The 72089-nt window shown below is 34.7% G+C and overlaps 1 protein-coding gene across 4 annotated transcripts; it reads right to left on the minus strand.

The window, feature by feature from the left end:
- Window positions 1-22686: 22686 nt before the first annotated feature.
- On the minus strand, window positions 22687-32760 carry LOC131026761 (high mobility group B protein 15). 4 transcript variants are annotated; one of them, XM_057956703.2, is made up of 7 exons: window positions 32616-32760; window positions 31118-31684; window positions 29410-29488; window positions 24467-24632; window positions 24247-24375; window positions 23676-24079; window positions 22687-23540 (listed from the first exon to the last, which is right to left on the minus strand). In XM_057956703.2, exons 2-7 carry the CDS (start codon window positions 31477-31479, stop codon window positions 23079-23081), a joined length of 1602 nt encoding a protein of 533 aa, XP_057812686.2. In that variant the 5' UTR covers window positions 31480-31684; window positions 32616-32760; the 3' UTR covers window positions 22687-23078. The 4 variants fall into 4 exon arrangements, with proteins under 4 accessions (XP_057812686.2, XP_057812687.2, XP_057812688.2 ...); XM_057956704.2 differs by lacking the exon at window positions 32616-32760 and adding an exon at window positions 32397-32538; XM_057956705.2 differs by lacking the exon at window positions 32616-32760 and adding an exon at window positions 32373-32509.
- Between the last annotated feature and the right edge of the window lie 39329 nt (window positions 32761-72089).

Consider the following 72089-nt stretch of genomic DNA (forward strand, 5'->3'; position numbering starts at 1 on the left):
ACAAAATCCTAATATATAATGTGAATGATGATAAATATATATAGACATATAAATACAAATATATATATATATATATATATATATATATATAGAGAGTGAGAGAGAGAGAGAGAGAGAGAGAGAGAGAGAGAGAGAGAGAGAGAGAGAGAGAGAGAGAGAATAGCTAGGTAAGTGTTAGTCCTAAAAGAAGGCAATATCTACATAAATAATAATACCTATATATCCATGATCACATATATCCGGGAGTGAGATATGCCAACATGTTTATATACCTATGCTCATTAATGTAAGGTATTGCCTCCTTCTACTCTTAAAGCTTATCCTAGTAGAGCAGCAAGACTTAAAAAGCTAAATTTAGGAGTTTAAAGGAAGATAAGTGATGCCACCTGTTGAGCATCAAATTTGAATGATTATCTGTGGAGTTAAATTATAAAATCCCCCTATTGTTACAAGAAATCATCATTTTCATTAATACCATGGTAGCCCACAAGTCAACAAGCGGGTGTAATAGCATCCTATTAAGATATCCGGGTTCAGATAATATCGATGAGACCCAACGATGTCTCATCAATATAGAAGGGCCTTTGAAGAAAGGAAGCGTCGATGAACTTTAGAAAAGACTCATCGAAGACAGTAATTCCATCGACAAAAGATATCGAGGAAAGCAGAGATGGTTTTCATCGACGGGAAAAGGTCTTCAAGGAGATAATACCATCGGTGCAACATAAAAAGACTCACTGAAAGGAATGATCTCATCAAAAGAATAATGTCGATCAGACAAAAGGAAGCTACATCGATAAAAGATATCGATGAGGAAATAGGTTTTGAGGAAGCTAAAGGGCATGCCTCCAATACGCATGGTTTCACTGATGCGACTTTATCGATGGAAGATGATAAGGGAGGATAAAGAAAGACTTCGGTGAGACAATAGATCCATTCATCGATGGGGCATGACGATTTCGATGGAAGAAGTGTTTCGATGGAAAAATAAAGGAGGTCACTGAAATCTGAGGTTTCTTCGACATAAAACCCCAAGGGATATCAGATAGGTATCGGTGAGGAAACAATCAAGCATCCTATTAAGATATCCGGGTTCAAATAATATTGATGAGACCCAACGATGTCTCATCGATATAGAAGGGCCATCGAAGAAAGGAAGCACCAATGAACTTCAAAAAAGACTCATCAAAGACAGTAATTCCATCGACAAAAGATATCGAGGAAAGCGGAGATGGTTTTAATCGACGGGAAAAGGTCTTCGAGGAGATAATACCATCGGTGCAACATAACTCACTGAAAGGAATGTTCTCATTGAAAGAATAATGTCGATTAGACAAAAGGAAGCTACATCGATAAAAGATATCGATGAGGAAATAGGTTTTGAGGAAGCTAAAAGACATGCCTCTAATACGCATGGTTTCACCGATGCGACTTTATCGGTGGAAGATGATAAGGGAGGATAAGCAAAGGCTTCGGTGAGACAATAGATCCATTCACCGATAGGGCATGATGATTTTGATGGAAGAAGTGTTTCGGTGGAAAAATAAAGGAGGTCACCGAAGCTCGAGGTTTCTTCGACATAAAAACCCAATGGATATCAGATAGGTATCGGTGAGGAAACAACCATAATGACCAAATACAGAAATTCCATCAACAAAAGATATCGAGGAAAGCGGAGATGGTTTTCATCGACAGGAAAAGGTCTTCGAGGAGATAATACCATCGGTGCAACATAACTCACCGAAAGGAATGTTCTCATTGAAAGAATAATGTCAATCAGACAAAAGGAAGCTACATCGATAAAAGATATCGATGAGGAAATAGGTTTCGAGGAAGCTAAAAGGCATGCCACCGATATGCATGGTATCACCGATGCGACTTTATCGGTGGAAGATGATAAGGGAGGATAAAGAAAGGCTTCAGTGAGACAATAGATCCATTCACCGACAGGGCATGATGATTCGATGCAAGAAGTGTTTTGGTGGAAAAATAAAGGAGGTCACCGAAGCCCGAGGTTTCTTTGACATAAAAACCCAATGGATATCAAATATGTATCGGTGAGGAAACATACATAGTGACCAAAGATAGTAATTTCATTGACAAAAGATATCGAGGAAAGCGGAGATGGTTTTCATCGATGGGAAAAGGTCTTCGAGGAGATAATACCATCGGTGCAACATAACTCACCGAAAGGAATGTTCTCATCGAAAGAATAATGTTGATCAAACAAAAGGAAGCTACATCGATAAAAGATATCGATGAGGAAATAGGTTTTGAGGAAGCTAAAAGGCATGCCTCCGACACGCATGGTTTCACTGATGCGACTTTATCGGTGGAAGATGATAAGGGAGGATAAAGAAAGGCTTCAGTGAGACAATAGATCCATTCACCAACAAGGCATGACGATTTCGATGGAAGAAGTATTTCGGTGGAAAAATAAAGGAGGTCACCGAAGCCCAAGGTTTCTTCGACATAAAAACCCAATGGATATCAGATAGGTATCGGTGAGGAAACAACCAAGCATCTTATTAAGATATCCAGGTTCAAATAATATCGATGAGACCCAATGATGTCTCATCGATATAGAAGGGCCATCAAAGAAAGGAAGCGCCGATGAACTTCAGAAAAGACTCATCGAAGACAGTAATTCCATCGACAAAAGATATCGAGGAAAGCAGAGATGGTTTTCATCGACGGGAAAAGGTCTTCGAGGAGATAATACCATCGGTGCAACATAACTCATCGAAAGGAATATTCTCATCGAAAGAATAATGTCGATTAGACAAAAGGAAGCTACATTGATAAAAGATATCGATGAGGAAATAGGTTTCGAGGAAGCTAAAAGGCATGCCTCCGATATGCATGGTTTCACCGATGCGACTTTATCAGTGGAAGATGATAAGGGAGGATAAAGAAAGGCTTCGGTGAGACAATAGATCCATTCATCGACAGGGCATGATGATTTTGATGGAAGAAGTGTTTCGGTGGAAAAATAAAGGAGGTCACCGAGGCCCGAGGTTTCTTCGACATAAAAACCCAATGGATATCAGATAGGTATCGGTGAGGAAACAACCATAGTTAGGCTCAATCTGGCCATGGATTGAGCCTAACTACCCGAGTTAAAGTCTGGGAGAACAAATATATGGGCATATTTAAACTAAATGTTTGTCTGAGTATCTATACGGAAATACAGGGGGCAGGAAGAGGAATAAATAAGGGGGTTAAAACAGAGTTTGGGCAAGAGAAACATAAGGGGATGAAAGGAGAAACATGCTAACGACCACTTAGGACACAAAAACAAAAGAGGGGGTTGCCTTAAGGTGGCACCGATAGGAGATTGATGCCATCGGCTCCCAAGTTGGCCAACTCATCCACTCTTTTATTGCCCTCCCTATAAATATGATTTACTGTGAACCTATCAAAATCTCTGCATAAGTCAAGAGCTTTTGACAACAAAGTATTTAGTCTCCAATTAGGCATACTACCTTTCCTCAGAGCATTGACAATTATAGCCAAACCTCCTTCAATTTCCAAGTTCTTAACTCCAAGTTTCCTACATAAATGCAGACCCTCCACCAGGGCCATAAGTTCCGCCCAATTGTTTGTGTTGATGCCAAGTTCCTTGCCTTCCCAATTATGAATAACACAACTTATCCCTGCTTGCCCTGGGTTGCCACGGGATGCCCCATCAAAGTTTAGCTTCACCCAACCTTCGCCTGGGGGCTACCATCTGCATGCATCACTTGATCGAAGACTTGCAATAGGACCATCTCCTACAAAGGGAGGAAAGGATGAGCCTTCCCAATATTTTATCATTTTTTCATCCCAATAAGTGATAGAGGCATTCTTCAATGTGCCTGATGACAGTCGGTTGTTCATGAGCTCAGTGATAGCTGACTCTATCCTGTTAATGATTCTGGGAACCTCTAGTTTTCATTCTTAAAGAGACGTCTATTTCTCTCCTTCCATAGTTCCCACATAATGGAAGAAGGGAGAGGTGTCCATAAACCTTCAAAGAGACAGCCACGCCTGAGGAGAGGCCATGCCTTGAGCATTCCAAAGATGGTGTGGGGGAAGGCCGCAGACCATTCAAGTTTGTTGGTGAACCAGATCCAACATTTGTGAGCAAAGGGGCAATTAAGGAGGATATTATTGGTGTCTTCCTTGTCTGCCTCACAAGGAGGACATCTACTAGGGCCCTCATACCCCATTCTTCTAAATTTATCCAGAGTTAGGAGCTTGTTCTAAACCGCAAGCTAGGAGAAGATACCTGCCTTAGGCAGACAGTATTTATCCCAGCAAAGTTTCAAGGGAAGCTCAGTCATAGGTCTTAAAAATGATTTGGAGATGAGAGAGTACCCATCCTTGGAGTTGTATTCTCCTCTTAGGGAGACATCCCAGACAAGCTTGTCCTTATTCTGACCTAAGGCAATGTTCCTTGATTTAAGAATTGCCATAATTTTTTGTTTATCCCTTACCGAGATATCCTCATCTTCCTTCTCAATCACTGCCAACTAGCCCCATCCTCTGAGGGGGAGATATAGTTGTTTAATAGGGGACCTCTATGAGATTCAAGAAGGATACGAGTAGCACCAAAGTCATGGATATTATCAATAGCCTTATATCCACTCCATGAATCCAACCAGAAAAGAGCTTTATCCCCGGACCCCAGGTTCCAAGTAAGTCTGTCAGAGATAATCCTCCTGCAGTCTAACATAAAATTCCATAGGCAGGACCCTCTAGGAGGGTTGGTTTCTCTGAAGATTTGGATAGGATTCCCTCCATTAAGGTGTTTGTGGTGCAGCAAGCGAGCCCATTTGAGGTGGGGGTTTTGAACATCCTCCAGAACAACTTGGCACCCAAGGCTTTGCCCTGATCATGAAGGTTTTTAATGCCAACTCCTCCTTCTTCTTTAGGTTTGCATATCTTGTCCCAGGATATGAGTGATATTTTACGATTGTCATTAGCACCTTGCCAAAAGAAAGTCCTGAGATGCTTGTTGAGCTTTGCAAGTTTAGAAGAAGATAAATGTTGACAGGAGAGCTGGTAAATGGGCATAGATGACAAGACCGATCTAACCAAGGTTGCTCTACCTGCAGATGAGAGCCATTTTCCTTTCCAAATGTTAATCCTAGACTTGATTTTATCCACCAAGTTGTCCCATAATTTTGAGGGTCTTCTACCCTTGTCATGGGGAATGCTTAAGTATTTGCAAGGAAGAGTTCCTTCACTAATCTCCAAGACATTGTTGATCACTTTTCCTAAGGAGGGGTCTATGTTGAACATGAAAACTGCAGACTTGGCCAGATTCACCTCTTGACCCGAGGCTAGCATATAGGAATTAAGTATGCCTTTGAAGGCGCTCGCTTCCCTTACACTTCCCTGCCCAAAAAGCATCATGTCGTCAACAAATTGCTAGTGGGTAAAGGGAGGGAGGCCGCTAGTAATGGGGATTCCTTGGATCCCACCTTCCTCTTTGGCCTTAGGATGGATTTACCTAGGACTTCAACCATGATGATGGAAAGGAAGGGGGACATAGGATCTCCCTGCCTGAGCCCTCTTGAGCTGCTGAAGAAACCTTCTGGGGAACCATTAATCAAGACCGAGAATTTGGGGGTGGATATACATTCAGAGATTAGGTTGATCAAGGATTTGGAAAATCCAAAGGCCTCCAAGCATTTGCATAGGAAGCGCCAATCAACTTTGTCGTAAGCTTTGCTTATGTCTAATTTGACTAGCATACTTGGGGCCCTGTTGAGCTGGACCGAATGAATGGCCTCTTGGGCTATAATAACCCCATCATAGATTGATCTATCTTCTACGAAGCTAGTTTGTTCTTCACTAATGATAATGGGGAGAAGATTCTGGAGTTTGTCTGCTAGGGTTTTGGTTAAGAGTTTGTACAGAGTGTTGCAAAGGGCTATTGGTCTGAAGTCATTAAAGCTTTCGGGATTCTCTTTTTTGGGGATGAGAGCTAAGAAGGTATTGTTGATTTCTTTCAGAATCTTACCAGAGTTCCTAATACCTTCTAAGGCGTTAGTGATCTCTGTCCCCATAAAACCCCAACATTGTTGGAAAAAGCTAGTGGGGAAGCTATCCGGGCCCGGGGCCTTGTCGAGATTCATCTTTATAAGGACAGATTCAACCTCCTCCTTAGAGAATTTATTTGACAGGATTTTGTTGTGGTCATCGTTAATGAGTTTTGGAAGATTCTTGATAATATTGAGTTGGCCCCTGAGGTTGGACCCTTCAATATTGTTTAAGATTTTATCAAAAAACCTTGTTGCCTCGGAGGCAACATCATCCGGTTCAGACAGGATGGAACCCTGGCAATTCTTAATTTTAGAAATTCAATTGACCCATCGCCTCTGCTTAGTACTATTGTGAAAAAACTTAGTATTTTGGTCCCAATCACTCAACCAAGTCTCCCTCGATTTTTGTTTCCAAAAGATCTCTTCGTTTGAGAGTGTCTTTTCATATTTAGAGAGTAGAGCCTTTTCTTTGAGGAAGAGATGTTCATCCATCCCCTTCTCAAGAACCTCAATGTTAACATTCTTAAGATCATTTTCTATTAGGAGTTTTTTTATCGAAAATATTTCCAAAATTAGTCGTGTTCCATTCTAAGAGCTTCCTTTTGATAAGATTTAATTTGCTTGTGATAATAAACATCTTCGAACCAGAGAAAACAGAGCTTCTCCACCAGTTCTCAATTAAGTTTAAAAAAGTTATCATCTCTGAACCACATGCTCTCAAATTTGAAGGGACATTTTTTAGGGGAGTGGTCAGATAATAAGACTAGTTGGAGTGGGAAATGGTCAGATCCTGCTAAAGGCAGGGGTTCTGCATTAAGGGTAAAGTTAAGCTCTGAGAGCCCTCCATGGATAAAGAACCTATCTAGTTTCTCAGAAATGTTACAGAAACCAAGCCTTCTGTTGTTCCAGGTGATGGCATTATCTACCGTTTGGATTTCCAACAGGGAATTCCTATTGATCCAATGATTGAAATCTACAGCCGCTGGAGGAAGTTTGTTGCTACCTGCTCTTTTGTCAGCTACCTTAGTGATAGCATTGAAATCTCCTCCAATGATGCATACATCATTTGGGAAACTTCTGAGGAAAGACTCCAATTCCACCCACACCGTAGCCTTATCCCTATTTTGGATAGGACCGTAAACGTTAATCAATTTGAATCTTAGGTTATTTTTATAACTTACTAATTCTCCTCCCATCCAATTTTGCTTAATCTCTAAAGGTATAAACGAGATGAATCTAGAGTCCCAAATGATGGCTAAGCCCCCTAAGGCCCCTGTAGCAGGGGAGTTCTTTAGCTGTCTAACGCCTAGTTTTTTCTCAAAAAGGGCTATCTCAGAGGAGTTCATTTTGGTTTCTTGGATTAACATTATATCTGGTTTAGAATCAGAGATGCAACACTTTAAGATGCGTTGTTTGTTAGGGGCATTCAAACCCCTAACATTCCATGTTATGATTTTCATGGCCTTGTGGGGAGGAATTTCCCCTCCCCTACATTAAAAAGATTAGATATTTTAGACTGACCCCTTGCTTCTCCATCCTTTGATCTTAATTCAGCAAGAGATCTCCTGCCTCTTTTCTTACTGATTTTAGAACAGTCAGGAGAATCTTTACTTCTTTCAGAGCTGAGAATGCCTAGAGTGTTTGGGTTATCATTTTCTAAGTTGTCTAATGCTATAAAAAGTTCATCTGTTTCTAAGTCGACTCTGGCAACATCCATTAGATTTTTGACATAGAGATCCCTTTGTTTTTCTAGTTCCTCATCATCACAAATTTCATCAACCAATTGATCCATAAGGCCGTTTACTACTTCTTCCCCTACAAATTTGGCAATGATGTTAACTTCCCTAGCAACTCGATCACTCTCAAATTCTGCAATTGAATATGAAACAAGCATCAAAGATGGAGGATGGACCTCTGACACCTCAAAGGTCTCCAATCTTGAGACTTGAGAGATTGGTTGACCCTGCACAGGAGCCATTCCTGGATTCAGGGGAGGCCTATCTCTCTCTGATTGCTTAGAGGAGGAGGTGAGTTCCATTAAAGGGGAAGACCTCGAAGGACTTAGCCTCTTTGGTGGGATGAGAGAGCTAGATGATGGCAAATTAGTCAGTTCGGGCTGCTCTTTCTGAGGGAGCACCTCACTGATTTCACCTTCTTCCAGGTCTCGATCCCAAAGTAATGAGTCAACTATAGGTGGATTAATAGTTGGCAATGGAGGAAGAGGTGGGCAAGATATCTTAATAGGGGAGCTGTGAGGACATAAGTCTGTGGTGAGATGATTAGAGTTGATATTAAACTTATAGCCTTCGAAGGTAAAACCCCCACCTTCCACAAATCTAAATGGGGTGCCATTAGATTTGATGACCGATTCGGAGAAAGGTTTCTCAGAGGGGATCTTCCTCAACGTAGACATTTCGAAAGAACCATTATAAAAGGGCAGTTCTAGGGTTAAGCATAAATTGTCGCATTCACTGTTATGGGCTCTAAAGATTTAATGTTAATATTCATATTAACAATCAAAAGTTGGCTAAAGAAGCTTAGGGCTGATTTTTTAACTTCTACAAATTTGCCTATTTTGTTACCTATTATTCTTAAGAACTCATTATTTCATAATTCTACAGGGAATTTATCAAGTCAAATTGCTCTGTTAACATGCAAGAATTAAATTTAGATGGAAGAAAGAGGGGTTGCCATTCCCGACAATCAAACCCTAGACCTTTGAATGCTAATATGTCCCCATTTAGCAAAGAATTTCTCAAACTCTAAATACCACATTCAATAGCTAAGAAATTATCAGGAAGGATATCAATTTTTACCTGGTTATTGAGAGAAGTCGACACCCAATTAGCAATTTGATCAGACGGGATCCCCCAGCCTTTCCACCGAGCAAAGATCATTCGGTCGTTGCAATGCATTTGATACCTGATCTTAGTATGGGTATCAATTTCAATGACTAGCCCATTAGGATTAGCTGGAGGATTTGAAGGTGAATCTGGCTTAGGATGCTTAGCCTCCTTTAAATTGTGATTATTTATGAAAGAGTGATGGCCCGGGGATACCATTTTCTTTGATAATTTACCTGAGGACCTTGGAGGAGGAAAAATATGGCAAGCTGAGCAAATCTTTGACTGGTTAGGTTTTACAAAACCCTCCTCCCGACAATGATTGGGATTCTGCTTGAGGTAGTTTGGTTGCCCTAATGCTCTGTTGTTTCTGCAGCTCACCAAATACCAATCCCGATCCCAGCCCTTGCAAAGAGGAGGGGGAGCCCTAACCGTATTAGCCTTAAAATAGTTAGTTTTTGCAAAGAAGGCTTCTTGATCGCGGGTCTGTGATATAACCTTGTCAGGTTCCTCAATCCCAGAGATATTAGCCAAAACAACGAACCGATTTACAAAGCCTCTGTAAATTCCTTGCTGCGGGTAAGAATGCTCGAAAAAGGGTGTCGATGCAATGCATCGATTTTTCGTTCGCAGAGACATTTTTTTGCTAGTTATAACTAAAAGAATATTAATTTGAAAACTTTTATTATAACTAATTAAATTACATTTAATTTATTTATTTTAATGTAAGGTATTTAACTTATTTAGTTTGATTTAAACTATTTAAATTCATTAAAGTTATTTAATTTATTTTTATTTAAGTTGTTTAATTTAATTTAGGTTATTTTAATTATTTTATTTACATTAATTTAAATAAAATCTAGTATAATTTTTTTTTTTTCTATTTCTATATATATAGAGTAATATAATGAAAATTTTAAATATTTCATTTGAAAATTCTTATTATAATTGATTGATCGGATTAAGATTATTTAAATTATATTTATTACAATACTACACATGCAATTTATTTTAATATAAGTTATTTAATTTATTTTAATGTAAGTTATTTAATTTAGTTTTATTTAACTTATTTAATTTCATGCATTAAACTAGATAGAGTGAAATAAAATTAAATATTAAACTGATTCTAACTCGTTACAATACTAAATATGCAATTTATTTTAATGTAAGTTATTTAATTTATTTAATTTTATTTAAACTATTTAATTTATTATTATTTTTATTGTTAATATTAAATATTAAACTGATTCTAACTTGTTACAATACTACATGTGCAATTTATTTTAATTTAGGTTATTTAAAGTTATTTAAACTATTTTTATTTAAGTAATAGTAAACTAATTGCAATTATGACGAGTGTCATACAATATGCCGAGTGTCAATTTTAATCATAGAAAGTTTTTAATCATGCATATCTATCAATCCATTATGTGAGTATTAATATGCCTTTCGACGTAATAAATAATGTGAAAAAACTTAAATAATTTTAAAATAAAATAAATTATCCTTCAATAAATAAAAATAAAAATAATTTTTAAATAACTATAAAATAAGATTAAAGAAAATAAATTTTAAACAAAATAAAATATCTCTCATTAAATAAAATCACATAAATAAATACAAAGTTTTTATAAATAAATAAAAGTTTTTAAAAATAAAAATAAAACAAATCATAAAAATAAAACAAAATCAAATTTAATTTTTAAAAAACTATAAAGTAAAATTAAATAAAATAAATTTTTAAATAAAATTAAATATTTCTCATTAAATAAAATCACATAAGTAAAAAAATGTTTTTATAAATAAATAAAAAGTTTTTAAAAATAAAAATAAAACAAAACAAAATTTAAATAGCTTTGAAGTTAAATATAATAACTCTTAAGTTGTTGTGATGGTCACATTAACTTGGTGTCATTGTTAAATATTCTTACAATACACTAATTTTTTTTAATAGATCTAAGAAATATCATTCTAACATCTATAAAAAGAGGAAAATAAAATAAGATATAAATCCATTTGTTATTCATTCATGAAGTGATAAATCACTATAAAAACATTTAAAATTGTAAGATGCTATTATTTTTGCCAAGCCTTCACATGGTTAATAATAAAAAAATTTCCTACATAATATTCTAATTAAGAAAACTTTATTTCTTTTTATTTAATTTGTAATCCTAGTATGAACAACTTTTAACACAAGTTGAACGGTTTCTCTATGCAATAAAAAAAAAGTTTCACCAAATTTTATAAAATGTTAAATTATTTATTTTAAGTAAATAAGGGTTTGATTAGGTTGTATTGTTATAACATGTTTTAAATTAATGTTTGGTTAGTGTTTAATTAATGTCAAGAGGTGTTCTACTGGCAACAAAGACAACAAAATCTCATATCTTTTCCAGATTGAAGGATGGAGATGCTAGAGGAGAAAGGATTCCCTCCCTAATAATGTGCATTTACTCCTCCATGGAGAGTCCTTGGTATTGGACTCAAATGAGTAGTACTCATCTCTTTGGGAGTGGATTTTTGTAGCCTCTGACTACTTGGGTTGTGGATTGCAATTTTGAATACCCATTGTGGAAAAAATTAAACAAGATGATGAGCTGGCCTAGGATGATGTGGTTTCCTAAGTGGGTGTGGTACATTTCGCTAATGTTGCATAGTGTCCTTTTTTTGTGTCTTGTGAGTCTTTTAGTTTGATGTGTAATGATGCGTTAGCATCATTGTTGTGAGGCGTGTGGGAGTTGGGATAATAATGACAAGGTAATCCCTAGGGAAAGTAAGGCTACAAATTTTAATTATGCCTTCACATCCCACTGCATGTTGTCCCACAGGCACGAGTGAAAGATTAAGAAAGATTCAGGCATTATTATGACCTTGACGACCCACACAAGGTTAGTCTTCTCATTTCTTGTTGTGTTTTTGGGTTTGAGTTTGCAAAATTATTTCACATTTCTCTAGTTTTTTGGCGAAACCTTCTCACTACTTTTAGAATGGAGGTGACTGAGTGCGTGTTGAGCCTAATAAGCTGGATGAGTTTAGGAATATTGAAATTGTGTGTCACATTTGTAAGGAGGGTGGAGCTAATGGTTACTTGGAACTTTTGAAAGGGTTTGATGAGAAATTGTCTATACAATTCACCATCTCCTGGGTCAATAGGAGAGTCATGGTGGGAGGAATTTTGATTGAAGTCAGTTAGGAGGTAATTGCACAAGCAAATGGCCTTTCCATGGAGGGAAGGAAGTGGAAGCGGACCATCCATGCGACGAATAGAGAGAGCCTAAACAGGTTCTTCCATGGGAATGAAACCCCAGTCAAGCTACAAGGTGGTTATGCAAAGGAGGAGCTACCTAACCACTAGAAAATAGTATATGCCTAACGATAATGAAGTATTTTACTTTGGAAGGATGCTTTAAAGTTCACTATTTTTATCATATGCCACTTCTAAATCACTTTAGGAATCATGACCTTATCTCCTTCCTGTTTTACCTATTTCACTCCTTGGAACACTCTATTAAAGAGGCCCTTGACCCTAAAAACAAAGATAAAAATATTGTGCCCTTGCACCGAGGCTTGATTTATAGACTATATTCTTTCCACCTTGCTTTGTGTCCGCCTATGAAAGTCGTGGTTATGGAAGGCCCTTCCTCGAGTGCCTCCTTTTTAATAGGTAGGCTTGGTTCTTGGAAAAGCAAAGCATTCTCCAACCTGAAGATGTTTTTGCTTCCTCTAAAACCCCCTCTTCCTCAGTTGTCATTATAGAGATTGGTGTGTCTAAGGGCAAAAAGACCTTTCCAGACAAGAAAAAAGGAAAGAATACTAGCCACTACAAGTAAATTACTATTCTTGAAGAGTCTAACAAGGATGAGGAGGATGGTAGGGAGAGTAATAGTAAAAATGAAGGCAAAAGAAAGTTGAATAGGTTGGCCTCTCATGGTTCTGGGAAAGAAAAAAGACTCAAACTTGTTGATTATGACTCATAAGATGAAGGGGAAGAACATGGAAGGATGGAGAAAAAGAGGAAGAGGAGAATGCAAATGGTGGTTGGGAAGATTTGGAGGAGAATCCACAAAAGTCAGTGAACAATAGCTAGGTTGAACATGATAACCAACCATGGGATGATGGAATGAAGGAGGCCACTATGGAAGAGGACACTAAGGAGACTGTTGCGGGTGAAAGCTGTATGGGATGTCAAAGGGCTGACATTGAGTTGAAGGTCATGGGGGAGGAGCTGCATATGTTGAAGGACAAAACCTTTGACTTGGAGAAGAAGATGGGCAACATCCTCTAGGTTATGCATAGCTCGGTGACATATCTTTATTTAATGCAGGATAAGGTGCTAGGAGATACGACAAATGGAGACAACATCCAAATGGAGCTCTTTAAGTTCCTAATGAAGAATGGAAATAATGTCCTGTTACAAGAGGGTCATGGTGTCAAAAATTTGAGTCATGATTAGTGTTATAGGGTTCCCTCTTTTTGTTGTTTATGTCGTTTGGAGCATGGATCCTCTATTAAATATTTTAGGTACTTATAACTTGAATACTATTAGCTAATGATCTTTTACTGGACTATAGTTTTTTTATTTGCTTACAAACCGCTACGAATATAATTGTTTTTGTTTTTTGGTTGTGGGTTTGCTAATGTTTTTGGATGCCTTCGGGCTATGGATGTTATAGGGACAACATCCTTGTTATGTTGCTTTTAATATAAAAAAGCTCTTATCTTTTAGTTTAAATTGGACAACCATTTACATGTCAAAAATTTTAATATTAATTTTAAAAATAAACACCACATAAAAAATACACCCTCATCAAAATTATAAGATTTAGATAGATATATAAATAAAATATATATATATATATATATATATATATTTTTAAAAATTAATCTACCATTTCATAATTACAGTGTATATAAAATATTTTTATAATTTATTAGTAGACATTAATAACAATTAATTCAATTAAGAAATATGTTTTATAAATGTTTTAATGATTTTTTAATAAAATATAAATAAATAGAAGCAAATTATCAATTTTTAGAAATTAGAATAAAAAAGTTATATCAGGGGAAAAATAAACAACGTAGATACAATAAAATTTAAATGTCTTCATATGTAGCAAACATAATTTGAAGTAAAATAAAATAATTTCAATAGATCTATACTAGTAAAACAAAATTTAAATATTGTCCAAGGGGTTGAGCGTAATTGGTTAAAACATTGAGTTCTCACTGTGGAGACCCAAGTTCAATTCCCATTAGGGACATGTAAAGTGGAATTCTAAGTTGTGACTCTTGGCCTTCCATAAGATGGAGAAGGTCTTGGATCAATCTAATCAAACATAATAATAATAATAATAATAATAATAATAATAATAATAATAATAATAATTCAAAAAAAATATTGCGGCTACGACCTATTACCTATCAAAAAAAACAAAAACAAATAAATTAAATACTTGATTAATGTCAAGATGCATTCTACAATGGCAACAAGGGGTGTAATGTAATGACATGATTTTACCTTTTATCTTAAATTTGACAACCATTTACATGTCAGAATATTATTAATTATTAACATAGTGTTTTCAAAGTAAACACCACTGAATAACCATCTCAACTCATTTACATATCCAAATGTAGACTCCTTGATTTCCCTACTAACACCTTTGAAGAGTAAGTATCTCAACAAATGTCTCTAATCCCAAGAGAACTTTTGCCTCACCTAATTCTCCAAGTATCTATGAGCACCTATAATTGATAAATCCATGGTAAGATTCAAATGCAACACTACACAATCATGAAGCTTCCAAGAACAAGACTAATGTACTCAATGACAAGAGAAACAACAAGACCACTATCAAAGCTCCAACTATAGAATCAACAACCTAATCATGACAACATGATCAAACATCTCTTCATAGGATATCTCATGCTCTAAAGAACATATCCTAGTCTCAAGAGAACTTGTATCATGCCATAACTCTAATCTAGAATAAGAGTAAACCAAGACACAATATCACCATTCACATGAAGATATCCATCTCCTAAGAATAGAACTCAAGATGTCAAATAAATTAGATTGCATGAGAATCATGATCCAAGAGTTTGTCCATGACACCCAACTAGAAGATCATCCATCACTAGGCAAAAAATATACCTCATATGAAAGGTCTCATTGAAATGTGATACAAAATATCTATGATATTATGAAATCTATCTCCTAATTTCAATATTATCATGGTCCACACACACTCAACTATAATACCAATAACATCAAAGTAGAACCAAGATCTCCTAGTTAAGGAAATAAACCATCACTGTCAAAAAGATCACACTAAATTGTGTATCCAAGCTATCCATGAAATCATCATAAACATGCTACAAGTCCCAAGTAATCAACATTCTAGGAACTCTAATTGTCCATACTCTCATCCCAATGTAACATACCATGACACAAATTAAAAACTTAACATATTTCTCATCAAGACTTGAGGTCTAATAAGAAGGATAAGAGAGAGGTGTTGGGGATTGGACTCCAAAGGGAAATGGAAACTTGGAACATATGCTTCTAGGTTCCTATCAGGACCTAGAGTCTAATGGGGAATGGAGGGGGTTACCCAAAAAGGATTGGACTTTGAAGGGAAATTGAAAGTTTGAATATAAGTTTCCAAATTTTAGTTGGGACTTGAGGTTTGATAAGTAACATTTATAGATAAAAACTTTGGGGGTGGACAATTAAAGAACATGGTGGAATTTTATACTTAAAATATAAGGTTCCAATTCTATGATAGGTACTATCATGTGGTAAGAATAATATACATGGAATTAACATGGAGCGGGAAGAGGAGTAAAATAGGAAAAAGGAAACCCAAAGTGTCAAAATTCCTTTGGGGATCTTGGTTTTTAGAGTCCACTTAGAAATTGAGGAGAGCATTGTAGGGGTGGAGAGAGTGATGGAAAATGCAACCTAAAAGAACACTGCCATTTTCAAGAATTTACCAAGCATCAACTTACCTTTAGTTGAAAGAGATTTTCCATCATCAAAAAATTTAAAAATCATTGATGTTAAGAGCCTCATTAGGAACTATATTCTTGTTAAGAAATCAAGTCTCATCATGAACCTTTTATCTTTCTCAAACCTCAAGAGCTCAATAAGAACTCCATGAAGCTCTAGAACTATGTCACAACTCTATCACCCAACATTTTGACTTCTCTTGTTTGTGTAAAAGATCGACTTGGAACCTGAACCTTGGTGAAGGTTCTAGGTTCTTGGGAAAGCTTTGGAATGACTTCCTACTTGTTGAGGTAGTACCACCCACTACGAATTCATCAATTTTCCCCTCTTTGCTATTACTTGTTACCTCTTATCACTTGTCTAGGAAAGAGTGAGACCTTGGAACTGAAGGTAGAGTTTATGGGTTCTTGAATGTCAAGGATAATTTGCATCCACTAAAGATCCTTTTTCTTATGTGTTGGCAACTTAGAAAAAAATTGAACCACATATTGGGCCATCACAAGGTTCAAATACTCTTGAAATTTTGTGAAATCTACTTAAACTTATTTCCTCCTTTATCACATGTTCACAAGGTTAACAAAATTATGAACCAAATGACATTATACTTATCACTTTATTTGTATTTCTCCTATGGAAAGTTCATGAATCTTGAACCTATCAACACATCTTTGTTAGATTTTTGCCAAGCTCAAGAATTATTGAGTTCGGTGACTTTCTTTATTTGGACCTTTGCTCATTCCTTTGTTATATTTTGAGAGGTTCATGAACTTGAAAACTTCCACACTCTTGTAATAGGAATAAAAATGTAAACACCAAGACAACAAAATTTTGGGAATGAAATTTCAGAGTTGAGAAAGTGAGGGGGTCAAGGGAGTAGGTACCAAAGATAGATACCCCCAACATCCCAAAAACTAGCACAAGGACTTAGGTATTTTATGAGACTTTGCACCATTTGACAATTATGGAACCCATTCCAAATTTTCACTCATTTGACAATTATGGAACCCATTCAAATTTTCTTAGATTGATTATTAGCAAGGGGTGGATAAGGCAAAATATACAAACTTTGGAGTGAAATGAATAAAATTGAGACACAACAAATTGGGGTACCAATGGTGGCTCTAGTTGGGGACATGTGTCCTTTACAAGAATAGAGAGAATCTAGATCTTTGAGAATAAATAAAAAATAGGGAATAAGGAAAATTAGGACCACACTCTTCATCATGATCAAACTGGGATCATGACAACATAGACGCAACATGATATATACAAGAATAAACACAATATGTATAGGTAAAAATAGCATCAAGCCAATGACATGAAAAAAAATAAACACAAGGAAGTATATTTGTACATAAACTTACCACATTATTTTGTAGGCCAAACCCTACATGCATTCTCATGACAAATGGACATGAGAAAAACATTACAATAGTTTGCCTCTATTTGGTTGAACGAATTGATCTCCCTCAACTTGAAACTATCTTCATCACTCTGTTGCAACACCCTTGGTCTTTTTATCACATGAATAGACCTATGATCACCTCCAAAATTAATATTTCCTCTACAATGAAACCGCAAAATATAGGCTTTTGAACTATCCCATGATATACCATTGAAATCCAAAATGTTTGCAGGCACAACTTTTAAACAATGAATAATGAGGTTAACTTCATCAATAATACAAACTCTATCATAAACTTTGGCCTCATCAAATAAATTGAAGCATAATAAAAATGATTTCAAGTTACATGTCAAAGAAACATATGTCAATTAACTTGTTGACATGCACAAGGAACCCCCTCCTCACACACATCAAACTAAAATTTTGAAGGTATGACATATATAAAACTTGAGAAATAGGAATAGCATAAACCGAGTATATTTGTTGTTGCTCAACTTCATTACAAGGTGTATGTCACGCCCAAGAAAAATACTCAAACTTAGGAATACTATCTTTCATACCATAAAAAAACTACATCTTCATTATAAAGGAAAACTTTGTACTCAATTTCATTCATCTCAAAAATTACATGTAGCCAAAAAACCTTAATGCCATTTATGTTGATACAATAATCACAAGAACAACTATTAGAACCATGAGACACCTCATATTAAGAATTACTTTCTTTAAATTATCTCAATATTTAAGTTTTACCTTGGCAACTTGTGACACGTGCTACAAAATTTATGACACACTTCTTCCACATTCACTTCTACAACAACACTTTTAGATGAGATTTTTGAAGCACACTTTGTGTGAGGGTTACTACAAATATTACACCAAACAAATAGGTTTTCATATGTGTCCACATGATCACCATCCATACAATCATCAAGGGAAAGCTCTAAAGCTTAAAATCATTATCTCCCAAAAACTTGTTTCAACAATACTATCACCAAGTGAAAATCTATCTAAGTCATCCTAATGCAAACAAATATTAATAGCTTCAACATTAAAATTCGGGATAAAATAGGGTAATACATAGCATCAACATGTGCACATCGTACACCATTAACTTCAAAATTTGATCCATCTAATGGCTAAATTTCACATACCTCTTCCCTTTTTCCACCTCCCTATTTCTAATAGTAGGACCATATTCCTCCCTCTCAAATTGAGAGTCATCACTAATCTCTTCACTATCATCATCTCAGATGACTAAACTATTTGAGGGTAGGTTGACACACTATCATTATCCTTAGATTATTGTCATATAGTGTACCGACACCTTCCTTTACTAGCCTATAAACATAATCAACATTTGATCTTGTGCTCTAATCACATGAAACATCCATTCCATCAATGTCTATAATAGTTGATTTATGTCTAGAAACATTTATGCTTACAGATAATGATTTTTTAATCATTATCCTTTTTAACTTTCACAATAGAATCAAGGAATAAACAAGTATGCTACATATTTACCAATTTAAATTCTTTCTATATTGAATCTAGACCTACCTCACAGACCTTTAGAAATATATAAATGCACGGTCTGAAAAAAATTTGGTATCTTGGAAAGTGAAACCTCAAACCTATGACTAAACCCCATGCTAAACACTCCTTACCATTTGACTTGTTCTAAAACTTGTACAAGAAAAACAAGGTCTAGATGCAATGCAAATTCTCCTCCAAATTAGCCATAAGACTACTCCAAGAAGCTAAGTAATGCTATCAAAAACTTCATACCACCTTAGTGCCTTTCCATGCAAAGATCTAAGAAAAACATATTATCCACATTTCTTCATCTTCAAATTGAACTTTTCTCATGAACTTTGCAAATGCAAAGATCTAAGAAAAACATATTATCCACATTTCTTCATCTTCAAATTGAACTTTTCTCATGAACTTTGCAAATACCCTGACATGTGAATCCCCTAAATACCCTAACATGTGAATCCCCTTTATTGATATCATCTCCATAGAATCTAGGGCATCTAGTTATAGACCTTGTCTAAGGAAAATATAGGAGACTAGATAACATGACATATTGTTGCAGCAAGATGGACATTAGATTGAAATTCCTTGATTCTTTCTCCATATTATTTTTTAAGCTCATTGAGCTCATCTATCCTTTCTCAATCTCTAAAATTCCTTGTTCAATCTTAGTTACACATATTCCTATTCATATGCCCTAATCCTTACCTAAATTTATTCCCATGCATGCATCATTTATTGACCCAAATTTCCATACATTCATGCTATCCCCAAATTCTACATCCCTTATCTACAATCTTGCAAGATGAATTTAACCTCAAAATCAAAATTTTAAAATTCAAAAGATTGACTCCTACTACTATTTTCTCATAGTTGGGGGGAGCTAGCTTGGTACACACTTATGCTAAAATCCTTCATGTCTTGGCATTTATAGATCATTTGAACAGAATATGCATCCACTTCATATCATATCATCCAATTATTATTCATATTTTTAACGAGCACAACTTAGGAACGTTCCGAATTGGAGCTCTACATCACTTGTATGCTTGCCCGCTATTTGTTTGATTTTTATCACAATCATAAACCTAGTCTAATTAAGGGGGTCTACCTAGGATACCTTAGCCCTCATAATCCAATGAATGAAAGAATTTTAATGACGTCCACAAGACCTAGCAGTCTAAGGGACCAATAATCTCCCCAAGGCATTTTTAAAGACTCCTAGCTCACACAAAGTTAGCAAGGATCAAAGTATTTAGTGAATCAGATATTAGAAGCTTGCACTATACTAAATCAAGACCCTGAATCAAAATTCAAGTCCATGCGAGCGGTTTGGATTGATCAAAAGCCATAGAATCGACCCACAAGGGAACACAGATAAGGCAACAACCATGGCAAGAATATTCATGTTTAGTATCTAAAAGAAAAAGTTCCACTCTGCATCAAGTTTTATTTTCATCATGGTTCTAAGAGCTGACTAGACCTATCCCTAGGCAACCTATGCATTTAATTTTCTAATTTACATGCTCTATAATTCCCAGCTGATATTGATTTATTAAAAATGTATAGAAATTGTGACACAAGAAAATGCAACATGTAATATTACAACAAAAAAGTTTGACAATCTGACTTTTGTATTTGTGAGTAGAGCTTTCAAAGTTTTCTACAACGGTTGTGTACCTGTGTCCTCTGTCCGGAAGCTTTTAATAATGTTGAACTTCTTGCCACAATTAAGGTAAACTACTTTTCATGATACCCTCTTGATTGCAATGACACCAATTTGCCAATAGTCAATGAAATAAGGGATGATTATTTACAGACGACACAATTTAGGGCATAGTCAATCAAGTTGCAGCCAATAACAAAATAAGCAGTGAATTGTTAATCTGCTCAAACTTGAAAACCTTAAAAACTACTGACAGATGTTTCAAAGAAGATATAGTCAATTGCATGCGAAGATGTGATCAAATACAGAGATCAAAACAGTGTGCTGGATAGAGAGCTCTTCGAAGTTCAAAGTATTTCTAAACGCTACAGATTTTGTATATGTTCTCTGCAACATTCTTTAAGCTGTAGCCAGATAGTTGTAGTTGTTGGAAATAGGACACCCCTAATAAGCCTGTGCAGATGCAGGGACTCCAATGCCTGACAGATATAGCAAACTAGTGGAAATCGGACAAACTGAGAAGCAGATAACATGCAATGTGAATGTCGAAAGATACAGAAATTATCTTTTGCCTGACATAGTCATTGAATATGGTGGATGAAGATTAAAAAACACTAATATTGGCCAAGAATACCCTTGTGGAATATCTGCAAGGAGCAAGACACGGTCAATAACAGTTTGGCAATGCACTCGGATTCATCAAGGCATATGAGGAAATGGGCGTGACATGGATGAAATACTTACAGACAGACAAAAATCAGTGATGATAACCCGCATTTGTGTACCCACACTAGACTGGTAATCCTAATCCTATTTGGGGAGGGGCTTTCTAACTCTACAGCTCAGGTTCTATCAATAGAATATATGAGCATGTTCCAGTAAAACACTTACACGGAAATGGAATTCTTGTCTACATCCAAAAATACTCTTAAACATTTTGGAGTTAAAAGAACCGAAATTCACAACACAGACTTTCTTTTGGTTATAAAATTTCTCAAATATCTCAAGAATGTGCTACAAACTTCGAGGCCTCTCACTTCCAGCAGCCACAATAGATCCTCCTCCTTAACGTTGATGGTCCAAGCCTAAGTTGCAGATTCAGCAGCTTTGCCCTGCCATTTCTGGGTACGATTCGTATCGGAATCGGGTACACTCTAGAAACCCTGTGGATTCGTCCAGGGTTTGATTTTTGGCTACATGAAACGTTTTTACAAAATTCTTGCCGAATCCCAACCTGCCCCCTCCATGGAATCCTACCCTACCCATTACAACCAGCTCAGTTCTTAACCATATTGATATTTCTATAATATTCTATTCTACATCCCTAACTAGATGCTTATTTGGCAAGAATCAAATGGTGGTTGACACTTACGTGCGTGTCCAAAATAAGAAATTCTGAGCGAAAACTTGATATCCTGCTATACAAGGAATAATTTTCACCAAATATGAATACAGTTTAGTAACCATATTAAAAACTTTCAAAGCTTCTTAACAGTTTTTGACACTTTCCTAACTTAAAATATACTCCAAGCATAAACTTGATATGCTCCTACACAAGGAGAAAGTTTCACCAAATGTGAATACAGTTTTTGTACTTGCATGAAACACTTTCAAAGACTCCTAAAGTTGTGTATGATTATAAATGACTATAGAAACACGTTCATGCTTGCAAGCCAGACCTTATTTCTGTGCAAAAAAATGTCTTTTCTTGATTTGTTAGTTGATCCCCCACTAATGGAATCATCATATATAAATTTCATAAGTCTTCACTCCTTTCCCAATATTTTACATCATGAGTCTAGGCCCAAAATAAATTTCTTATGGTGGACTTTTATCGGTGTAAGATTGCACCACATTATGTGACATTCATATTTTTGAGTGAATTCAAACAAAGCTGAGAGTTCAGAAACCCAAAATGTCACTATGAATTCAACCATTTATTATCAAGAAACACCAGCATTGTTTATTCTTCATACTTTACAAATCCATCTAAGAAGGAAATCTTAAAAAGTAATGCTTCTACAAACCAGCATGACAGATGGCATGTAAACCCCAACAAAAATGACAAAGGGCTAATCCTGAAGAGGAAAATAAAAAAACCACATTTACTGACTAAAACAAAAAATAAAATCCTGAGATTGAAAGGGGATTAAAATGGCCATAGAAGAAATAACAGCCTGAGATTAAAACAAAGAACTTTGCTATTAAGTTGATTGTGCTTGATATTGTGGATATTCAAATCTGAACAATCTTTTGTGACTTTGTCGGTTTACCTATTATCTTTCAACTTGGAAGGCCTCAGCAATTACAAGCAACAAAAAAGATGAATTAGTCTGTACTTTACTGGTTCAGAGATGCACACCAACACTGGCAAACTATATTGCTGTTCCTTTAATCAGCTCAGTTACACTGGCTTTAAGGCATACTATACAACAAACCCAGAACCAAAAAACAAAGAAACCCTCAAGATGAATAACTGAACTAAGTGTTAAGCATAGTTTGTCATTACATGTCTATTCTAAATGTGAGTAGTTCATTGGGCTATTCTAATCAGAATCTTGTTAGTTTATTGGAATTATTGTTCTGATACTAATTGCTTACACTTGTCTTCTTGGATGCAACTTTCTTCCTTAATGGACATGGTGGTATCCACTGAACATTGTTGATCTGCTAAAACAGTGCTACCAACCAAAGATTCCAGTTTTTTAGGCACAATGGTATTTATAGTGTCAGACATATCAGGCAAATCCGCCATCTTAAAGCCTGTTGTTTCTGTAACAGATTCATGATTGTCTGGTTGGTGCTCACAGAGACTAGAATGATTGGCAAGATGGAGATTCATTCCCTCAATTGTAGTAATGGAAGTTCCCTGGCATTCAAACTGCAGTCCATGCTGATTTCCCAATTGTTGAATTATTCCTTCATTTCCAGCAATCGACACTTCTGTGTCATGGGACTGCAATTTTTGTTTCTCTTTGTATTCTTGCATTTCACTTCTGTACCTTTCCTTATCCTTCAATCCAAGCTCCTGGTAAACCTGATATATTAAATCAGGATAATATATTAAGAAAGGCAGCACAAAAGCATTTATTTTTAGCTTAAAAAGTAACAAAGAAGACTAATTATGTAGTGGGAAAAGAAAAGTTCATATCAGAATTCATTTCTATCTTACTGATTTTTCTTCTTCATTTAGATTATTCCATGAATCACCAATCATTTTACTGATCTCCCTATCCTTGCCAGGATGCAATGCTTTCAATTTTGTATGCTGCTCAGCAAAGAAAAAATTGTAGCCACTCCTATTTGGCTTAGGATGATCAGGATCCCTTTTCTTAATTTCATCTTTTCTCCTGCGACGGCGACGAGGGCGAACCCCTAAAGCAGCATCCCCATTATTATGAATATTCAAGTAACTAGGTACTTCTGCAAACTGTTCTCTGGAAAATCCTGTCGGCACCTGGTATAATACACCACTTAATTTCTCTGAGCCAACTACCACAGTAACAAGATAACCATGTTCGAACTTTCCATCTATAACTCCAGTGACGGGATGACCCACAGATGATGCAGGGCTAACTGTGAGAAAGCAAAATGAAATATATCTTAGCAACAGTCACTGATTTAAGTTATACAAGAATTTATCTGATAAACATTACTAGTTAAATAGAAAATCCAAGTTATTCAACCAGTAAGCATAAAAAATCTGTTAAAGAGAATTGTTGGAATTGGCAGGAGTTGACAACCTCCAGAAATAGGAGTTGAAGCTCTCCTCTTTTTTTTCCTGATCAGAGGCTGGACTTCATCCAAAGGTGGATTAGCAGGCTCATTTAAAATTGGTGAGTTTGAAACAGGGCTTGGAGCAGGTAGAGCGGCTGAAAAATACAGCAGAAAAGGTCAAAATACTTTTGCCAGATGCATCTCACAACAAAAGAACATGAGAAACATATAGAGAATTCCACCTACTTGGTGGCGGGGGAATTAGATGACCCTGGGCCCCGAAGAAGTAAACTTGCTCATAATGATGAAGCAAGCTAATGTAGTATTTACGTAGAACAAAGGATGCATTGGTTGCTGTTGATGGAAAATTAAACACTGCAGTTATCTCTTTCCATTTCCTGTCTTTGATGACCTGCCAATAACCATAAGGAAGTCTAATCAATCATTTCTCAACATAACAGCACCGGAGCAAAATAGATATGATCATTCAATACCAGACAGGATAGGATAACATGGAAAGCAATTTTTCACCTAATTTCCACACATCCCAAGCAGCTATCATATAAGACAAGCAAAACATTGTAAAAGTATTTCATATTCATTATACCGTTGATGAAAAATAGTCACACAATTACCTTAGTGTAAAATTCCAGCAGAAGTGAACATCAATCACAAACGATCATACCATTATCTTAATGCAAAACTTCAAAAGAAAAAACACAAACAAAAGCATACTTCAAAAAAACCTGATAGCACAGACAAAATGTAACACTATAATGTATGTAATGTCATCTAACCTTACAATCTTAAGTTTTGTGGTCTAAGTTAAATTTCCTAACCTTACAATCTTAAGTTTTGTGGTCTAACCTTGTGTCTTGAATGAAGTATAAGAGGTAATGTTTACTCTTCAAATATTCAAATTCAAAAGTCTTCCCTCTCTTTTGGAGGTTCGATTTGGTTGGAATCTTTGGACGGCCCATTTGCCACTTGTTCACTTAATCATGACAACACATAGAAGTTGAAGGGTCATAATTTCTCAGGACACTTGGGGTGGTGGGCCACTTGCATGTTGGACCTTCATTTGCATGCTTTTGACCATAATTGAAGTGCTCATGTGTGGAGGAATTACAATTGGGAAGGAATCTTGCTTGCTATGTGTTGATTGTGTCGACTAGGTGGGAATGTCATACTAACTACATTTATTGCTTAAACCTTGATTTAGGCAGGGGTTGTTGACAATGTAGGAGTTACAACTTTGACCATAATTCACCCAGCTCTTAATGTGCCTCACTTGCAGAGACACCCATGGAAACACAAGAATGGGAATGAGAAGAGCTAGCTTCCCATTTGGTTTGCATGCAGGTTGAAGATAGAGAAGATCTTCATTGTTTTGCAGGCTTTGGGAGTTCAACGTTGATGAGACTTTTAGATGATAAAATTTGAAGATATGTGGGATCGAACATTTCTATGCTAGTATATTTTTCAGAATGCAACTGTTGATTTTGTAAGGGGATGCTCCACATATTGCGGTATTCTTTTGAGTGATGAGATTTGTTTTAGAAGTGTGAGATCAAAAAATAAAGCATTAACGGGTTGCAAATGGGGTTGGGAATGGTGAGTGTTGTTTGGACAGGCTAGAGGTATGTGAAATTTGTTAAAATACTTCCAAAAAAAAAGTAATGAAATCCTACGATTTATTAATGTTGTTGGGTTTCAAAATCATCCAGTTAATGGGCGAGTGTTTTGATTTATATATAGATTTAAATCATCTGATTGCCTTGCATTAAATTTAAATTGTTAAGCTTGGTACAAGGAGGAGGCTACCCAGCATTGGGTCCCCCACCCTGGAAAGCATCACAGACACCAAAACATTGTTCAAAGATGTTGGACTTCAAATAGAGGTCTTTAGAAAACATATTGATGAATAAATTAGTTTTAAGTACTCGATAAATAAAATAAACATGTGAATTAAAGACAATCAAATTTCTTCAAATTTGGCTCAAAAAGTTCAAACACTTCAAAACAATGTGTAAATTGCCAATTCTTATTCTGAAATTCATCACAGCAAGCATTAAGCAAAATGTAGAATTTTTTTTGCTCGCCCAATACTTGGGATTCTACATTAGGCCAACTTCACTGCATAGTGATAGGTAACAGCACCACAGTCAGCTGTAGTGCATTGATCAACATGCTGCCTTGCTAAAAGGGAAAATATAACAATATTACAAGTTTCAAAACTGTAGTGCTGGGAAAAAGAAAGTGATTTGCAAGACCATAGAAATGACTAAGCAAAAGCAACCAGTTCATAAAGTGCGCAAAAAATATAATATACGCTACATGATCAATGGATATGGCAAATATGAACATACACAACTGGAATGGTCAACATGAACCTAGTCTTTCATGATATTTGAATAAAACATATGGGAATCTCAGCTGAAGAAACATCAAAGTAACTTACAATGTCTACTCTCTATTTTTGTGCTCCAAAAGCTTGGACAAATACGGAAAGCGCCTCAAGGGTGAAAAGCTCAGAAGTGTGAATGTATTTCTCATTCCTCCTCCCTACTGCAAGATTCTTAAAGAAGCTTGTGTACTAAGTTTAGATGCTTGTTTACTAAGTTTACCTCATTGCCTTGTGATAATCACTAGCATGAGGAAAAAGGACTCTTGTGTAATGACTACTCATTAAGGTCATATTGAGATAAATAGAAACTAGAAGTATTAAATTCAAAAAAAGTTAAATACCTATTCTCTTGAAATTATGTCTATTAGACTATTTACTAATACTCAATTAGAAATTGCAAATATCTTATGAAATTCATTGCCAATATTGATGATATTAGGTCAATTACTAATACTTGATTAGAAAATTTCATTGTGCTTTAGTTATTTTGAGAACAAATATATCCTGCTAAATTCTGTTCAGCAATTAATTGCATTCTTTGGGCCCAAAATTGACTTGAAGAAAGTTCTATTTGTTGGTTTTGCGATTCAAGTGCACAGAAACCATTAAATGGTGAATTAGTACCAGAATTGGATTCTGAAACAAATCTCCTGTGGGTGCGTCCAGAGTTCTTTTTTTCAGATGCCAAAAAATGTTTAGTGTTTCTAGTTTGATCTTTTAGATATTCCTAAGGTCTACAGTGTTGATTAGTGAACTTAGAACTTATCTAATAAGAGATTCTAGTTTAGTCTTTCTGATATCAACAACTGAATTTTGATTATTATAATTTTAGGCAGGCCATTTTTTGTAAACTACATACAGACATTATACATCAGCACATCCTCAGCGATGAATGTAGATCATACACCCCTCAGCATAGATATTAAAGATAGTGTCTACATCCCACGAGTACTTTTGTACCAAAAAAATTCTAATATATTTAAAATTCTTGCCATAGCAGTAAAACCTTCCGCTTAATCAGCATATGACACCACTTTATGACCAGTACTGTTGCTGAAAAAACTTATACTGAAAAGCTGGTAAGATTACAAAATGACAGACATTTCCCATGGGATATTTAACATTCTATCATTATGTATTCTAGCATTATGTAATTGGTTTGATAATATCCCATTTCTTCAGTATCTATCCTTCAGACTGACTGCAAATGCCTTCCCAGAGATTATTCCTAGAATCAGATATACATATGCATCTGCTTATATTATTTTTCAATTTTTGCTGATATGAGGTATGTTTTCATTCTCATGATGGAGGGGGTTAGGACCTTTGTGATTCACTAATAGGAGCATCAATACCCTGATAAATTGATCAGCTCATTCTCTCAATGGTTTGACTCGTATATTGGCAAATCTGGTAAGCATATTGCTCAAACATGAATTAACCAATGTAGGAAAGCCAGCCCAACTATTCAATTTCATTTGCATCCATTCAATATGATTAAGTATATCTTAATTTGTGTGCCTTGTTACAGACACCTTGGACTCGATTTACAACATGCTACTTAGTAGGAGCAACAAACACTTCTTTTCCACTTAGGTTCATAGATCTTCTCTTGTGTTGCAAATTTGAGTTTCAACTAATTGACTTCAAGGGAATTGAATCAGCATTAATACAACCTGTAGTTTTAAAATAAGATAAGGGTGTTTTCTTTGTGAGAGTTTCAACTTTCAGTATTCCACAGCCCCATTCAAATGGCAAACAGTTAAAACAGGTAGATAGATTGATGTTAACTTTGGATCTTAATTTCAGGAAACTTAAAGGCCCATCTTTAGAGCTTTCCAAACATGTTAACTACTCATATGATGTCCATAAACATAATAACTAACATTAAATGTGAAGTTTTCACTAGCTTCCTTACATTTTTATTTCCAGCCTACAACAAAGTCAGAAATAAAGCCAATTTTAGGTACACCTAACATCACTAAGCTTACAAAACTAATTTAGTACTGGCATTCTATGTACACGTATAAAACTTAAGATGTGCATCATGTCCACTATCATATAATAAGTGAAACTTTTAGCTATGTCTGAAAGTTTCTGCTCTCCATATATCTTCAAAATTTTATTTAATTGTCTTGGAAAGCTTTTGGAGGCAAACACAAACACACAAAGTATTTTGAATTGTTGTTCTCAAAGCTACCCTGTCAAAAATGTATCCAGGTATAAAGCATATATCTAGTGTAGTAAATCTAAACTATCAAAGTACTAATCGATCTATAGCTGAAGTTCCCACCAATTCTCAATTCTTCCAGTTTACACTAGTTCTCTTGTTGTTAGAGAGCAAGAAATAGAGAATCACAATCTATTTCAGTTTCACAAAAACAATAGCAACAAAAACTCTATCAAATCAAAGCTTAGAAGGCACAGGATGGTAATGAAGCTGCTGCAATAATTACAATCACAACTAAAGAATACTGGTAATATCTCACTATCATACATGAAACACAATTAGCTTCACCACTTAGTGCCATTCTTGTTTATATTCATTAATATAAAGCCATACATATAGACAATTGTGACAACACTTAATGATAAAGAAAGCATGATTAGACAAAATGTAGTAAGGCAAGAAGAATAATGTGGAGAAACTAAATAGAATAATTAATAGACCCAACATAAGAGAAATGGATAAGATATACATCACCAATCAAGTATATAAAAAGTCTCATACATATGTCAAAACAAATATTGGCCATAGAATTTAAGGCTAGAGGTTTCTTACTTGTTTCAGACCTCCTCGAGAAGTAACTTCCAGGTATAAAAGACGCAAATCCAGTTCTTTGCCTCCAATAGTTGGAACCCTTCAAAGAAAAACATGCTAAATTTAAAATTGAATCATGAACCAATACTTTATTTCTGCAGCCGTAATACTTAGCCATTGTCCTTGACTCTTTTATACTGTATGATCTTTGTTGAATACAAGGCACCTGTCCCTATCATAACTAGACTACTTACAAACACCAATCCTTTCACTATACAATACTTTCTGTAAAGATATAAAACACTTTTGCACCTCCATGCAGGCATTTCTACAATTTTTATAGTAAACTGTAGAGGTAAACACAAAAGACATGAATATTTGATGCCATAAATCGATTGGTAAAAGTTCGCAAGAGTGAATCTATAAGTAAGCATACGCTAGAGGTGTCGATACCGAGGTCAATGACATCAACTAAGGTTTTAATCTTGAGAAGTCTCCCACCTCATCAGCAGGCACAAACCCTTGTAAAACTTAGACCCACATGTAAGATTGACCCTTTGCATAAGGTTACAAAATCAGACCTTTAGCAGGTGCTTGAGACTGCAAAAACAGGCTGTTGATAAATATTGCAATAAATTTCAGCTCCATCAAGAAAATTTGACAAAAAATCTAAATAAAAAAGGTGTAACCATAAAATAATGCTTCACCTAATTAATAATTTTTGTATACCATGAGGTGGATTTTCCTATTAGAAATTTCACGGAATGAAACACATTAAAATAACTTTGATATGATTGTAGCATTGCCTAAATGTTAAAGAATGCTACTATTGTAATTTGCTGGCAGGTTGTAGTACAGTTTCACCCTCAATCTTAATATGTTGTGTAATTTAAACATCATCATAAAGCTTCCTAATTAAAGAGTAAAGAACACTACAATATCCGCACATGAAAACAGGAACCTTCAGCAATTTTAATGAAATTACATCTATCATGACTTCCAATACATTCAGTTACTGTTTGATACTCTTTGCACTAACGATGTTCAATATCTTTAGCAAATTGAAGAAAATTTATCCCAAGATTTAGAAAAGAATTATGCAATCTATGGGAGAGATGGGAGAACTTAACAAATTCACACAAGATACAGGAAACAGACAATGCAATCTGTTGGTTAGGTATCACCTAAAATATACATAAGTACAAATAGAATTTTCGTTTTAAAATGTGGACCCAAAAACAACGGAAAAAAGCTCCATGACATGCTTGGTTAAAGAAAAGCTATTACAAAATTTGGGCTGAAACAAAACCAAGCGAAAAACAGACCTTTTTCTAGCTCTTTTAGCAAGGTTTATATTCTCATCAAAGAACAAAGCTACAAAGCCTCTGAAGTAAAAGTGGCTGCATATCATTAGTTTCATACATAAATCTTAGTCCTAGGTTCCAAAAAAACACATTAAATTCAAAGAAACATACAAACAAGGAAAACACTCTTATGCAATGCTTGTTTAAAAAAGAATTTTCTAGTGATTAGGACTAAAAAACCAACCCAAATGGAAAACAAGCCTTTTTCCATACTCCCTACTCTAAGCATAATCTATATGATTATATCAGTATCAAATAACATCAAACCTGATGGAACACTACCAACTTACATTAATTCTCCATATACTAGTTTTATCTAGGTGCAAAAAAAACTTGAAATTTGAAGAAAATAGTATACAACTTACATGAATTTTGTACCAATAGCAGCATGAAACTTGTTTAAAGTATCAAGGAACACTTTAGTATCGGCAACCGCTTCTTCATTTTTTAAAACTGGTTGGGGATAAATCTTGTTGATTGGGGTTGCTCCTTGTGGTGGTAAGAAATTGGGAACCAATGCACCATCAAATGCTTCTTCGTGCTTGACAACTGACTGGGCACAAATCTCATCGCTTGGTATTGTTCCTTGTTGTGATGAGGAACTAGGAACCAAATGACTGTCTTTTGGAGAAGACGGGGATGGTATGGGTTGGCTAGACAATCGAGTTTCATTCTGAACTTGCTCCTCTTGAGAAATGTTATTGATATCAATGGGCTGGTCTGACATAGTATGGAAGAAAGCAATGGTGGAGCAGGAGGCTCCTACCGACAACTGAAATAACAACAAACTAGAATCTATTCTGCCCCAGGAATTGAATTGTGTTGTTCTAGTAGGAACAATGTGTGTACTTGTGAATGCTGGAATATAAGGAAGTTTTGTAGGTACAGACAAGCCACACAGATCTTCTTGTACCCCTCAAAGTCACACATATCTGCACATACAACATAGGACATTAATAAAACTGAATGTACCTTATACCCACTTAAGAGACCATTAAAACTGAATCTACCAGCTTACAAAATCAATAAAATTGCAGAGACCCACATGTGAAAACAGTCGTGTGCAGGTAGAAGAAGCAGCTAAGCACATACACTCCACCAAAAAACATAAAACTAACACAATTCCATAGAAAAAGCAATAAATCCCTCATGGACACCATAGAAATGCAAAGCTCACAAATTCCCTTAAATGCATCCCCTACTCAAAAACCCCAACCAATCTAAATAGAAATGTGTATATACAATAACATACACACAAAAACAGACTCCCTAAATAAGCCCACAGAATATATACAGTACCACCACCTCTGAACTAGCCCGCCAAAAACACAAAAGACCAACCCAGTGGATCACCACCTGAATATACACCCAACAAATGAAAATGACTGCTTCCCACATTCAAACACACCATAACCAGAAGGACAATTCAGATAATATAGAGAACAAATATATTGGGCTATATCAACTCCTCCATTATCAGAGAAACACCATGCAGAAACAGTTCTAGAACACCAAATAACACATATATCATACCACAGCTAAGAAAACAACAGACCGAAACAACATTTAAAGTGTGTGTTAGAGTTATATAGAATTATAGCATTCCCTCCATAAACCAACCTTCTAATCTCAACTTAAATATACCTAAAACAGAGAGTTTCCTTCCTCTCAATGAAAAATGTCCCCACACAGAGTTTGAAAAGATCGATGATCTTTTTCTTTTCCAAAGATTATAGCTTGCTATCCTATGTAGAAACATTATACTCTTCCCAAAAATCTATATCGCCCACATATATATTTTTTTCATATACAAACATATGCTCTCTCACATAAACCAAAAAAATAAATTGCAGAGGATTCTACCTGTTCGGTGCAGAAAATCAACCGAATTCCATATAGATCCTATCAAATCAATCTTTATCTCATCATCATCATCTTAATCATTCATTACCAATTAAGGTAATGAGATTAAATTGACAAATATTTAATACCCAATTGATTTTTGGGTGGTTTTATAATTAATTTCCTCACTCCTCCTTGTTGCTTTGGATGAATTTATTTATTGGTTTAAATTTAGAAAGACTTGGTAACCGTTGATTTGATGACACGTTAAGCTGAGACAATCTGACGGCTGGAGGTTCTCTTATATGTGTTGAGTAGATACAGGGAAACTGAAAAATAACTATTATTATGGTTTTGTTTTTAACTTATGTAAAGGAGCACTCAACTATAATTACGAGATTATAGGTTTAACACCTCCATGCATGCATTCTTTTGCATCATGTTCTTCTTCATTCACACTTATTCGCCCGATCTTTCTATTAAATGTTTGAGTTTCATGGCCTTACTCTCGCATTATTATTTGTCAATCTTTCAATAAACTTTAACTAAGTCTAGTTTTTATGAGTTGATAGTAATAATTACCATCATAGTCTAGTAAGCATCCACCTCTTTAAGAGAGTACCTATGTAAGGAACAAGGTTGGTTGGTTTTTTTTTTTTTTTTTTTTTTTTTTTTTTTTTTTTAAAGAGAAGTTCAAACTTATAAGTATGGTAGTCTAGTAAGGGTCAAGGTTTTTCAAAGAGTAGTTATAATTTAATATATTTTGTTTTTGATAGTTCAAACCTGTAAGCATGGTAGTCTAGTAAGAGCCAAGGTCTAGGGCCGAGGTCTTTCACAGAGTAGTTTTCGCAATCTAAAGGGAATTATATTAAATTAAAGAGTTTCAATTACAATACTTTTGAAATTAGATTTTAGTGAATGTAATTTTTTATATAATTTTTATATTTTTATATTAATATTATAAAAATAATTGTAAATTATCATAAAATTTGTATTTCGATTTTATGTTTTATTTATATTAGTTTGTTTCTCATAATTATTTAATTAATTTTAACAAAATAATATTAGGTGCTCTTTAAAAATCAAATGAATTAATTACCATACTTTGCAATGATAACTCTTTGCTTCTATCTCCTTCCAGAACAAATTAATTAAATTTATAATTTTTTTGCACCAAAAATATAATGCAATATCATGTATATAAAAACTATAAAAGTAGATGTGTCATATATGTTTATAATTAGTATATATGCATTTTTCAATTATATATATATATATATATATATAAAATCAATTTTTAAGTAAATATCATAAACTATATAACATTAAATTAATATTTATATAAATAATATTAGTTTGATATATATTGATATTCTTTATTTTTATATGTTTAATAATATTCTTAAATATAATATATATTATTATAAAATAATATATTTATTTATAAAATTAATAATAAAAAATAATAATTTTATTCTTTCTTAAATGTTGCTTAAAAATAAAGTGTAGGATGACTCAAGTGTCTGTTGTGTTTGGTGTACATTTTCTAACTCATCCTAGATATTATGTCCTTGGGTGTTGTGTAGTGGTTACTCTCTCATATGTGGCCAATATTGGTCACTAAGCTATGTGAAAATTAGTTTGTGATTGATGTCTTATCACAATTTCGATGAGATGTCTCCTATATTGCATGGGCTAGCATTGAATTTTGAACTTTCTTATGCTTGGAATCAGTCATCGAACTCTTTTATTTATCTATTTTGTGACACTTGTTGCACTTAATTTATTGTTTAAATTGCACAAACTTCTTGATTTAATGTTGAATTGATGAACTCTCCCACCTAGGTTTTTTATTTTTCAAATCTCATGGTGACTATTCTAAATGCTTGACATTGTTGGTCCTATTTGTGTGTTAAGTGTTGTTTTCTATCATGTTCATTATGAGCCTCTGATAGTATGTACAAGGGAGGACATTGCAAATAATACATACCACATGTGATTGTTGAGTAGATATATTTGTAATTCAACAAAAGGATTAAAAGATGTTTTTATAATTGAATGCGATTGCAATTATGTGGGTATATTGCATTAGGGAAGATCATGATAAATTGTAAATGTTGTCTTAAGTGAATGTTAACCACATGTTTTAGGTGATAATGTGTAAGCATGAATACCCATGTTAGATTCTAATGAAGTGTGTATTTGATGTTGTATTATGCTTAAGGCAATCGTTTCCATGTGATTGGATTATGAACTAAATGTAGTAGGATTATTGCATTGTGCTTACTGTATTTTTGCATGAGATTGTGTTGGTAGTAGTATAATCATGTGAATTATTCTTGTTAGACCCTATTGCTAGTGGGTGTCATGGTGTGGTTTAATTCACCTAGAATGCATTTATCTCCTTGTGTGGTTTGAGCTTGTGCAGGAATAATCAGAAAGTCAAGAGAATAAAAAAACTCCCACGTATGTGAAGCTTAGTATATATGCATTTTTCAATTACATATATATATATGTATATGTATATGTATATGTATATGTATATGTATATGTATATGTATATGTATATGTATATATATATATATATATATATATATGTATATGTATATGTATATGTATATGTATATGTATATGTATATGTATATATGTATATGTATATGTATATGTATATGTATATGTATATGTATATGTATATGTGTATATGTATATGTATATGTATATATATATATATACATATATGTATATATATATATGTATATCTATATGTATATCTATGTATATATATATATATATGTATGTATATATATATATGTATGTATATATATATATATATGTATGTATATACATACATATATATATATGTGTGTGTGTGTATGTATATATATATATATATATATATGTATATATATATGTATATATGTATATGTATGTATATATGTATATGTATATATATATGTATATGTATATATATATGTATGTATATATATATGTATGTATATATATATATATATGTATATATATATATATATGTATATATATATATATATGTATATATATATATGTATATATATATATATATGTTTATGATCAATTTTTAAGTAAATATAAAAAAATATATAACATTAAATTAATATTTATATAAATAATAATTAATAAAATTATAAATTTATGTATTTTACAATAATAATGAGGTATCAAGAATCTCCTATTATAATCATATATATAAAAATGAAAATACAAATATTAAAAATATATTTATTTATCTTAAAATTTAATTATATTTGAATTAATATAGAGGGGGATGAGGAAGGGTCCTAAAATTCTATGGTTATAGCTCTCCTAAAAAAATTAAATATATTTTAAAATAAATTTATAAAGTATATTTTTAATTTTAAAAAAACTAAAATATAAATTTATAAGTAAATACAAAAAAAAATATTATATTAAATTAATATTTATATAAATGAATTTTTTTTTGATATATTGATATTATTTATTTATATATAATATATTTAATTATTTATATTTAATAATATCTTAAATATATTATTATAATTAAATATATATTATTATAAAATATAATATTAATATATCTATTTTTAAAAATAATAATAAAGGACATCAATAAATATTATTTTTGATTTGTGTTTATTTTATTTAATTCATAATTTTAATATTAATTATAGATAAAAGTAATAATTAAATCTATAAATTTATGTAATTTACAATTAGTATGAAAAATCTCCTATCATAATCATATATATAAAAATTAAAACACAAATATTAAAAGTATATTTATTTCTTTCAAAATTTAATTATATTTTAAAAAATTAAATACATTTTAAAATAAATTTCTAAATTATATTTTTAATTTAAAAATGATTAAAACAAAATTTTAAATTATATTTTTAACTTTAAAAGGATTAAAACATGCTTGTAATTTATATTTTCTAACTTTTATATATATATATATATATTTTTCATATATTAAAAAATATTAAATATATTTTAAAAATAAAATAAGTTTTTAAAATCATAAAAAAACTAATCTTATAATTTGATATAATGAATGAAAATAATATAATAACAAAAATCAAATCAATAAAACAAGAAATAGTTAATAAAATATCTAAAAGTTAAAATAATATAATAGATACTATTATATATAAAATCATAAAAAAAGGTTGTTATTGTTAGTGTGAAGTGAGATGTTATTAATTTAGTAGAGTTCTTTTCATATTATTCTTAGACTCACTAAAGATTATCTAGATTTTTGTCTCATGTTGACTATGTTTGTTCATAGAGTACTATACTTTTTTTTGTATTTGGTGAGGTAGTGGAGTTTGACTATACCTTCTCATTCTTCATGTTCGCCTTTATAAACAAGGTTACAAAGTTCTTGTCAAATGTTAGCGATGATTTTGTTATAATATTATAGGATACCAAATAGTTATAGAGATATGTATAAGCAACGTGTTATATATTGGTAAAGATGTGAGAAAAGTTTACGACATAAATGTCACAAAATTTGCATACGTTGCTAATGTTTCCATGTCGTGGTTTATAAAATGTAAGAGCCAACATAAAGGTAGACAATTGTTATGTTATGATTATATGGTTATATTAAAGAGGGTTTGAATTTTTTTTTGTTGAATATTGTTGTAGAACAAACTACATGTTTACAACATAAAAGTAACAAAATTTGCATACGTTGCTAATGTTTCCATGTCGTGGTTTATAAAATGTAAGAGCCAACATAAGGATAGAAAATTGTTATGTTATGATTATGGTTATATTAAAGAGGGTTTGAATTTTTTTTGTTGAATATTGTTGTAGAACAAACTACATGTATCCAATATAAGATTATTAAGATCAATGGTTGGATAATTTTAAAGTTTTCGTTGCACTTAATGGTCTAGATTTTGTTTACTTTTCATTTCCATAAGACAAATTACTTTTACACTTTTACACCAAGTTTACTTGCATGTTAGTTTGAATTTCTTTACAATATTCTTCCATCTATATTGAAATTTTATAACTATTTATTTAAAGGTCATATTTGTTTACCATTGTGATATACCTGATTTACTTAATAGTTAAATAAAAGTACTTTTGAATTACGCATACTTATAAAACTCAAGTATATTTCATTTGTAAGTTTTTAAATGTAAGTGAACTATTTTAAAATACATTTATACCAAGACCTTTTTGTTCTATACCAATCACACTAATTAATAATAATAATAAAGTAAGATGGCTCTCAAAATATTAATGGTATCTAAAAAACCTATTTTACTTAATAAAAAATGATATATAAAAGCCATTGAAAATATTATTTACTATGAAATATTAGAAAAAATATACACATTTAAATATTACAGATAAATGAAAAAAAATCATTAATATTTTTCAAACAATTAAAACTCATTATTTTAGTATTAAAAATCAATTTTCTTGATTAAAATTGAAAATTATTGAATTTAGCCCCAACATTTTAAGAGAAGAAAGCATAAAACGAATATGCAATCTTTAAAAAAATTCAAAATAGAAAATTCTCCCATATCGCTTAAAGTTTAAGATCCAATTAAATTGAAGATAATTGATTTTCTTAATATTTTTAATTAAAAAAATTGCATATATACTTTAATAAAGATTAATAGTTTTTTTAAGAAAAAAATCTCAATTTTGATTTGTTAATTTATTTTTTATTAATAACTAATTAAAAAATAGCCCTTGCCAATAGTTTTATGCCTATGACAAGAACTAACAAGGTTCACCTCTTCATACTTGCTTTGCTATTATTTTTAATTAAAAAAAGTTATTAAATTTCAAGATTAATATCATATTTTAATATAAAAAGAGAAAACATAAAATTCATTTAATATTTTAAATATATATACAATAATTTTAACATTTATAATTTAGATTTCATATTTGATAGTCATAAAAACTTTAAAAAATGTTTATAAAAATGATAGATATTCAAATTATTGAAGTTTTATTGACCTTACAATAGAACACAAGAAATACATGTGTTATGCTTATGAAGATGTTAACAATAAATAATTTATAAAATATGTATTTTAAATGAAATTCAAAATATAGATATATCTTACTCTCACATATTTCACATATTATTACATATAAATTTTCATTAGTATAATTATAGTTTAATAAATTCAATAGTAGACAACACAACATTTTATTTTATTCTTTATTTAAATGATCTTTATTTATTTTAATATTTGAAGACTATGATATTTAAAAGAAGATCTGTGTAGGATTTCAAACGTAAAATAGGATAATATTTACTTTCTTTTTTTATGTAGATAAGTGTAAAATTGTTGTTGATTGTGTGATAATTGAAAGAACACTTTAAGACATATATAAGTTTATGGCATGCTTGTGTAAAGTTGAGTTCTTTTTTAGTACACTATTTGAAGTGTTGTAATGTGAATGATTCCTTGATTCTTCAATATGTAAATAAATTTAGTTTGTCTTTAAATACTATGCATAACACCGATTTTTGTAAAAAATGTACTTAATAAATGACTCTAACAACTCAAATTAGGAAATGATAAGAATCAAATCTACATCAGAGATTAGAACCAAATCTACGATCATAAGATAAGGATCAAATCTATGATCACAAAATCAACCCTATTACTATAAAAATGACCTTAGATATCTAAATATATCGAAACACAAATAAATATATGAGATATACGCAATAAAAATTCAAGATTAAAAACTCAAACTCACACAAAATTTACTATTTGTCATATTATACATTAAAACAATTTCACAAAATAAATCTAAAATAAAATAAAATATATAAATATACAAATATCATCATTTATTTATAGGCAACTAGTCAAAAATTGTCCTCCAAAAGTTCCATAGCTTTTGCTTATTTGGTGACAGTGCCCCCAAAATAATCATTGATAATCATTGACAAGATCATTAAAAAGCTCTTTTATTGGTTCATTTTTAAGGTAGTTATATTATATATAGGAATAGGCAAGATTGGTTAGAGAGACCCTTGGCTTGTAGTAGGATGACTTTTTTGATTTTAAAACCACCAAAATTAGATACATTAATAAAATAGAGAATCTCCAAGTGAGATTCAAAAAGTTCCCAAATAAGTCAAAAAATTTGAGTAAAGAAAATATGAAAGAGAGCCTTTGTTTGTTTTTAATTTGCATGATGAGGAACCTTGTGTTTTGTGCACCATGCTTATATTTTATTTAATTTACAAACAATTTATTGGCATCCCATGAAAAATTAAATGATATATACATTTGTCCTTAAGTGTTTATGGCAAAATTTAATTTGCTATTTTGGTCGGCCTCTTTCGTAAGTGAGGAAACGTGCTTCAATATAAATAACGACATTTATTATTGGAGAAAACAAAAATAGGACGTGTAAGGTACATATTCATTTCGAAGAGCTTGGAATGCATGCACACCGTACAATATGTTTGACAGGGAGTTTGTGTTTTTTAAGGCGATTTGATAAATAATTATATAGGGGAAGAGCACCAATAGTCATTATAGCTAATTTTGCACATCTACATAATCTAAATGGTACATTGAATTTTGATGATTTTTTTGATAGCTATTGTTCTAGCTTCTAGGTAGTAAAGATGAATATTGTGGGATATTTTATGCACAAGGGACAAAAAATGGTCATTTAGAAGTGTTGTTCAAACCTACTTTAAGATGCCCCAATTATTATGCACAAATGCCCTAGTAATCGTGGGCTACGGGTATCAATAAAGTTGCACAACTCATCCAATTAAAGTCTACACATTTTAAATACTAGGGATACAAGTGGATGGCTATTGGCACATGTGAAATTTATTAATGGGCTTTTAGTTATCATTGTTTTATTTCTTTAAAGTTAGTAGCTGGGGGGTTGGGTGAGCAAGGAGTGAATGGTCATTTGAACAAGGTGGTAATTGGGCCCTTCCCCTATGTAAGATATGCGAGGGACAACATTATTTTGAAGAAAATGGAAGAAAGTAAAGGATATTTTAATAGATTTTACATAGCAATTCACTAAACGCTAGCTCCACATTTCTTCAAGCTATTATGAATTCGGTTAATAAGATTGATATAAGTTGCAAATAAAAATAAATTTTATTTATTATTTACAATATTTTAAAAAATAGTTGTAACTAATTTTATTTTATTTTTAAAAAACTATGTGTGGTAAGCTTTTTTAACATGATAAAAAATGCTAGCACGACATGCCCTCCGACTCCACATGAAACACTTTTGACCCAAAGCTATGAACCGATGAGGCCACAGATGGTGGACCTCATCCCCACACTTCACTTGATCAAACTTGCAAGCTCAACAACCCAACGAAAGCACAAGGCATATGAGCTTAATGGCCCAACAGGGATTTGAACCTTGGTGGTCGCTTCACCAACAAAGTGTTTTAATCGTGACACTACATGTTTGAAGACTAGTTGTAACTAAATTAATTCCATTATTACATAATAATATTTTTTTTTAACTAATATTTGTAGCTTATCGTGCCAATAGTTTGCGAACAAACCTATCTTTGTGCTCTGCAACTTCCTGCTCTATTTTTTCAAATTTCAAACCTACTTCTATTCCTCGCACATGGAGTCCATGGAGGGTGGGGGCCATGCTCCCATGCCTGTGAAACCTCCTTCAAACACTAAAATTGTGTTGGATTTGGAGGAATCTCTTTCGGTCACTACCAAAGTGTCCTCTTCCGATGACCCCACTTTGGTTAAGGTTGATACTCAACGTGTGAGCTTTGTTGATCCCAATCTCAACAATAATGATAATGTTGTTAACTCTAATAGGTTGAAGCATGTGCATCCAAAGGAGAACACACAATCCAATGGATGGAAGAATGTGCTTGTCGAAGAGATGCATAGTCACAATGACCTTAACATAGTCCCAAAGTGATTACAAACAGACGTAGGCACTGCTATTTTGTTATTGGATTTGGTGGTGGACTTCATTGTTTCTTCAATGAATAATGCTCTAGTTGGGAAATTTTCCTCTTTCAGACCAACAATTGATATGGGAAGGAAATGGGTGTCTCTAAAATGGAGGTTGAAAGGAAGTGTCACGATAAGTATCATGCCCAATGCTCTCTTCTTGTTCAAATTCACTATGGAGGAAGATCTGGTTGTGATCTTCTCAGGGTCCTGGGCTTATAGGAAGCACCATCTCTCACTTTGTAGGTGGAAATCTGGTTTTGATCTTGTAGTGTCTTTTAACAACTCCTGTTGGGGTTTGCTTTTTAGGACTCCCACTTAAGTTCTAGGATGAGCAGATTTTTCAGTTGATTGGGAATATATTTGGGCATCATGTGCCTACAAATGTTGTGATCAAGACAAGATCCAGTTTAGTTTTTGTGTGATGGTTGCTATTAATAAGAATCTTCCTAACTTTATTACCTTGGAATCTAAGTTGGGAAGTTGGACCCAAGCATTAGTTTATGAGAATGTCATGGTTTATTCTAAAAAATGTTCTAAACCAAGACACTTGATATCTGAGTGCAAGTCCCCCCCAACAAAAACCTTTGAAACAGAAGGAAATATGCATGTCCACAGTGTCTGCGATTATGGACAAGGTGTCGGGTGGGGATTGCTCAGAGGCAAAGAATGATGAATACCCTTTCACTGAAGGGCTCCTCAAGATGATGGAAACCCAAGTCCACCCAGGTGGAGAAAATCAATAAAACTTCTAAGAAAACGGGATCCTGATTTGAAGGAGAGATTTCCCCCCTTCTCCTAACAAGGCTTCACAAGGGGAGCTAAGCAATATCGTGAAAATGGGACCCCTGGAAGAAGGGGAGATTCCTCTCCCTTCTACCCCACCCACCTGCAATGTTGTAGATGAGGTCCCAACTCCTATCAGTCCAAGTAACTGTATATCTAGTGGGCAACATGAGTCTACTAAACCCTCCCCTACGGACCCTATAGCCCCCTTCCCAATTATTGTGCATACCTTCTCCTCACCTAGTGCTTCCTCAAGTGGTTGTGTGCAAACAGGTGATGATGGTTGGATGACACATAAGAGGAAAACTAGGAATAAGAAGATTGATGTGGGTTCGAAACAAAGACTGGATGTCTGTCACAGAGACTCACTAGGCATAAGGAAGTGGTAATGAAAATCACTAATGGAAGGCAGAGGACCCTTGACTCATCAACCATAATTAAAAAATGAAATTCCTCTGTATTAGGGGGAATTTGGAATCAGGGTTTCAATTAAGATAATAAAACCACTAACAAGCCAAATTAGCCAACACATTAAAAGATGAGTGAACCTAATAGATCTAGCCACAATCCAAATAAGGAAAGGGTTGTTATTCTAATTAGGTTCACTTATTGTTAATAGTTACCCTCTTTGTTAGTTGAATTTGGAAGGTAATTATGAAATTAGGGTAAAACAATGAATAATTGAACCAAATTGTCAAAAATAAATTGCTACAGATATCCCACAGAGCCACAAACTGAGATCTGGGAAAAAAGAATATGTCTAGAACCCATTCCTAAAAGTTCAGCCTAATTTTTCGAGACCAGGTAGTACAGATTCCCCCTAGTCCTACGAATTTCACTTCGTCGAAAGTTGAACCTATTGGAATCTTAGAGTATAGCTCCTGAACCTATTTCCTACACACACAAAGAGAAGGAAATATGTCTTGTAGAATGTCTTCAAAGAAGGTTGACCGTGCATGCCATCTTGAATGCATAAACTTGACTTCACTTTTTCTCAAATGCTTTATGAATGATTGATTGCTTGCTCACTTGAATTGAATTTGCAATTAAGATCATAGAGTCATTAGATTAGGTTTTCAAATGGGAGGGGTAGACCTCCTTTTATACTTGGCTGCTTGAAAATTAATAAAATTTCTAGAGTAGGCCAACACAGGATTAGGTTTCTAGCTCAATTGAGATTAATATTGTGGGGACCAAGAATGGGCCCTAATTGAGAGGACCAGGGTGTTGGGCACCTTGGCCTTGTCAATCAGGACTCAGGCTTTGATAAAAGACAAAGGAGGAGAGGAAAATGGAAGATTCTGGATGGTGTAAGTAGAATTAGAATATGCATTAGGCATTGAAAGCTAAAGCGCCAAGGTGAGGTCTAGGCGAGGATGAAATTGTATGCGGATACAATTTACAACGTTACAATCTCATGGAATATGAGAGATTAAACAACTCCCAAAAATAATATTCCCTCAAGGATTTCATTTTAGAAAAAAGAATTGACATTTTGTTGCTTCAAGAAGTTAAGATGAAAGATAATTCTTTTAGCACTATTTCAGGAAACATTTGACTGAGCTCCTCTTTTTTTATAAGTAATACTAATTGATGCAGTCACCGATAAGGAGGAACCTCAAAGAGATCTATCCTACCAGTCAACAAGAGTAAACACAATGGAAACAAAGAGACATGATGGAGGCAATGCAGAACTAATGGAATTATATCATGAATTGTCAATTACAATCAACTGGTAATCATCCAGGTTACATAGATCAACACATAGGCCTGCAAGAACATACATAATAAGTCACAACCAGGACCTTGAATCAAGAGATTTATCTTCTAAGTTCTATCTCCTATCTTCTACTATTTACTATTTGTTGTTTGTCCTCCTAATGCTCGATTACATTGATATATATACACAATCTAAGGAAAATAGGTCGGCCCAAAGGATCAAAGCCCAAAGAACAAGACCTAGCGTGTACAACCAAAAAGGTCGGCCTACGCCAAGAGACTTTCAAAAAATCCAAAGGATGAAACGTAGAAGGTCAGCCACACACCAGAAACATCGAGATCAACATCCAAGGCTCCGCAAGCTTCGTAATGGGTTTTGGTAGATCACCAGAATAGGTCTTAGGCAACCGGTAACAAAGGAGCAACCAGTAGCAAGAAACTATCATGGAACCGGTAGCGATATCTTGCCAGAAATTGATCCAAATGCGATGCAGTTTGGAAGCAAGAAAGATGATCAAGTCTTCGAGTAGAATCCAACTCCATAGGTTCCAGTGAGCCAAAACCGATACACAAAAAGAAACATTGAAACTGTAAACAAAAAGCAAAACAAAAAAGGGAAAATGTTTTTGGTTGATGCAAGATTGCCATGAACCAAGGATGCTCCTACATTAGACATCCAGGGTTGTTGAAAAAGTGAGTCTCTCACTTTGCTGGGGTCAGAGGAAAACCAATGCAGTTTACCTCTGCCTAAGAAATCCAAGATGAATCTTCAACTGGTCTGCCTTTCCACTTTATCAAGTACTCTTGATATTGACTGCTCCGGTTACTGCACCCAATCCTACGATCCAAAATATCTTCAATCTGATCTAGTTCCTTCTGGGGCAACTATTTCTCCCAATCTGCTACACTGTCTTCACTGAATTCTGGTTCATGATACTTATGAAGGTCTGCAATATTGAACACTGGTGAAATACTCAAACCATCTAGTAACGCCACTTCATATGCATTTCCAAAACTAAATTTCCTTAAGATTTTACAAGGTCCAAACTTCTTCATTTGCAACTTATTATAGGTTCCAACTGGGAATCTCTCTTTCCTTAAGTAGACCATCACCTCAACGCCAACTTCAAATTCCTTATGTCTCCTCTTCTCATCTACCTTTTCCTTATACTTATTGTTCATGTCCTCCAAATGTTGTTTAACCTGAATATGCAAGGCTGGTATGTGATCTGCAAAATCCTCTGCTTCTGAACTTCTATGGTCATCATTGCTAATATCCCTTAATTCTGATATACCTCTAGGATGCATTCCAGTAACTATGTCAAAAGGTGTTTTTCTGGTACTCCTACTCACTGAATTGTTATAGGCAAACTCTTTCTTGTTCAAGATTTAAATCCCAACTTCCAGTTTTATCTCCCACTAAACATCTCAACAGATTTCCCAAGCTCCGGTTAACTACTTCTGACTGTCCATCAGTCTGTGGATTAAAAGTAGAACTGAATTCCAAGTCCGTCTTCATATTCTTCCAAAGTGTTCTCCAAAAATAGCCAACAAACTGAATTCCAAGTCCGTCTTCATATTCTTCCAAAGTGTTCTCCAAAAATAGCCAACAAACTTAGTGTCTCTATCTAAAACTATGCTTTTAGGTAATCCATGCAATCTCACCACTTCCTTGAAAAATAGGTTTGCTACATGAACTGCATCTGATTTCTTCTTACAAGGTATAAATGAGCCATCTTAGAGAATCTATCCACCACCACAAATATTGAATCATTCCCTCTCTGAGTCTCAAGCAATCCTAGTATGAAATCCATGCTTATATCCTTTCAAGGTCTAACCAGTACTGTCAAAGGCTTATACAATCCCGCATTCTGACTACTACCTTTTGCAACTTGACAAACTCTACAACTTTGCACATATCTCTTAACATCCTTATGAATTTGGGGCCAAAAGTACTGCTCACTCACCAAGGCTACTATTTTGTCAATACCAAAGTGTCCAGCTAAACCTCCACTATGTTTCTCCTTAATTAGATTCTCCCTCATAGAACTCTTAGGTATGCACAATTGAACTCCTCTGAACAACTTTCCATCCTACATGAAATAGTCCAACCACTTACTCCTATCTACCATAACCGGTTCTCTACATGCTTTCCAAGGTTCTCCAAAATCCGGGTCATCATCACACAAGGTCTTCAATTCTTCAAAACCTAATACTGTCACTCTCATCTTTGTAAGAAAATTCCTTCTTCTACTTAGTGCATCAACAACTTTGTTAGATTTACCACTTCTATGCTTTAACACAAAGGAATAACTTTGTAAAAATTCTACCCATCTCATATGTCTCTGATTCAACTTAGTCTGACTATTCAGATACTGCAAAGCTTGACGATCTGTATACAACACAAACTCCTTAGGCAACAAGTAATGTCTCCACTTCTTCAAGGCTTGAACTATGGCATAAAATTCTTGATCATATATTGAATATCTTCTCCTAGCATCATTCAATTTCTCACTAAAATAGGCTACTGCTCTTCCTTCTTGGCTCAAGACTACTCCTATTGTTGTTCCACTTGCATCACAATCAACTTGAAATACTTTGTTGAAATCCGACAAAACCAACACAGGCTGCTCTATCACTTTTTGCTTCAATAACTCAAAACTTGTGTTTGCTCCGATGGTCCATCTAAATTCCTTCTTGTCTCTTCTCATGGTCTCAATCATAGGGTTACAAATTGAACTAAAATTTCTAATGAACTTCCGATAGAAACTAGCCAATCCATGAAATGATCTTACCTCTCCAATTCTTTCTGGTGTAGGCCACTCAACAATTGCTTTCACTTTCTCAAGGTTCATCTTCAATCCATCGGTAGATATCACAAATCTCAAATAGACTAACTCTTCCTTTATGAAAGTACACTTCTTAAGGTTTATCAACAACTTTTCTTCTCTCAACCTCTGCAAAACTTGTCTCAAATGCAACAAACACTCCTCTTTTGTCTTACTGAAAATCAGAATGTCATCCAAGTAAACAATAACAAACTTACCGAGTAATTTCTTCAATAACTCATTCATTAACCTCATGAAAGTACTAGGTACATTAGTCAACCCAAAAGGCATCACCAACCATTCATACAGTCCTTCATTTGTCTTGAATGTTGTCTTCGATTCATCTCCTTCTCTGATCCTAGTCTGATAATATCCACTCTTCAAATCTATCTTTGTAAAGTATCTTGCTCCACTCAAACAGTCTATTATGTCATCCATTCTAGGTAAGGGAAACCGGTATTTCACTATGATCTTGTTTAGTGCTCTGGAATTAGTACACATTCTCCATTCTCCATTCTTCTTAGGTGCCAATACTACTGGTACTGCACAAGGGCTCAAACTTTCTCTGATCAAACCTTTCTTCAATAGTTCCTGCACTTGTCGGTCCAACTCATTCTCTACTGGTGTCAACTGGTGTGCAACTTTGTTAGGCAAACTAGCTCTGGGAATCAAATCCATGCAATGACTAATACTTCTTACCGATGGTAATCCATCAGGCACATTATCTGAAATGATGTCTTCATACTCTGTCAACAAATGTTTTATCTCCTCCGGTTATTCTTCTTCCAATTTCGGTCTCTCAGCCTTCCTAGGAATCATGGAAAAACACACATTCTCATGTCTCATTCCATCCAGGAACTTCCTTCCATCCACCAAAAAGATCCTAGAATTCGTACAGACTTCACTCTTCAAAGGCTCGTCCAAAGGTAGCAAGGTTTGCTTTATCCCATTTGCCACAATGGTGTATATGTTCTTCCTTCCATGATGTATTGCATGTCTATCAAACTGCCAAGGTCTACCCAACAAAAGGTGAAAAATATCCATAGGCATAATATCACACAAGACTTCGTCATGATAATTCCCAATTTTCAATTTCACCAAACATTGCTCACTTACCAACAACTTGTGTTCATCCCAAATTCATGCTATCTAATAAGGCTTAGGGTGTTTCAATCTTTCTAAGTTCAACTTATTGACCATCTCTTTTGAAACAAGATTTTCTGAACTACCACTATCAATAACAACTTTACAACACTTACCAGATACCTTACATATGGTCTTGAATAAATTTCTCCTCATCATCAACAGTTCTCCATCTTTCGGTTTGTTAGCTGATCTGGTGGGGCTTTCTTCCACCACTACTGCTCTTCTGGTACTCTCTGTCTTCTTGCATTCAAATGCACTATGTCCTTCTCCTCCACACTTAAAACAAGTTCCTCTAAATGTTCCCTTATCTTGTCTTCTGATATCTTTTCCAAAATTCTCATTCCGGTAGCCATCCGGTTCTCTTCTCTGGTAGAAATTTTTATCATCCTTCCGATATGAACCACCTTTCTAGTAAGAATTACCTTTCATGCTTACTTCTTTATCCTTGCTCTGCTTTGCATAGGTACCTCTTCCTCCGGTATATCCTCTTCCTCCTTGAAATTTACTTCTGGTAAACCTTCCACCTCTACCTCTCTGCCTCTACTCATGTCTCTTATTTAACTTCTCTTCTGCTTTTAAGGCATACTGGTAATCTTCTTCAACACTCTCCAATTTAATCAAACTGAGATCATCTTGTATAGAGGTCCACAATCCATTCAAATATGTAGCAACTTGTTCAACTTCATCATCTACATGTCCGGATCTAATATTTAGCTTATAAAATGCTTCGGTGTACTCCTTCACACTAGATTCCTTTTGTCTCAAATTTTGTAACTTTCAGAACAGGTTTACTTGATAATCAACCGGTATAAACTTTGATTTCAACTTCGCAACCATCCGATCCAAAGTCTTAATATTCTCTTTACCTCTCCTCTGTCTATCAACTTGCAAATATTCCCACCAAAGAGATGCATGACCTTTCAACCGGGTACAGGCATATTTCACCTTCCTTTCCTCTGTAGTGTTTTCAAAATCAAAATACTTCTCCATTTCTCTGATCCAATCCATCAATTCATCGGAATCCAGCTTTCCATCATATTCTCGTGGGGTAAAATAGGGTTTAGTATTAGCCCTACTCAAAACCCTCATAAACCTTTCCTGATCCGGGTCAACCACTGGTGGGTTTGCTTGTTCCATCGAGGCTTCTTCTGCCTCATCTTCACTTAGATCCTCAATATGTTGACATCTTCTTTGTATTGTCTCCACAGCTTCCAACTGGGCTGCTATACCTCGCAACATTTCCATCATTGTCAGGTCTGCATTCCCACGTGCTCCACCATTCCTAGTTCCTCTTCATACCATCGATTCACACTAGTCCTTTGCAATTGCAGGCTAGATCCGCAATCTGCCACCCTACAACAAAATTTAAGACACGCAACCTCCAAAATGAAACTTCACTCTGATACCACTTGGTGCAGCCACCAGTAAGGAGAAACCTCAAAGAGATCTATCCTACCGGTCAGCAAGAGTAAACACAACGAAAACATAGAGACATGATGGAGGCAATGCATATCTAATGGATTTATATCATGACTTGTCAATACAATCAACCGATAATCATCCAGGTTACATAGATTGGCACACAGCCCTGCAAGAACATACAAAATAGGTCACAACCAAGACCTTGAATCAAGAGATTTATCTTCTAAGTTCTATCTCCTATCTTCTACTATTCACTATCTGTTGTCTGTCCTCCTAATGCTCAATTACACTGATATATATACACAATCCAAGGAAAACAGGTTGGCCCAAAGGATCAAAGCCCAAAGAACAAGACCTAACATGTACAACCAACAAGGTCGGTCTCCGCCAAGAGACTTCCGGAAAATCCAAAGGATGAAATGTAGAAGGTCAGCCACACGCCAGAAACATCGAGATCAACGTCCAAGGCTCCACAAGCTTCAGAATAGGTTCTGGTAGATCACCAGAATAGGTCTTAGGCAACTGGTAACAAAGGAGCAACTAGTAGAAAGAAACTTGTTGGCATTTTGAGTTTGTTGGCATTTTTTATATAGATTGCATTAATGATATGTTGTCATTGATGTCAATTGTACCGGTAATAGTATTCATGATATTGCTAATGCTATTGTTGTTATTGCTTTTGTCTTGTAACTGGTGTGTTAAACTTTGTGGAAGATGTTGTAAACTGATATGTTAAGTTTGTGAGTTGAACCGGTAAACCGGTGTAAAGGGGTAAGCCTTTCTATGTAATGTAACTGGTAAACCCTACCTGTTGATAAACCCTAACCGATCGAGTTTGTTGGTTTATTATCTGGTGAGCGGAAATGATGGAGACACATGTGATCATTGTATAAGGATAAGAACAGATTGATTTGGCACGTTTGTTTGATTTCTTGGGAAGGAGCAAAGTGGATTGTATCTAATGCATAGCGTGTGATGAGTTACACAGTTCGATGAAACGGTGATAATGGAGCGGTTGGAATTTTCTTGAAGAATGTGAAGAGATTGTTATGATTTCTAATGGTTAAGATTGTACCGACTTGTTTGTAATCTCAATGATGAGAATTTGGTTTTTGTTGTGTTACTGACCTAATTGTTTTGTATTTAAGGTCGATGAAGTTGTTTGTAAAAGTTGTTGGCAAAGTTGGCAAGATTGGCAGAAACCTGTGAGTGTGCAGGTGCCTGTACTTTGAGTAAAGGCAGATTGAAGCTTAAAAGGATCTGATCAAGCAAATGTAGTGCTATTCAAACAGATCAACAAAACTTGTTGTTTTCTAACAATTACAACAGAAGTGAAATCCCTTAACCAGGTAAGCTCTAACAAGCTTGGTTATTCATTAAATCCTCTAACAAGGTGGTCCATTAACTTGGATTCTTAAATCCTCCAGCGAGGTTACTCCTAACAAGGTAGTATGCTTTTCATCAAGGCATATTTGTAAATCCCTTAACCAGGTGATTCCTAAACAGGAATTAGTTCTAAACAAGACTTATTGTAAAGCTTTAACAGGCTTGGCTTCTAACAGGGCAAACTTCAGAAGAGTTCGGATAGCTATCTTTGTGAGTCCCATCTCATCATGGTTTTTCCACGTATAAACATTTGTGTCAAGTGGTGAATGCTTTTGTGGTTGTGATCTTATATGTTGATTAGATTAATTTCTGATAAGGCATGATAACTAGAAGCATTGAGAGATGAATATGTTGAGATATGTTTAAGCATTGTTGTTGTTCATAAAGATTGAAGTTGTTTATTGTTGAGTTGTCAGAACAGTCAAACCGGTTGATGTCAAGTATTCATATGAACATTAATCTTAACTATGATAAGTTTACTTTGTGTGATTGAATTTGAGTTTGGGAACTTTGTATCAGTTTTTCAGTATATCGATTCACCCCCCCTCCCAATATTCTACCGGATACTTATTCTTTCATCATACCATCAAAATTGTCATGGGAACCGGTAGCGATATCTTGTCAGAAAGTGATCCAAATACGATGCAGTTTGGAAGAAAGAAAGATGATCAAGTTTTCGAGTAGAATCCAACTCCATAGGTTCCAGTGAGCCAAAACCGGTACATAGAAAGAAACACTGAAACTACAAACAAAAAGCAAAACAAAAAAAGGGAAAATGTTTTTGGTTGATGCAAGATTGCCATGAACCGAGGAATCTCTTGCATCACTAATGGAGCCTCTAGGGAAGTTGTCACTATGTGGTATCCTATGAAATTGAGAGGCCCTCTGATTTCTTCCTTATTTAGTTCCTTAATTGTCAAGTTTACCTCTCAATCTGACTCTTGGTGTCTTGTTAATGTGTATGACCCCAACACCCGGATAGGTCATTTGGTGCTTTGGGATGAGATCTCTTCCTTGATCGAGTATGATCAAGATTCTCATTAGATTGTGGCGAGTGATTTTAATTCCCCTCTTTTTTCCTCAAATAAAATGGGAGGTTTGGCTGATTATTCTGATATTATGGCAGATTCGGTGGACTTCAGTAGTAGGAATGACATGCTTGATATAGACTTTAAGGGCCAATAGTTGACTTGGTCTAATCATAGAAAGGGGGAGCACCTCATACAAGTTTGACTAGATAGGTTTTTGGTCTCAGCTAATTGGGACATTGGATACAATGCTACTTTTTATACTCTCCCCAAAACAGTGTTAGATCGTTACTTCACTCTTCTAGAATGGATTGATAGACCTATTAGGGGACATATCCCATTCCATTATAAAATCATGTGGACAACACATTTTGAGTTCAAAGATTATATATAATTGGTGGAATACCCTAATTCAGGGAACCCCAGTGTATAGAGTTGCCTAGAAACTTCATTTGATAAGGAAGAATGTGAAAGGTTGGAATAAATTCACATTTGACAATATATTTGCTAAGAAGAAAAAATTAATTCTAGATTGGTTCCTATTCATGAACAAATGTCACATGTAGATTTCTCAGAGTCTACTCATTGGGATAAAGAAAATCTAAGAGAGAAGTGTCCAAGGAAAATCTAAAACATGAGAAAAATTATTGGAAACATGAGTCCAAGGTGTAATGGTTGAAAGAGGGTGACAAAAACTTGGCCTTCTTCCATAGGTCTGCAAGTAAACATGAGAGTAAGAATATGATTTTAAGTCTCAAGGATGACTGTGTTGGATATTGTTGAGAATTTTGTTGGAATGTGTTGTCATTGATGTCAACATATTCCTCTATGTGTTCCAGTGTTGTGGTCAGATTAAGTAAATTGGTGTGGCCAGAGTGTTGCAGATGACTTGTTACAAATTAAAGGGTTTTGAGATAAGTATCTCTAGTTGATTCAACTAAAGTTTTAGAGGTCCACATGGTGATTTGATCAAGTTATGAGATCTGATGTTGTAGTTATTTTGTCAGTTGTTTAGTGTTGATCAATGTTCTGGATTTTGCTCCACATTGCTCCACGTTGCAATATCTTGGTTTGCAGATTTGGTAGAGTTTTGGGACATTTTGGTGTGTCCTGAATTCAGATGGTTCATGATTTGGATATCCACAAGTGTATCTTTCAGTTTGACAATTAGTTCAATTAGTGTTCTTGAAGTTCGGTATAATGATGATGAAGATTCTAGTAAGTGGTGATATTGCGGTTGTTGTTGTGGTAATTCATGATGCTTGTGGATGTTTCTAGATCATGTCCTATTTGTGTTGGTGGGTCGTGTTGATCACTATGCTCGTTATTGATGATTTTTCTTATTTTGGCGGTGTTCTTCATGTTCTTGGCCAACATGATGATTGTAGCATGTTGTGGATGTTCAAGGCATAATTATTGGAGGTGTTTCATATTCGAGGTGGTGATTTGGTTTCATACTATGTCTTAGTCAACATTGTTTTGGTATGCATGTGTTATCGTAACGTGTATGGTTATAATTTGTGTTGTGGGTTGAGCCAACCTGATGAGATGTATAAATTAATGTAATATCATGTTGTGGATATATTTGTTGTATCTACGAGTGTGTGTGATGTGTGAATAATGCTTTGATCTTTTAGTAGCTGAGAAGAAGTGTGCCAGAGCAGTATATGAGCTTAACAAGAACTATAACCAAGCATGAGGAGATACTATTATATCAGTTCATAATCTTTTGAATGTAATTTGAATCTTTTTGTAAGACAACGAGTCTTCCCCAGGGTTGTAGCCCTTGTTGTTATTGTGTTTTGAGTAGTGAGCTCTAGGCAGTGTGCTTGAATGCATGTTCATTCCCTATTGTAATATTTCATATACTTCTAACATGGTATCATCATATTGTGGGTAGGTTCTGACCGTGGTTTTTACCTTAACCAGGTTTTATACATCAAAAATATTGGTGTTATGTGTGCTATTGATGTGGTCTTGATTTAATATTTCACTATTATTTATGTTAAGTAAAGTAAATTTTTGAGAAAAATGATCCATCCCCCCCTCTTAGTTTTTTGCCTTGCTACCAACAATTGGTGTCAAAGCTAGATCCTCTAAAAGAAGCTTAACTGCTTGAGGTGATCCGAGATGGCAACCTATACTTACAAGAAGGATAGTATGAGATTTGATGGAACAAACTACTCTCTTTGGAAGAACCACATGGAGTGTCACTTGAGATGCATTGGTGAAGATTATTGGAAGATTACTAAGAATGTGGATAATGTTCCTCTGAATGATCCTCCATCTTTGGATGAGATAAAAGAAGCTGGATACAATATTAGAGCTAAGGAAATATTGTTGAGTGCCTTGACTGAATCTGAGATGACCAATGTGATGGATTTGTAGACCACTCATGATATCTAGAAGAAGCTATAAACTTTGTATTAAGGTGACAATCATGTGAAAGTTGCTAAGTTGCAGAGCCTAAAGGGAAAGTATGAGATGTTGAAGATGGGCAAAGATGAGAACATTACCTTTTTTAAGCAGAAAGTGAATGAGATTGTGTTGAATATTAGATGTGTTGATGGAGAGTTGGATGAATAAGAGATTTTAGCTAAGGTGTTGAGATAATTGCCTCCTTCTTACAAACACAAAGTTGTTGCTATTGAGGAGATCTAGATGGTGACTGATTTGACTAGAGACATGCTGATTGGAAAACTTGTTGCCTTTGAGTTGAGTGAATTTGGTGAATCTATTCCTAAGTCAGAATCTGCATTCAAAGCTACTATTTTCGAGAAGTAGAAATATGATATGGGAGAAAGTTCTACAAGGGTGTCCAAATTTGAGAAGGAGATGAGAGAGCTTGAAGAAGAAGAAAAAAAACTTGAGGATATTGAAGCTCTTATTACTAGAAGATTTCCTAAAGGTTCCAGTAAGTATGAAAGTAAATTGCCTCTTAATTTTTTTTCATGTAACAAGATAGGACATTTTTCTTCAAGGTGTCCGGAAAGAGTTCCTAAGAAGCCATTTAAGCCATATAAGCATAAATATTAGAAGTGTTATTATGTTGCTGATGAAGGTGTGAAAGATGATGGATATAATAAGGGAAATTCAAGAGATGATTGGGTGTTTATTGCTATCAAGAAAGATGATTCGGTTACTACTGATTCTACTAGTTGAATTAATGAGGAGAAAGATTTGGATGCTAAAGTTGAAGAGAAATATGAATGGGTTATTGATAGTGTCTTCTCTCATCATATGACAGGTAATAAGCGTAAGTTTGTGAGTATGGAAAAGTATGATGGTGGTGATGGAAAAGTGTAGTAATATTTGGTGATGATAAACCTAGTATAATATATGGTAGAGGTTCTATTTCTCTTGATGGTAAGCATAATACTGATGATGTCTTATATGTGTTAGCCATTTGGTGGAATTGATTATGCATTGCATTAATGTTTGTCATTGATGCCAACACTAGTTGTTTGGATGCTTTACCAACATCCTTTTGGTTTCGGTAGGTTGAGTGGATTTCTGGTTGATTTGGATCCAACATGATCCAGTACGCTCTGGTATAGTTTGGTGATGGAATTGGCTTGTTCATGATACTCATGCTCATATTTAGTCAGTTGGCTTTGGTCTGGTGATCGGATGCTATCTTGTTTGCTTAGAAGCTTGGTTTCTGGTTCCGATGAGGGTTTCACCGATAGGTCTTTTTATGAAGATCTTTGATGATTTGCATAAGTGGTGTTGGTGCAGTTTCCAGTATGGTTTTAGGATGTTGTTGATGATCATGTTCGAGACTTGGCGAATGGAGATTATTGTTGTGGTGTATGGATCTATATTGGGTCCCAATTGGCCTAGGTTATGGACCGATTTAATGAAGCGTGTGGATTGAACTTCTCGATACATTTCCGAGATGACTTATGTGTTGGATATTATCTGTTTGGTCTAAGGCCGACATGGTTTGTAATTATGTAATTGATTTATTATCTAGTGGCCGACCTGATTGTTTATGGTCGAGGGTTTGTATATATAGATGTAAGATCTCATTGTAGATAATCATGGTTATGTTAGAGGTCATGGTCAAGGGATGTAATGTGCGAATAATGTAATATCATTCAGATGGAAGATTTGGTCGATCATTGGAGATCGAATTGGGCTTATGTAAGAGGATTTAGTCTTCTGGTATTGAACTCAACCAAAACTATACTCAGGCATAAGAGATACTATCTTTTTCAGTTCAACACTTCTCCATACTATAGTCTGGATTTCTATGTAGTCAGTGACTCCTTTTGTGATGAGAAGTGTGCTCTAGGATGTTGGCCTTACTGCAAGTGTATGCCCCTCAATTGTAATTCACATACTTACTGCATAAGTATTATCTAACTATGGGTAGGCTTCCCACCGTAGTTTTTCCCTTTACAGGGTTTTCCACGTACAAATCTTGGTGTCATGTGGATGGTATCTATTTTGTGATCATTGTTTATGCTTAATTGGTTTAACTACTATTCTGGTATTAATGTTTTTGGTTTTGGTATTAAAGTTTCAATTGCTAATGGTTCTAATAATATGTGACAATTGATTCACCCCCCCTCTCAGTTGTCTTCTGGTTATTTGAACTATCTAACAATTGGTATTAGAGATTTGGTCCTCTCTGAAGAAGCTTAACCACTTGAGGAAGATCCTATGGTGTCTAACAATTCAAGTTCATCCAGTTTATCTGGAGCTATCTTTCAGAGAGATATTCCTAGGCTTGATGGAACAAATTACATAGTATGGAAGATTCAGATGGAGACTCATCTGATATGTCTTGGTAAAGAGATTTGGGAGATCACACAGAATGGTGTCACACCTTATAATCCAGCTTCTGGCAATCCTCCTCTTGAAAACCTGGATAAGGAGCTTGAGAATGATTGTAGAGAAAGAGAAGCCCTCTTGTGTGCACTTTCTAATCAGCAAATAATGAGATTAACCGAGAAATCGTCTAGAAAGGCTATATGGGATAAGTTGGAGACTCTTAATGAAGGTGACCCTACCATGAAGATTGCTAAACTTGATGGTTACCAAGTGAGATATGAAAACCTAAACATGAAAGAAGATGAAAGGATTACTGCATTCATGGAAATGGTAAATGACATTGTTATGGGAATTCAATGTTGTGGTGGAACTCTGAGTGAAGATGAAATTGTTTCTAAAGTTGTGAGAGCCCTACCACTGACTTACAAAATGAAGGCTATTGATATTAATGAATTGAGAACAATGGCTAATACATCTATGAACAAAGATACCTTGGTTGGAAAACTATCTGCTTTTGAGCTAGAAGAATTTGGACCTTCTGGAGCTGTGAAGACAGAACCTGCTTTTCATTCATCTACATCTACAACAGGTAAGAAAGATTGGAAAGCTTTATATGCAAAGGAATTGGAAGAAATGAAGAGGGAAGATGATGAGTTTGAGCAACTTGAAGCACTATTTTCTAGAAGAGTACCTAAAGGACCAATAGGAAGTAAGTATGAAGGGAAAACACCTTTTAAATTTTTTGCATGTAATAAGATTGGTCATTTTGCATCTAGATGTCTTGAAAGGAATTCAAGATTTGAAGAAAGAGTTAGAAGATCTTTTAAGCCTAACCCTAGATATTAGAACAAGTATAAGTATAAGAAAAACAAAGATAAATCATGCTACATAGCGGATGAGGAAGGCATTACTGATTTTGATGATGAACCGACAGAAGACTCTGCTAGTGGTTCCGGCAATGGGAAGGAATGGGTGTTCCTGGCTATCAAACAAGATGATCTGACACTGGAAGAGAATGTACCTGAAGAAAAGGCACTTGCTGCTAAAATTAAAGACAAGGATGAATGGGTAATTGACAACGGTTGTTCACATCATATGACTGGAGATAAAGGGAAGTTTCTATCTTTGCAAGAATTTGATGGTGGTCTAGTTAGATTTGGAGATGACAAAGCATGCATGATCAAAGGAAAAGGAAATATATCATTGGATGGTAAGAAAAATACTGACAATGTTTATTATGTTGAAGGTTTAAGGTACAATCTTTTGAGTGTAGGACAATTGGTGGATAAGGGATTTCAATTATAGTTCAAGGATGGAAAATGCAAAATCATTAACAGAACTAGTTTGGAGATTGCAACTAGTGCACAGACAAAAGGTAATATATTTTATTTGAACTTCGATGAGAAGACATGTTTTATTACACAGATTGATGAGAGTTGGCTATGGCATAAAAGGCTGTGTCATGTGATTTGATTGCATTGTAAAGATCAGTTCAACTAAGGCAGTTAGGGATATACCTAAGATTACGAAGCCCTATAATGTGGTATGTAAAGAATGTCAAATGGGAAAACAGATCAAAACCTCTTTTAGGAGTATACAAGATAAATCAAATGATGTTCTTGATCTTATTCATACTGATTTGTGTGGCCCTGCTAGAGTTAAAAAATTTCAAGGTGATAGATATTTCATGCTAATCATTGATGATTATTCTAGAATGACGTGGGTTACTCTTCTAAAGGAAAAATATGAAGCATTTGAAAAGTTTAAAATCTTTAATGCTAAAGTGGAAACCGAGACAAGGTTTAAGATTAAATGTTTGAGGTCAAATCATGGTGGAGAATTCACATCCGATGAGTTTAATAACTTTTGTGACAAGCATGGTATAAGAAGACAATTTTCTGCTCCCCGGACACCTTAGCAAACTGGAGTTGTGGAAAGGAAGAACAAAACTATCTTAGATGCTGCTAGAATAATGATGATGGAAGCTAGTCTACCTCATATCTACTGGAGAGAAGCAGCGAGAACATCAGTTAATACATTCAACAAAGTACATATCAAAGGAGAAACCGGTAAGACACCTTATGAATTATGGTTTGGCAATACACCTACAGTTAAGTATTTTAGAATATTTGGTGGTAAATGTTATATTAGGAGAGTTGATACTATTGGCAAATTTGATCCTAGATGTGATGAAGGCATATTTCTTGGTTATTCTAATGAAAGCAAGGCATATAGATGTTATAACAAAAGATTGCAGAGAATTGTGGAGAGTGCTAATGTCAAAGTAGATGTGCTGTAAAGAAGTCAAATCAGAGTTTACGAGAAGGAACTAACAGTGGAAATGATCATATATGAACCAATAGCACCTTTACCAGAATAAAGAATTGAACCATTTACCCCGACAGTATCAAAAAATTCTACAATAACAGAAGATTAGGGAAGAGGAACGAAGAGTTAGAGGGCTCCTAGATATGTGAGATTGAATCATTCGGAAGATCAGATCATTGAGGATAAGAGAAATGGAGTAAAGCCAAGAAGAAGACTGACAACTAATGAAGTATGTTTAAGTTCACAATTGAACTGGTATCAGTAATTGAGGCATGTAAAGATGAATATTGGTTGAAAGCTATGGAAGAAGAATTAGATCAGATTGAGAAAAATAATACATGGACTTTGGTTCCCCGACCTAAAAATAAGAATGTTATTGCAAATAAATGGGTTTTTAGAAATAAATTGAATGAGGATGGTCAATTTATAAGAAATAAGGCTAGATTGGTTGGCAAAGGATATTCTCAGAAGGAAGGAATTTATTAAGGTGAAACTTTTGCACTTGTAGCTAGGATTGAAGCTGTAAGATTATTTCTTACCTACGTTGTTTATAAAAACTACAAGGTTTATCAGATGGATATTAAATGTGCATTTTTGAATGGGGATCTTGATGAGGAAGTTTATATTGAGCAACCTGATGGTTTTTCAATATCAGATGATACAAAAATGGTTTGCAAGTTAAGGAAAGCTTTATATGGATTGAAACAAGCACGTAGAGCTTGGTATGCAAGGTGGGATAAATATCTTTTGAAGCTTGGTTTTACTAAGGGCAGTGCTGATAGTAATTTATATTATAAAATCACTGATGATGATATACTGATTATTGAAGTATTTGTTGATGACATTATTTTTTGAGGTGAAGATAAGTTGTGCATAGAACTTTATAAGAATATGGAGAAAGAATTTGAAATGTTTATGATTGGTGAAATGAATTTTTTCTTAGGTTTGCAGATTACTCAGACTAAAAAAGGTATTTTTATTTGTCAAACTAAGTATGCAAAGGAATTGTTGAAGAAATTTGGTATGGGAGATTCTAAACCAGTAATTACTCCTATGGTTACAAGTGAGAAATTGACAAGAAAGGATGTTTCTACACTGGTAAATCCTACAAGATACAAATCTATGTTTGGAGGTTTGCTTTATTTGACTCAGACTAGGCCTGACATTATGAATGTTGTTTGTATTGTTTCAAGATTTCAGAGTGATCCTAGACAAAATCACGAGTGTGGTGAAAAGGATATTTAGATACTTGCAAGGTACATCAGAATATGGTTTATGGTACCCAAAGGATGATAAGTTTACTTTATGTGCATATACAGATGCTGATTGGGCTGGAGATGTTGATGTCCAGAAAAGTACTTCCGGTGGAGCTTTCTTTCTTGGAAAGAAGTTGGTTTCATGGATCAACAAGAAATAGTCATGTACTTCTTTATCTATTGTTGAAGCTGAGTATGTTGTTGCTGCTACTAACTGTACACAGGTTTTATGGATGAAGCAAATGTTGAAGGATATAAAAGTAGATTGTGATGCACTGGTAGTTATTCACTATGATAACTCTGCTGCTATTGATATATCAAAGAATTTGATATTTCATTCTAAGACAAAGCACATATCTATCAAGTACAACTTTTTGAAGGAAAAGGTGGAAGCAATTGTAGTTAGACTAGTTTATGTGAACAATAAAGAGCAGATTGCAGATATTTTCACTAAACCTTTGCCCAAGGAATCATTTGAGTACCTGAGAGATAGATTGGGGGTTTCTGCCCTTCTGGAAGAGACTTGATTGATGTGGTTTGAAATCAGTTTGGTATGTATTATCATATATACTATTCATTCTGGCACTAATCTAGGATGCTACTGCTCACGGGGAGTAGTCAACTTTGTGATTCAGATTTGTCAGATTTCTAGCATTCGTGTCAAAAGGGGAGTGATATAGATGTGAAAAAGAAAAAGGGGTTGTATACATCAGGGGGAGAGATATTGATAAGAAGAAAGATATATGAGCTTTACATAGATATTATTCACAGGGGGAGTTTGGTCTTTGTTTTAGAACCTCATTGCTTTGAGGGAGATTTGTTTGACATTTCTTGGTACTTAGATGTTTTTCACATCTAGTGTTGCCATCAATGCCAAAGGGGGAGATTGTTGGCCATTTGAATTGATTATGTGTGCATTAATGTTTGTCATTGATGCCAACACTAGTTGTTTTGATGCTTTACTGACACCCTTCTGGTCCTGGTAGGTTGAGTGGCTTTCTGGTTTATTTGGATCCAGCATGATCTGGTACACTCCGGTATAGTTTGGTGATGGAATTGGCTTGTTCATGATACTCATACTCATATTCAGTTAGTTGGTTTTGGCCCGGTGATCGGATGCTATCCTGTTTGCTTAGAATCTTGGTTTCTACTTCCGGTGAGGGTTTCACGGGCAGAGCTTTTTATGAAGATCTTTGATGATTTGCATAAGTGGTGTTGGTGCAGTTTCTAGTATAGTTTGAGGATGTTGTTGATGATTATGTTCGAGACTTGGTGAATGGAGATCATTGTTGTGGCATATGGACCTATACTAGGTCCTAGTTAGTCTAGGTTATGGTCCGGTTTAATGAAGCGTATGGATTGAACTTCTTGATACATTTCTAGGATGACTTATGTGTTTGATATTTTTTGTTTGGTCTAAGGCCGACATGGTTTGTAATTATGTAATTGATTTATTTCCTAGAGGCCTCCTGATTGTTTATGGTCGAGGGTTTGTATATATATATATGTAAGATCTCATTGTAGATAATCATGGTTATGTTAGAGGTCATGGTCAAGGGATGTAATGTGCAAATAATGTAATATCATTCAGGCAGAGGATTTGGTCAATCATTGGATATCGAATTGGGTTTATGTAAGAGGATTTAGTCCTTCGGTATAGAGATTAACCAAAACTGTATTCAGGCATAAGAGATGCTATGTTTTGCAGTTCAACACTTCTCTGGATTGTAGTCTAGATTTCTATGTAGTCAGTGAGACTCCTTTTGTGATGAGCAGTGTGCTCTAGGTTGTTGGCCTTCTTGCAAGTGCAGGCCCCTCAATTATAATTCACATACTTACTACAAAAGTATTATCTAACTGTGGGTAGGCTTCCCACCGTAGTTTTTCCCTTTACCTAGTTTTCCACGTATAAATCTTGGTGTCATGTGGATGGTATTTATTTTGTGATTATTGTTTATACTTAATTGGTTTAATTGCTATTTCGGTATTTGGTTTAAGCATTCTGGTATTAATGTTTTTGGTTTTGGTATTAAAGTTTCAATTGCTAATGGTTCCAATAATATGTGACAATTTATTCACCCCCCCTCTCAGTTGTCTTTGGATTATTTGAACTATGTAAAAATATGTTGAAGTTATAAAGCATAATCTTTTGAGTGTTGGACAAATGGTTGAAAAGGTATATGATCTATAATTCAAAAATGGCAAGTGTAAAATATTAAGTGGTTTTGGAATTGAGATTGCTTCAGGGACAAAGACTAAAGGTAATATCTTTCACTTGAATGCTGGTGGTAAAAGTTGTTTGATTGCTCAAGTTGATGACAGTTGGTTATGGCATAGAAGGATGTGTCATGTGAATTTTGATTGTATGGTTAATATTAATTTCTACTCAAGTAGTGACAGATCCTCCTAAGTTGGTAAAACCTACTAATTTGGTATGTAAGGAATGTCAGTTAGGGAAGCAGACAAGAGTTACTTTCAAAAGAAAACAATATAGTTCTAATGGATTATTGGATCTTGTGCATATTGATTTTTGTGGTCCTTATAGAGTGAGAAGCTTGTAGGGAGATATGTATTTCATGTTGCTGATTGATGACTATTCAAGGATGATGTGCATTAATTTCTTATAGGGAGAAATATGGAGCATTGGATATGTTCAAGATTTTCAAAGCTATGGTTGAGACTGAGACTAGACTGAAGCTGAAGTGTTTGAGATCTGATAGAGGTGGTGAATTCACTTTCGATGAGTTTAATGCATTTTGTGAAGAGCATGGAGTGAAGAGACAATTATTTGCACCTATAACTCCTTAGGAGAATGGTTTTGTGGAAAGGAAGAACATAACAATTCAAGAAGCTACCAGAACTATGATGATTGAAGAAAATATTCTGCATATCTATTGGAGAAAATTTGTGAATACTGTTGTGTATACTCTTAATCAAAAACATATTAAAGGCGATACTGATAAGATTCCTTATGAGTTATGGTTTGGTCATGTTCCTACGGTTAGATATTTCAGAATTTCTAAAAGTAAACGCTTATCAGAAGAGACGAAGATCTAGGAAAATTTGATGCTAGATGTGATAAAGGAATTTTTCTTAGTTATTCTACTAAGAGTAAGCCCTATTGGTGTTATAATAAAAGATTGAGAAATATAGTTGAAAGCACTAATGTGAAAGTTGATGAAAGCAATATGAGACAAACCAGATGTTGTAGATATGATTTAGATGATCGAGACATCAATTCTGATAAAGGAAAGCAAGTGCAGACCCATAATCAAAATTAGATTGATCCGGAAAAGTCTGTAAATGAAGGAGAAGGTACAAGTGCTAGTGCATAAGAAAGAGGTCAAGATTCAGAAAATCAAGAAAATCCTAAGACTCTCGGGTATGTAAGATTGAATCATTTTGAGAATCAGATCATAGGTGATAAGAATAAAGGTGTGATGAGTAGAAGAATAATTGTTGAAGAGTATTGCTAGATTTCAAAAATTGAACCTAAAGATGTTGATGAAGCATGTAAAGATCAAAATTGGGTTAAAGCAATGGAAGAAGAATCGAACCAGATTGAGAAAAATAATACATAGATTCTTGTTCCCAGGCCTAAGGATAAAAATGTGATTTGAACTAAACAGGTCTTCCAGAATAAACTGAATGAACAAGGTGAAGTTGTTAAGAATAAAGCTAGACTTGTTTGTAAGGGATATTCTCAAATTGAAGGAATTGAATTTGAGGAGATTTTTGCTCCGATGTCTATAATTGAAGCTATTAGATTATCTCTTGCTTATGCTACTTACAAAGATTTAAAAGTGTATCACATGGATGTCGAGTCAGCCTTTCTTAATGGTGAGCTAGAAGAAGAAGCTAATATTGAGCAATCAAATGGATTTCAGTTGACAAATCAAAAAGATTTGGTTTGCAGATTGAAGAAAGCATTGCATGGACTAAAGCAAGTCCCTGGAGATTGGTATGCTAGATTGGATAAGTATTTGATAAAGCTTGAATTCAATAAAGGTATTGTTGATAGTAATTTGTATTTCAATATTGATCATGATAATATTTTGATTGTTGAGGTATTTGTTGATGACATTTCTTTTGGTGGAGATGATAGTTTGTGCAAGAAGTTTGTTGATGACATGCATAATGAATTTGAAATGTCTATGATTGGTGCGATGAAATTCTTTCCGGGATTGCAATTTACACAATAGGGTAAATGTATCTTCATATCTCAGTCTAAGTATGCAAAGGAATTGTTGAAGAATTTTGGATTAGATGATGCAAAGCCAGTTGGTACTCCTATGGTGACCAGATGTAAGTTGAAAAAGGATGTTGACTCTCTGAAAGAAAATCAGACTAGATACATATATATGATTAATGGATTGCTATATTTGACTCAGACTAGACCGGATATTATGAATGTTGCTTGTCTTGTTGCTAGATTTCAAGTTGATCCTAAGGAATGTTTAGTTGTAGTTGTGAAAAGAATTTTTAGATATTTGAAAGGAACCATTGATTTTGGTTTGTGGTATCCTAAAGATAATGATTTTACCTTGAGTGCTTTTACAAATGCTGATTAGGCAGGTGATGTTGATGACCAAAAGAGTAATAGTGGTTGTGAATTTTTCTTGGGAAAGAGATTGGTTATTCATGGATGAGTAAGAAGCAAAATGCTATTTCTTTATCTATTGCAGAGGTTGAATACATTGCTGGTGCTAGAAATTGTACATAGGTAATATGGATGAAGCAGATGTTGAAAGATATTAGAGTTGTTAATGATGTACCTACTACTATATACTGGGATAATTCTAGTCCTATCAATATTTATAAGAATTTAGTTTTGCATTCAAAGACTGAGAATATATCAATCAAGTTTCATTTCTTGAGAGAGAAGGTGAATGAGAAGGAAGTTAAATTAGAGTATGTGTCTTAAAAGGAACAAATTGCAGATATCTTCATGAAGCCTTTTCCTAAGGATTCTTTTGAGTATCTCAGGGAGAAGCTAGGGCTGATTGCCCCTCCTGATAAGAACTAAGATGCATTGAGTTGCATCGGTCCAGTGGATTTCACAAAGATATCTTGTGCTCTGAATTGATGTATGGTGGCTGCTATCAGGGGGAGTAGTCAGTGATTCAGATGTTCAGATTTGTTTGATTTGATGTTTAGTTGTTGGGAGAGAGATTTGTGTAGTATGTGCCTTTAGCATTGATGTCAGAGGGGGAGAGAGAGCTATGTGAAAAACCTGTGTTGAGCTATGTGCATGATCTAAGGGTGAGCCGATTATTTTCTTTCTTTGCATTGTTTGTTTTTCACATCATATGTTGCCATCAATGCCAAAGAGGAAGATTGTTGGATATTGTTGAAAAGTTTGCTGGAATGTGTTGTTGTCATTGATGTCAGCATATTCCTTTGTGTGTTCCAGTGCTGCAATCAAATTAAGTGAGTTGGTGTGGCCTGCGTGTTGTAGATAACTTGTTGCCGATTAAAGGGTTTTGAGATAAGTGTCTCAAGTTGATTCAACTAAAGTTTTAGAGGCTCGCATGGTAATTTGATTGAGTTATGAGATTTGGTGTTACAGTCAGTTTTTCTGTTGTTTGGTATTAATTAGTGTTCTAGATTTTGCTCCACATTGCTACACATTGCAATATTTTGGTTTGCGGGTTTGGTAGAGTGTTTGGGAAATTTTGGTGTGTCCTTAATTTAGATGGTTCATGATTTGGAGATCCACAAGTGTATCTTTCAGTTTGACAGTTAGTTCAATTAGTGTTCTTGAAGTTCGGTACAATGATGATGAAGATTATAGAAAGTGGTGATGTTATGGTTGTTGTTGTGGTAATTCATGATGCTTGTGGATGTTTCTTAATCATGTCCTATTTGTGTTGGTGGTCCACATTGATTGTTGTGCTTGTTATTGATGATTTTCCTTATTCTGGTGGTTTTCTTAATGTTCTTGGATGACATGATGATTGTAGTGTGTTGTGGATGTTTGAGGCATATTTCTTGGAGGTGTTTCATGTTCGAGGTGTGATTTGGGTCTATAATATGTCTTAACCGAAATTTTTTTGGTCTGCATGGGTTATTGTAGTGTGTATGGTTATAATTTGTGTTGTGAATTGAGATGACCTTGAAATATAGGTTGATGAAATGTACAAATTAATGCAATAAAGGAATGAGGAGATGTTATTCTATCAGCTCATGATATTTCGAATCTTTTTGTAAGACAGTGGGTCTTCCCTAAGGTTGTAGCCCTTGTTGTTATTGTGTTTTGAGTAGTGAGCTCTAGGCAGTGTGCCTGAATGCATGTACTTTCCACATTGTAATATTTTATATACTTATAACAGGGTATCATCATATTGTGGGTAGGTTCCCACCGTGGTTTTTCCCTTAACCGGGTTTTCCATGTCAAAAATATTGGTGTTATGTGTGTTATTGATGTGGTGTTAATTTATGCTTTCAATGTTATTTATAAGATCATAAATTGTGTTTAAGTAAAGTTTTGAGAAAACTGATTCACCACCCCCCCCTCATTTTTCTGCTTTGTTGCCAACAAATTGAAACTAGGAAATCAAGGATGACACTCGATTGGGAATTTTTTCTTCAAATTATTTTTGTAACACTTTTAGAGAAGAGAGCATATTTAAGACTACACTATTGGAAGACCAGTCACTCCAGTACCTTCCTAATGCTCTAGATAATGTTGATAATGCACTGAATGTAGCCCTAGTTACTAATGATGAGGTTAGGAATGCAGATTTTCTATGTGGGCTTATAAAGCCTCATGGCCAGATGGCTTCCCTCCATATTTTTTTAGGAGTTTTAGGATATTGTGGGATTTTATGTGACCATGGCAACTAAGGATTTCATCCGAATTGGTAAACTGCTGAAAAGTCTAAACAATCCCTATATTGCCTTTAATCCTAATATACAAGAGCCCCTAATACTATTGGACTTTAGACCCATCAGTTTATGTAATACTGTCTATAAAATCTTCTCTAAAATTTTGGTGAACATGATTAAGCCTTTCCTGGATGGTCTCATCAACTATAACCAAAAGGGGTTTGTTCCTCGAAGGTAAATTATTGATGCTATGATTACTACTCATGAAGTTATTAATTCTATGGACAAATACTATCAACTAGGGATGGTTCTCAAACTCGACATCTCTAAGATGTATGAAAAAGTTAATTGGAACTTTCTTTTCAAATTTCTTAGGAAACTTGAATTTGGAGATAAAATAATAAGCTTAATTAGAGAGTATGTTACCACAGTGATGTATTCTATGCTGGTTAATGGAGTCCCTAGGGGGTATTTTGGAGTGGCTAGACGTATTAGACAAGGTGACCTCCTGTCCCCCTACTGGTTCATTATTCTTGCTGAGGTTCTTGGAAGAAACTTTATAAGTCTTGCCGGGAGGGAAAAGTTTCAAGTGGTTAAGCTTGCTTCCTCTATATCATCAGTTATTTTGCAACTGTTTGTGAATAATACCACCTTGTTTGGTGTGACTTCAATGGTGGAAGCATGCGAATGGAAAGTATTGCTTAATCAATATGTGTAAGATTCAAGAAAACATATAAACTATGATAAAAGTAACATTTACTTCTTTAATACTATGGATAAGGTGTAATACAAAATCAAATCTATCTTAAGCTACCAAAGTGTTGTTCTCCCTAGGCTCTATTCAGAGATACCTCTCATGGTTAAGGAAGTTTCTAGCACCTTTTGGAGCTCAATTTTAGAAATAATACAAAGGAAGATGGCTGGATGGAAGGGAAAACTGCTTAGTAGCGTAGGAAAACTTCATCTCTTAGTTGCCTCTCTACAAGGTATCCCTATTTATTTCCTTTCCCTATTCTAGATCGCAAGATTTATGGCAAGGAAACTTGAAAGAATCCAAAATAATTTCTTATGGACTAGCATGGAAGAGAAGAAGAGAATGGCTCTTGTCAATTGGGATAAGGTTTGTTCCCCAAAAAACCTAGGAGGCTTTGGAATTAGCAAAAAATCCTTGCTCAATAAGGCCCTCATGGAAAAAGTTGGATGGAAGTTGGCCCTCCATAAGTCTGATGGGTGCAATGTAATGAGTGCTAATTATTTAAACCATCAGAAGTTTTACAGGGTTTTTCCAACTCAACGATTCTCAAGTGGTTCTAAGATTTAGAATAATGTTCTCAAATGCAGAAATTATTCAATCTAGTTTGATGTGGCAAATTGGGAATGGGAGCAACATCCACTTTTGGAAAGATACCTAGCTAGGGGATCAACCTCTAACTTTTCACCAATCCTTTAAGATTATTTATGGGTGTGCTAAGGTATTCTTTGGACAATGGATCTTGGACAACATTGCTCCCACCAAGTATTAGAGGTATATTTCCTAGTGTTGCCCTAATCAACACCATTAGCTGCAAGTGGCTCTAGAGTTGCAGAACCTACTAAAATAAAATAGAATACCCCTCTTCCTCAAAGAGGAAAAATTCATCTGGAGAATGAACCCTGGTGGTGACTTTACTGTCAAGCCATCCTATCATACTTTCCTTAAGGAAAATAACACCCCTAGGTGGTGGAGAAAGGTTTGGAACCCTTAGTTAATTCCCAAAATTAACTTCTTTTGGTGGACTACCTTACACAACAAAATTCTTACTCAAGCCAATCTAACTAAGTGGGGATTCCAACTTCCTAATTTTTGTGTTTTATGCAAGCAAGAAGAGGAAATAATTCCCCACTTATTGCTCCATTGTACCTTCACTAAAATCCTTTGTGGTATGGTGTTGTAGAAGATGGATATTCCTTAGGTCATGAATGAAGACTTGCAACAATTAATTATGGATTGGCTGAGGCCTTCACATAACCCCCTTCCCAAACAATTATGGAATCAAATTCCACCCCATCTTGGTTGGATTATATGGAAAGAAAGGAACAATAGATTTTTTCGTGATTTGGAAAAACCTACGGAGGAGGCTTTTAGATCCATTTCCAAACTGCTCATGGAAAACCTCTATTTCACTACTTGTCCTTTCCCATCCTACCACTAACACAATTTGATGATAAAATTGCTAAAAATTGGGGCTTACTTAGCTCTTATGCCAAATTCGACAATTCTAAAAGGATGAAGAGGAAGAAAAATAGGTGGTGTCCACCTAAACCTAGTTGGTATAGCCTAAATTTTGATGGTGCTGCAAGGTAGTCCCAGGGTGTGGTTGTTGTGGGGGAGGGATGGTTATAAGGATGCATTCAAGGGAGATAGTGGTAGCCTACTCTGGGAATTTCAAGGGAAATACAAAAAATCAAGTTGAAGGGATGGCCTTACTTTGAGGGCTCAAAATTGCCCTTTCAATCGATTTAAGGGCTTTGACCATTGAAGGTGATTCTAAACCCATAATTGTTGTTATCAAGAGATTAAATAAGATTAATTTGTCTACTAAAGGGATAGTTAGGGATATTCAAAAATTCCTTCTAGGGTTCGATTTCTTTGAAATCAAACATGTCTACAGAGAAGGCAACATGGTGGTTGATGTTATTGCAATGTTAGGCCTTTAGATGTAAGGGTTGAGATGCTAGAGGAAAAATGATTCCCTCCCAAGCAATTTTCAATTACTCATGAGAGGAGAGTGTTCGATAGTTGATTCCCATGGTTGATATTTTCCTGTAATAGAACTAGATTTTATAGCACATAATTGTGTTATGGTTATGGGGCTGTAAGTTTAAAAGTCAATGGTGAGAAATTTTGAATAAGGGGTTGAGTATATTTGGGATGATCTGGACTCAAAGTCAAGTGATGTAGACTCTTCAACAAGTTTGGAATATTCATGATGAAAATAACTTCCTATTGCTAACGTGGCAAGGGGTGGATCACAAGTGTCACGTGATCATTTTGGATAGCCACGTTATGATGCATTGGCATCATTCTAGCAAAATGTGTAGAAGCCCAGGTAATAATGATCATTTAATCCCTAAAATAAGAAAGGCCATGAAAACCAACCCAACCATCCCAGCACACTGCATGTTGTACCATCAACATGAGTGTTGGGTTAAGAGAGGATGGAGGCATAATTATAACCGTGATGGTTTTCAATTTTTTTGTTTTCTAATTAACTACTAGTATCTTGCGGTCGTTTTCAGTTAACAAAATTGAAATATTATCCTAGGTTTGTAGAGAAACCTCTTTGTTATTCCTATGACTATTCTCATATTGAGAGGGGATGAAGTTCGATATGATCCTGATAAACTAGATTAAATTAGAAATGATGCCATTGTGTGGCATATCTACAAGGAGGGAGGGGTTGATAAGTACATCAAACATATGAATGAGTTTGACAAGGAGTTATCTATACAATTTGCAACCTCTTGGAACAACATATGAGTCATAGTGGGTGGAATCTCCTTTGAAATTAGCAAGGAGGTGGTTGTGAAAGCCACTAGTATTTCTATGGAAGGTAGAAAGTGGAAAAGGACCAGTCATGTGGCAGATAGTGAGATTTTGAATAGATTCTTTAGAGGGAAGGAAACCCCAATTAAATTACAGGGTGGGTACACCATAGAGGAGTTGCTTGACATGTGGAAAATGTATGTTTGATGATCATGAAATTCTTTACTTTGGAGGGTTGTTTTATTAAAATCTATCTTTATATTATATACCTCTTCTAAACCATTTTAGAAACCATGACCTCCTTTCTTTCTCATCCTATTTGTTACATTCTTTGGGGAAATCTATTAAGGAATCCATTGATGCCACTAAAAAGAAGGGCAAAAAACTTATGCCCTTGCACTAGGGTCTTATCTATAGGCTCTATTCATTCTATTTGGATGTGTCTACCTAGAAACATAATAGTGTTGGAAACCCCAATCTCGAGCCCCCCTCTTGCTACTATAACTAACACTCTTGGATCTAGTAAAAAATAGTGTATTCATCACCCTTGGGCCGCAATTACCACTTCTCCTAAAACACTCTCAACCTTGGTGGTTATTATAAAGTTATGTGCATTAAAGGATCAAAAGCCTTCAACTAGTAAGAGAAAAGGAAAAATTACTGACCATCACAAAAGGATTTCCATTTTGGAAGATTCAAGCAAGGAGGAGGATGAGATGAGGGAGAGTAATAGTAAGAATGAGGGTAGATGAAGGTATAACAGGCTAGCCTCCAATAACAGTGGTAAAGATAAAAAGTTAAAACTAGTTGATTATGATTTAGAGGAGGATGATGAAGATCAAGATAAGGGAAATGAGGAGAAGGATGAGGAGGCAAATGTGGAAGGTGGCGGGGTGATTTGGAATATAACCCTGAGAAATTGATCAACAATAGCTCCACCCATGCTTCTGATGGCATGTTGGTTGAGCACGTGAACCCAACTAGTGAAGTCGGAATGGAAAATGAGGATGGTAAGGTGGTTGTTGCTATACGTAGCTACATACACTGTTAAAACACTAGAAAGGAGCTGAATGTGATGATAACTGAACTACAAATGTTGAAGGCTAAGATTCTCAACCTTGAAAATAAGATGGACAACATCTCCAAGTCCACTCTTCGATTGATACATAGTCTTGTAGTCTCCCAATGCTTTATGTAGGGAAAAGATTCTAGGCAAAACGACTAAGGAGGGCATTCACAAGGAGCTCTTCAAGTTCCTGGTAGAAGATTGGAACAATGTGCTGCAACAAGTGGGTTGTGGTGTTGAACATTTTGGTCATGTGTAGACTCTTTTTAGGGTTTACTTTTAGTTTATTGCTTTCTATTGTTTATGTTTTATGGATCTTGGCTCCCTTGTTGAACACTCTGATTAGTTACAATATGTCTTTTCTTAGCTAATTTTTAGTAGTTGAACTATAATTTATTCCTTTTAGTTGGTGGT

Source organism: Cryptomeria japonica, chromosome 1 (assembly GCF_030272615.1).
Source record: "Cryptomeria japonica chromosome 1, Sugi_1.0, whole genome shotgun sequence".
NCBI classification, from domain to species: Eukaryota; Viridiplantae; Streptophyta; class Pinopsida; order Cupressales; family Cupressaceae; genus Cryptomeria; species Cryptomeria japonica.

What these genes read in the sequence shown, in the direction of transcription:
- LOC131026761 (XM_057956703.2), bottom strand. Translation starts at nt 31,479, where the DNA reads ATGTCAGACCAGCCCATTGATATCAATAACATTTCTCAAGAGGAGCAA. An exon ending in TTCAACTCCTATTTCTGGAG is followed by an intron (nt 24,080 to 24,246) that starts GTTGTCAACTCC and finishes GCTTTCTCACAG; the next exon opens with TTAGCCCTGCATCATCTGTG. An exon ending in TAAATGAAGAAGAAAAATCA is followed by an intron (nt 23,541 to 23,675) that starts GTAAGATAGAAA and finishes TTAATATATCAG; the next exon opens with GTTTACCAGGAGCTTGGATT.